Below are 72,089 nucleotides of genomic sequence, written 5' to 3' on the forward strand. Positions count from 1 at the left end.
GACTTTAAATCCAACGAAATCTAACATGACGCAATTCATCTTCATAATTTTAGACCAGCTTAATATGTGCTATGGGGTTAGAAAAGTGCGTTTTCAATGCATTGACTCTCATCGGCACATTCAGTCAAACTGAATCTGTTTTGCTTGGTTACTTTCTATGCTTCCAAAGCGCCTGATAACAGGTTTAGCTAATAATGAAATTGGCTAGTTTTTAGCGAAAAGATAGGCTGGCTAATTTTGATGGGGTAGACAGGTCTTAGATTACTGACAGTGGTAGGTCTTGGATATTAAGCACTATATAAACTGTCATAAAAACAAATATTTCTATTGAAGTTTCGATGAATTTTATTCAAAATTCAGAACCTCATCATAGCACAACATTGGAAACAAAAATATGCACAATTAACGAAAGACAAAAGTAAAACGTAGAAAAAATAGGCTTGCATGTCTGTCTTGTCATCTGAAAATAAATAGATAAGCAGATTGGTCAACATATTTGGATAAATACTGTTTACTATTTCGTCATTTTAGCGCAGTAGAGCTACAGTAGGTCAACTTGTGCTACGGCTGTTTTATAACTGCATTATCCGAGTCATACATGCTAATGTATGGCTGATTGTACCTGGGTTTTAGTGAAATGAAATTTATGACATCTTATGGTAAATTCTTAGGGTAAACTATTCAGAAGCAAACGGGATAGTCAATCTACGTTCGTTACATCCGAAAATAATATATTGCAATTGCCACTTACTTGGTTTAAACCTTGCCAGATGGTACACCGGAGGCATCATCCTTATCGTCTGCAACGGTTCCATAATTATCTGTAACAGAAACGTAAAAACAAACATAAGAGAGACACATTTTGCCAACAACAGTCAACCATAACATCATAAGTGGTTCGATCGTTTATTCTGTTCAAGCGACATTTTGTTACCAACTTGTTGTATGTCCGTATATATGTCAAGGAATCAAAACTATTTCTCAAGTATTTGTTTTGACAATCAGGCCTTGACTTTTAGAAATAGCTGAAAGGACATGTCATGAATGGTGGGACCTGGCAAGTATTGGATTGTTGGACAGGCCTGAAGGCTTTGGACTGTAGGACACTGGTCTTTGATTGCTTGACAAGATTGATTTGGATAGCTTTACCAGGCAGGTTTTGAATTGCTGGTCAGGACATGTTTTGAAGGCCTTAGACTGCTTAACGGCTAGGAATTTCTAGGTCTCGTATTACTGTATATGGCATTTATTGGACACCTGGATATATAGGTCTAGATTTATGGAAATATTTAGATTTTTGATTGACAGATAAGCTAGGTCTTGGAGTGTTTGACGTGGCAGGTTTTGGTTTGCTAAACAATGTCTAGAACTTCCAGAGAGATAAAATGTGACAGCTCAACAAGGTATGCCTTGATTTGCTGGACTGAGCATTTCTTGATTTGCTGAATGTTGAAGGTCTAGGTTTGCTTGATCAACAAACCTTGGATTGCTTGACGGGACAGACCTTGGTATGATTAACAGGGCGGGTCTTGAATAATGTTGGTGTATGTTTTGCATTGAACAGTTTGCATATCCAGAAGTTGTTAGATGTATACTGCTAGTGTAATAGTAGGGTTGGACAAGCGACACAACCGTATGTTGCATCATTTTGAAGTATGTGCATGGGATTAATTTAAAATGAAGGACAACCGAAAGGTAACACATCTTTCTGTCCAATTCTGTAAATGATTCATACATTGAAGAAATAAAATATGATTAAACTGAACTTGGATGTTAGTTAGTGAGCAAGTGACAAGAAACAATAATCACATACCCATGAGTTCTTCAATTCTCCTCAACTTGTTCAAGTTGATTGCCGACTGGTTGATGTCGCTTTCCATGGCAATATTACTCAAACTGTCAGTTACAGCAATGTCTGCTATTTCTGAAGTATAACAGAAACGTGCTATAATTTTACATAAAAATAAAGCAAGGATTTTTTAAACGAAATTCGTAAACGCTGACTCTATATCTCGTCAGTTGTTTTTTTTTTCAAGTTTAAAAAACAATATCACTCTCTTAATAAATAGATGTATTTAAGTTGTGCGAAATGAAAATAATAGAAAATATGTTATTACAAGAAAGAAATCTAGAGTCCAGCTGAAGACTCGATTCAAAAGTTTAATACCAGGTTGCCTTCTTTTAAGTTCAGTTTTAAAACTGACTAAGGCAGAGCAGAGTTCTTGGCTGGTCTCCAAACGCAGGTTTATTCCACTTAACCCTTACCCTTATAAATTTATAAAATGAAATTGTCCATCTTTCAATTTGGAGAGTACTATTAACTGTTAAAAGGAGTGCTTACCAGAAAGATACTGACTAAATGGCGAACAGTGCAGATCGTGATCAGACTGCACGGATGTGCAGGCTGACCATGATCTACACTGGTCGCAAACGCAGAACAAATCATGTTTAGCATATTAAGGGAAATCATCTATATCAAGATCACATGCACTTACGGCTGATAACGCTTGAAGTCAAGGACACGTTGTCCTCTGTGTTCACAGTGATTATTCTGGTGTTGCTAAGCAACTGAGCCTCAGACATCAATGTGTCGGCTGCTGTCTGTATGATCCTTGCTACATATTCCTCAACTATATTGAAAATAAAGCCAGTCTTATGATTTTGAACTTATGAAATTAAGAAGTTTCTAGCATGTATGTTGTTTCTATTTGAATGATTTTAGAAATTGAGTATTTTTAAAAGTAGTTTATATCAATTAAAAAATCTTCATAATGATTAGGCTTACGAATTTGTTCGCCAGACTATTATTACCACAAATCGAAAGTCACAAAGATCAACTGTGTGCTGGGACTGACTAGATAAAAGAAATATAATGAAAAAAAAACGTTTGGTCCTAGTACGCCCTCCTCAAAAAATTAGTTAAAGTAGTCTCCTTAACACGGTATATTGACATGAGATTTTACTTATTGAAATGCAAGTAGATGCTATATTAAAGTCAATGAATCAATGTGGCTTTTTAGTGTTAACTAGGGGGGAGGGGGGGGGGGGGGGGGGCATTTATAAGGTTACAAATGTAGCATAAACCGGTAAAAATTAACATGTGGTATGTTTGCCACTGACATTTACAAGACAGTTCCAGACTGTGTTCCGTTCGTTGTTCATTTTGCCCCCGTTTGTCTACAATTTTTACTTCATTTATATTTTGAAGATATGTTTATGTGTACAAATCAATGCATACACTGTTGCGAGGTTGTAGTTTGATTGGATTGCGTTCTCGGAACCTGACTTTTTTGTTAGAGATTAATCTTTGCGTTTTCCAGATTCCCAAGTGAGAATTATGTGCTGTTTGACTTAGTAGTTATGTTATCCCCAATTGAGTTTTTCACCATCTATAGTCTGTAATATCCTTACACTACCTTAATGATTCATCACAACAGTACCCTATGCTCGCGTTAGTTCGATATGGACAACCCATAATATCTAAGATTTTGCAAAAATCTTTCCCGCACAGTTTTCAACCGGTGTTTTGTGGTAGCCTGCCTTTCTGTACTTTCAGTACTTTGAATTTTATATATATGTGAGAAAGTGTTTAATCAAAATCGTCAATATAGATATTTTTATAAATAGCATAAAAAAGTCGATGTGTGTTCAGAGCTCATGTTAGTTTTAAAGTAAAAACTTTAAGCTACTAGAATATTCTACAGTATGACTGGATGCAAGGCTCGGTAAATCCATTTTCAAGTCCGATTCAGTCTAAAAGACGTACCTTGTTTGTCAAAGTCTTTCTCAGTCGCACATCCGACACTAAGTGGTTCCACTGTGGATAGAAAAGCATTGCTTACGAAATGAATTCAGGCGTAACTAGTGAGATTCACAAATTAAAAAGCTGAAATCGAGTACATTGTATACAACTTCGGTAGGTTAAGTTTAATTAAAAAGAATACAATGCACATGTATCATCCCGTGTGGCTAAGGGTAACTGGAAAAAATACAAAAATATATACATTATCACGTGTGTGTGGTGGAGAAGGGGCGTAGAGTAATATGATATCACATTTTTGTTAAAAGTGTGATACATTTCATACCCAAAGCCGGTAGGATTTTGATGGTTAGTGTTAGAATTTGGTTCGTTCTAGGCTATTGCAGGGTAATATATACGGTGGTAAGCGTCTGCCGAAAGCACCATGTTACTTACTACATACGTTCAAAACTTGAAATTCATTTTGAAGTGTAAATACTAGTAGTTAACAATATTTTCTGAGTATGTGCATAACTGAAATACTAATGAAAAACGGTGCTAAACAAAAAAAACAACATGCAAGATGGTTATTGAAATAGCGAATTCGTGCAGCTTTCCGTACAGTTATACTATTTCAACCATTCAAAGAAGTATCTAAGTATACATTTTATATCATATATCTAAAATCACAAACCTGTGACACTATTTCCAGCAAGTATGTCGGGAATCACTATGTTGGATTTGCGTGGTGTTTTAGACAGTACCATATCTTTTGTTCCAGTCTCATTTAAAACACTAGCTGGGTCGACTCTTTGGCCTCTTCTTGCGTAGAATCGGCGACGGAGTCGGTTGATAAACCGCGCCCACTGATAGATGAATTGAAAAAAATAGCTAGCTTTTGTAAAGATTTTAACATCGTACATAACAAAATAATTTGTTTCTATTGCTGATTGTATACGTTACTAGAATGATTTCAAACTTACATTCCTACTGTGTTGAAAATATACAATGTAGTTAGGTTTGTTTTAGCAACGACACTTAATTAAAATTTAATGTTCTAAATTTTATACATAACTTTCTTTTCATATGACGGAAATGAATAAAACAAAATATCATCAAAGTGTTCGTAAAATCTTTTGTCCGCGAAGTCTATAATTTATTCTAATCCTTTCTGTTTATTTTTCCAAACTATGATAGATGGACAATATATTGTATATGTATTATTGGTAATAAACAGGTTTAAACATAAAACCCATACTTCCTAGACATAAATGTAAAAATATATGTGATTTATACATTGACACATTTTAAAAACCTAGTACATGTATATAATAGAATGGCATAAAACTATTAAAATTATTATTCAGTACGTACACCTTCAAACGACTTCCATATATAGCAAGAAGAAACTGGATCCATTCTTATTTAGCTGGGCAAAAATGTCTATGTCAAGATAAGGTTAAAAGCTATTTTGAGACATATCACTTGCCCAAATTTGTAAATACGGTTGAGATTTACCCCTCATAACTGTTAAAATAATTAAATTCCCCCACTCTAAAAAAGTATACTTATCGGGCTTTTTAACACAATCCTTCGTTAATAGCAATCGGTATCATTAAACAATTCCAATGTGAAGAGAAAAAAATATTTCATACATGTATATTCTTCATTTACAAACTTGACAAAGATTTCTTACCCTTTCATTGCACGCTTCTTTTAACCTAACACACCAGGTAAAACAGCCAGATTTTTCTCCGGCCATGGTGAAAGCAGTTTACAATACCAAGATGTAGTGTGCGGTTGCTAGTGAGCAACGTCAGGTTACGTCACGTATTGTCATGACGTCAGGACGTTGGTATTATGGAAGAGTCTATTGGCTGCTTTAAAAGTTTTCATTATCTAAAATTATCAAAGAGAAATATGGCCGGCTGACTACATTCATGCTGTCATCGGTAAGTTTTCTAATGAGTTTTCACGTTTGACTGAAAACAAACAGTGTGACAGGAGGCCACATGTGTACTCTCCCAGCCACAAACGCTTGTTCTGTGCAATTCTTTGTCATTAATGTAAACACTTCTGTACAGTCTGGCGAGGGACTGCCGTTTTTGCAGAATTTCCATCAAAAATGGTAAATCTTGTACAAAACGACCCATGAGCACGTTTGCATCAAATCGTAAGTATGACACTGTCAAGCAACAACTATTTCTCCGTAATCGGTGAATATTCGTTGCAGGCATACAAAATATTCGACCAAAAATAATTCCATCGCAGTGTGCTGTGGGTACAATTGCAACGCATTACGCTGTATCTTGTTTCTTTAATATTCGTTAAGGACTTTTAAGTTAACTATACAGCACTTTTCCCGGGATTTTGATTGGGTTAGGGCCATGAAATCACTTTGACATTAGACAGCAACAGAAACTGAAAGTTTAGAATAAATATAATATTGATTTGCACATCCGTATAAACAAAATACCAACTGACAATATTGATTGTTTGATTAATTGCTGACCACACACGTGCGACTTTTGCATCGTATACTATACCAACATGACTAATGTACAATATAGTGACATTGATGAAGATGAAGCTATTTTTTCTGCTCAGTATGACACAATTATAAATGTTTTCGAAAAGAGCAAAATGCTGTTCGACACAAATATACATGTAAAATATCTGGTTTGTAATTTATGATTCGGCCCAATTATTACAAAAACACGAAACTTGAAAAAAGTATGAAATCAACAAAACTGCCAGTTTCTGACCTCATTTTACTTACCTGAGGACACCTGACGCTTCTAATGATAACCCAACAGTAATATTGTAGCGAATGTCAAATTTATTTGTTTCAAATCCAGCTAAAGGGGACATTATTGATAGATAATCATCGGATATGGGATTGCGCCCTGGGAATGAAGTTACTCGTATACATTATGATGCCAAACTTTTCTGACACATATGTGACTTCAAAACCAGTTTGCGTCTTCATAGATTCTTTTAACTGTATCATTTCAATTACCTAAATTATTTTGAGAAAATTGGGACCATCGCAAATAATGAAATGTTCGTATTGTATCATTGTTATAGTAATTAAAATGCAAATGTATGAACAGCAAACTAGTGTGACACTGTCCGCGTTGATTTTATCTTGTTGCAAACTTGGCATAGGCGACCATTGTCTTTCGTCGTTCCAATAGATGGTCTTTATGTGCACTTCAGCCAAGCATTAGCCGTAAACTGCTAAGGCCACCGGCTACCGTTTCCTTGCCAAAAAAAAATAGTAGAATTAATAAATAAAAATAACATAGGAAAATGACATTGTTAAAACTACTGGGATTGAAAAAGGACAACAGACTATGTAATATATATATGAGCAACTCCATTCCCGGGGTCGAAACCCCTATCCCTATGATTTTTGCCAATCCTTTCCTAAAAACCAACATTTTATTCAAGTATATGTAATATTCATGACTATATTACACTTATTTTATCATCAGAAGCGTCACAGTTATTGAAAGTGGGCACGCAAGTTAGGAAATTGGTATTTTAAATAAGATTCCATACTGTTTTGACAGTTCGTGCCAGCAGAGGTTTTGTGATGGCGGAGGCAATTCTTAAATTACAAAGCAGATATTTCATACATATAAACTTTATTCATTTTTGTGTCAAACAGCATTTTGCCTTTTACTAAATCATTCGTAAATGTGTCATTATCAACAACTAATTGTATATTCAAATGCGCAAAACCAGCATCGAAATCGCGCAACCCATTGTAAGCGTATTCTCAGCGGGAATTGGATTGCGCGCTTACCATCCGTGTTTATACTGATGTGTTTTATGAAATATTTAAAATGTTTAAACAGAAGGTTACATTGATACTTCGATTTGTAATATGCTGATAAAAATATTACCGTCTTTTAACAATTAATTATTATTGTTATTATTGTTTTATCATTATTAAGGGTAATAACGGGCACTCGACAATTTACGCATAATACAACAATTCATGCATAAGTTGTTTCCCTTTAAAACCACTGGAACTTGTTAAGCCGGACTTTACAACATTAAAATAGTTTTGCCGTTTTTTTTATTGTTTTTCATTTCCTAATTGACTAGTGATAACTCCTTCATATGCTTGCAGACAATGTAATTTGGAATACTAGTAACAGTCTTCAAATCAAATCTAGCATACATATACTTAACGTCGAGCTTATGACGGCTGAATCCTTAATTTACTTATTTTAGAATAAATTTACTTATTTTAGAATAAAGTTTAAGGATAGCACTTTGGAATTTCGAAACTCACATAATGTTTAAGAGTGTGAATGCATTTCCCTGCGGTGTACTGTATTGGTGGCAGTATTTTTCCTGGTTGACTTCTATCCCCAATTTATTTGTGTGTGTATGTGAAAATCAGAACCAAACACAGCACTTGTTAGTTAATGAATCTCGTCCTTCCATACTGGCAGTCTCAACCGCATCTCCCATCACATACTGCCCCAAACACCAATATAAATAATTCCCACCAGAATTTCAAAACGTTTTGTAGAGATACGGAGTAGTCTATTTTTCCATTTGGAAGTATGTTTGATTTCACCATTCTGCTATCCTGTAAATCTATGAGGGTATAGTGTTATTGTTTACAAAATTACTTTGTTTACCGTCCACAAACTGTTTGTTAAAATTTACATCTTTTTCAGTCAATTCAATTCACAAATAGGCTACGTAGCCATTATAACCCCTATTCATATTTTGGTAAGAAGGACATCTTTACTTTTTAAATCAGCAAGGATAGTTAGGAAATATATTCAGTTGGAATTTTCAAGTTTTTTATCGAATGGTGAGTTCAAATCTAAAGCCCAGAATATGGAAACAGAATAAATGGTAACTACGGTTTCCACGAACAGCATATGCCTACCATCACTTACCACTCGGAAATTTTAAAATGCCACAAATTAGGGCTCATAACTCCAGGGAATGTCACTGAACCGTAACATTCCAACTATGTATACAACTAGGCTTAGCAGTGGTGAAGCTTGGTGGAATTCCAACCACCAGTAGTATCGGAGAAGTAGCACAGATCAAAGAATTTGACATATCAAGGATCATGACTCCGCTGAAAATAATTTAAGTTTAAGGAGTGTATTTTCAAAACACAGAAATATTTGATTGCATATGCATCGAAACGAAGATATGTAACATTTCTTTGAAATGGTGAGTTTTTGAAGGCGCTAACCTGTCCGGAAGGGTGGTCCCTTTATGCAACCCTTTTCCAGAATTCAATGTATATATCAGTAAACTGACAGTTGCTATGTAGAGTAATTTACATGTTTTATATGCTGTTCAGTTATCACATGATTTGGTGTTGTTTGATTTTTTTTTCTCAAAGTATAACAGAATATGACGACAATACGCACAACTACGCCTCACAGTAATCACTCGTACGGTTTGGTGATATTCAGCCTAACTGTATAGAGAAAATAGTTTAAATACTGTAAATATGACGTGTCAAGGGCCATAACCCGAAAATCATTTAACCGGAACATGCCGACAATACGCACAATGAGGTTCAGCACTGATCACTCACGTAAGGTTTGGTGGAAATCTACCCAATGGTGTAAGAAAAGTTACAAATAATCATAAAATTTGACAAATAAAGGACAATAATTCTCATGAAGGGGCTATGCTATCTTTAAATTCATTTTACAACCTGATTCGCAATTTCAAAAAGTCACAAAAATACAGATAAATGTCTACAACTAATGAACGAATGAATTTCTTTATAAGGAAGGGACATCATAAAAGAAGCAAAAAGACTTCTTTATTCTGCCATTTCTTAGAAAAAAAATAGATGTGGCTTGATATTTGATTACATGTATATGCCTGAAATATTGCAATTGCACGTTAATTTGAAGCGAAACATAAATCTGGAATATATACCTGTATGTTTCGCTTCAAATTAACATGCAACTGCAATATTTGCAATATTTCAGCCATATACTTGTAATCATTTTTTAAAATGTAAAATGTATACCTGTACCGGGATAGAGGTTGAAAAATGAATGAAATGATATCATTTCTTACTTCGGTTTGATTGCAAACTTCAGCATATTATTTGATACATATTTTCCAAACATGTGAGAAAGATCCTGTAAGACTTGTAGTATGGAATGCATGGCCGAAATATTTGGACTTGGAAAGCCATAGAGTGCTAGCCTTGGCAGATCTTCGATGGATTTGCAAGTTAGATCTTGGACAAAACTATACATACTCTCATACAAAAACACTACAAGTAAAGTTCGATGAATTTTATTAAAATTCAGAACCTCAGAAAACATGCTTTTAAATATAGTAATACACAACAGTTATAAGAAAACGTATAAATAAAGTAGGCTTGCACGGCTGTCGGTGGCATCTGAAAATATATAAAAAAAGATAAACTGGTCAACAAATAAATGAAAATGAAAGCAAAGAAAAATTGTCGAATATTATCTCCTGGTATTCCTATCGAAACGAAAATGAACATGCACAGAATCATCTACATTAATGAGCCGCAACATGAGAAAATCAACATAGTGCATTTGCGACCGGCATGGATCCAGACTAGCCTGCGCATCCATACTGTTCGCTTTCAAAGCCCATTGCAATTAGAGAAACTCTTAGCGAACAGCACGAACCCTGACCACACTGCATGGATGCGCAGGCTGGTCTGAATCCATGCTGGTCGCAAATGCACTATGTTGGTTTTCTCATGGTGCGGCTCATTTAATACATTGTAGGAATAGTGAATCGAGATGGTTTTTGTAAATGTCTATTTTATTAATTAAATGAAAGCAAAAATAAATTATACTGTATTTTTAGAGCTAATTTTTCGAAAGCAATACATCGTTTTATTATATTGATTATTAAGTTATTACTTACCTGTTTTAAGCCTTGAAATATGCCAGGTCATCATCGGCGTTGTCGGCGGAAACCAGTCGATGTGTGTCTGTAACAAAAGCATGATATAATAAATTTATAAGTAAGACAGGTTTTGTTAAAAAGAAAAAATAGCCATACTATCTTAAACCGTTAGATTAAAGTGATATTTTGTTACTAACTACTCAGTAATTTATAGCAAGTCAAAGAATCAAAAGAATTTCTTCCACGCCTGTTATTATTATTAAGGTACCCTTAACATAGGAAGTCTTAGACTGTTGGAAAGTCAATGAAGGTCTTTGACTGCGTTAGCAGCAGGTCATGGAATTCTGGATGAGGAAGGTTTCGAATTGAAGGACGAGGCAGGACTTAGAATTCTGGATAAGAAAGGTTTCGAATTGAAGGACGAGGCAGGTCTTGGAATTCTGGATGAGGAAGGTTTCGAATTGAAGGACGAGGCAGGTCTTGGATTACTGGACGAGGAAGGTTTCGAATTGAAGGACGAGGCAGGTCTTGGATTACTGGACGAGGAAGGTTTCGAATTGAAGGACGAGGCAGGTCTTGGAATTCTGGATGAGGAAGGTTTCGAATTGAAGGACGAGGCAGGTCTTGGAATTCTGGATGAGGAAGGTTTCGAATTGAAGGACGAGGCAGGTCTTGGAATTCTGGATGAGGAAGGTTTCGAATTGAAGGACGAGGCAGGTCTTGGAATTCTGGATGAGAAAGGTTTCGAATTGAAGGACGAGGCAGGTCTTGGAATTCTGGATGAGGAAGGTTTCGAATTGAAGGACGAGGCAGGTCTTGGATTACTTGACGAGGAAGGTTTCGGATTGAAGGACGAGGCAGGTCTTAGAATACTAGACGGACATGATTTTGATAATTTCAGATTGCTTGACGAGACAAGTCCTAGATTGCTGAACGAGGAACGTCTTGAATTACTGGAATAAATCATTACGCATAGAAATTTTTTGAATTGTTTGACGAGGCAGGTCCTGATTTGCTGGACTGTATGGTTTCGATTTGACAGGTCTTGTTGGATTATCGGACGGGGATGATTTTTGGACTGCTGGACAGAATGGTTTCAAACTGATACGTCTTGGATTTGCATGGTAAGGTAATGTAAATAACTGCTGGACAGAATAATTTCATATGGTTGGGGGCAGTTCTTGAACTGGATTGATGAACGAGCCACGTCTTTGATTATTAGGGGAGAGGAGATAATTCGGAATAGCTGGGTAATGGACTATTAAATTAGGCAGGTCTTGGATTGTTGAACAGACTGGTTTTAAGATTATAGGTTTTGGCTTGCTGAGCATTGCTGGTCTTGGACTGTTAAACGATATAGATTTAAGAATGCTGGATGAGGCAGATCTTGGATTACTAAACGAGACAGGTCTGAGACTGCTAGATAATACGATAATACGGACGAGCTGAGCATTGCTGGTCTTGGACTCTTAGACGATATAGATTTAAGAATGCTGGATGAGGCAGATCTTGGATTACTGAACGAGACAGGTCTGAGACTGCTAGATAATAAGATAATACGGACGAGCTGATCATTGCTGGTCTTGGACTCTTAGACGATATAGATTTAAGAATGCTGGATGAGGCAGATCTTGGATTACTGAACGAGACAGGTCTGAGACTGCTAGATAATAAGATAATACGGACGAGCTGAGCATTGCTGGTCTTGGACTCTTAGACGATATAGATTTAAGAATGCTGGATGAGGCAGATCTTGGATTACTGAACGAGACAGGTCTGAGACTGCTAGATAATAAGAGAATACGGACGAGCTGAGCATTGCTGGTCTTGGACTCTTAGACGATATAGATTTAAGAATGCTGGATGAGGCAGATCTTGGATTACTAAACGAGACAGGTCTGAGACTGCTAGATAATAAGATAATACGGACGAGCTGAGCATTGCTGGTCTTGGACTCTTAGACGATATAGATTTAAGAATGCTGGATGAGGCAGATCTTGGATTACAAAACGAGACAGGTCTGAGACTGCTGGATAATAAGATAATACGGACGAGCTGAGCACTGCTTGTCTTGGACTCTTAGACGATATAGATTTAAGAATGCTGGATGAGGCAGATCTTGGATTACTGAACGAGACAGGTCTGAGACTGCTAGATAATAAGATAATACGGACGAGCTGAGCATTGCTGGTCTTGGACTCTTAGACGATATAGATTTAAGAATGCTGGATGAGGCAGATCTTGGATTACTGATCGAGACAGGTCTGAGACTGCTAGATAATAAGATAATACGGACGAGCTGAGCATTGCTGGTCTTGGACTCTTAGACGATATAGATTTAAGAATGCTGGATGAGGCAGATCTTGGATTACTAAACGAGACAGGTCTGAGACTGCTAGATAATAAGATAATACGGACGAGCTGAGCATTGTGGTCTTGGACTCTTAGACGATATAGATTTAAGATGCTGGATGAGGCAGATCTTGGATTACTAAACGAGACAGGTCTGAGACTGCTAGATAATGAGATAATACGGACGAGCTGAGCATTGCTGGTCTTGGACTCTTAGACGATATAGATTTAAGAATGCTGGATGAGGCAGATCTTGGATTACTAAACGAGACAGGTCTGAGACTGCTGGATAATAAGATAATACGGACGAGCTGAGCACTGCTTGTCTTGGACTCTTAGACGATATAGATTTAAGAATGCTGGATGAGGCAGATCTTGGATTACAAAACAAGACAGGTCTGAGACTACTGGATAATAAGATTATACGGACGAGGTAAATTGTTGATGAATAGGTCTTTAGATGATTGACAGGGCACGTTATATGCTAAATGGTGCATGTCTTGGTTCGCTCGATGGGCTAGGTCTCGCACTGAACGTTGCAAAAGAATATTTTAAAGAACCAGGTAGATCCTTGTCGTTACATGTGGCAGGTCTTGAATTACTTGACGAATGAACTCCTGAACTGATTGTTTTTGGAGCGCCCTTGGTCCTTGTGGCAGGTCTTGGAAGGACTTGAGTATTTTGACAAAGATTGTCTTTGATTTCGAAACGCCATTGGTTTTGGATGGATGGACAAGGTAGCTCTTGGACTGGTAGGTCCTGAATAGCCGTATGGGTAAGCTCTTTGTATGCAATATTGACCAGGTTATGATAAGTGTCTTTGATTGCTGTTAAAGGTCAGCGTTATGTTTTTATGCTGCTGAATTACTGGTTTGCTGTACGGGACAGGTATTTGTTTGGCGGATGGGACATATTTTTATTTGGTGTTCAGGGCAGTCTTATATTGTTGTTGTCGTTGTTGGGTTTAACGTCATATGGACACAGTTATAGGTCATATATGACATTCCATTTTTTTTGCTGAGGAAGATTCCAGGTACCCCTCCGGGCATTATTTCATCACAGATGGGAACCTGGGTAGAACCACCGACCTTCCGTTAGCCTGCTGGATGACATCCTAACATAAAGAATTCTACACCCCGAGTGAGGTTCAAATCCAGAAGATGAAGGAAAAGTGATTTTAAGTCAGCGAGCTGAACCACACGACCATTGAGGTTCCATTTCCATTTGTACATCAAAGTAAGCTAATTCATTTTTATTTCCTAATGTACAATCTGTTGAAATTCCGTTTCAATAAGATTTGTATACCACCCGGGATGGCCTCTCCCATTTTCAGTCCAGAGATCATTTTCCTTTATCTTTGAACACCATATTCTGCCGGCCATAGGCAGTCATCCTATGAAATATATCGGCTTTAGGCCGAAGCGTTCTAAAACTATTAAGCGGAAACCGTTTGTAGTTTCGTGGTAAATATGAGCCTGACCTTTGACTATAACCCTCCAAAAATTGTAAAGGTAATATATATGGTCTACTGTACAAGCCATGAGAAATGGAATAAAAATGTTATTTACCCATGAATTCTGCACTTGTCCTTGATTTCATTCCTTTGATTGCCGACTGGTTGGTATCATTTTCCATAACAATATTTGTTAAGCTATCGGTCACAGCAATGTCTGCTATTTCTAAAACACAAGAGCAAAAATTTATGTGCAAATAAATGCGTGTATTCTGTTCAGAAAAAAGAACATTTTGTACATAGTTTAGGACAATATTACGCCTATAATAATTGGGTAATATATTGCTGTAGTTACATTTAATCTGTTTGACGGGTATGAATGGAATGATAGGGTTTTAACACACTGGAACAAGATTTGTACACATTCATTACTATTGTATTGTGGACATGTAGACTGGGTCGTATCCATGGTAGTTTCTTTTTTTTTCACAAGTATTCGCGAACGGCGATACGGAAATTCAAAATAGTCATGTGAATATAGGGAGGATTCGGCTTCTCAAGAAGTTTGAAATATCGTTACAAAGTGCGAATTTTAATTCTTTAAATGTTGTAATATAAATGTAGCAAAAGTAACTAAATATTCTGTATTGTGTGTCAAGATTATGTATACTTACGGCTGATTACGCTTGAAGTCAGGGAAACGTTGTCGTCTGCGTTCACTGTGATTATTCTTGTGTTGCTAAGCAACTGAGCGCAAGACTTCAATGAGTCGACTGCTGTCTGTATGATCCTTGCTACGTATTCCCCAACTATATTGTAAATAAAACTGGTCATTACTACATAAATTACAAGTCCAGTTACTAGATAATCTTTTATAATTTATTTTAATCATTTCTCTTATATATTCTGATCAATCTTTCTTTATGTTTTGAGAAGAAAAGGGACATAATTATATAAATTTTGAATAACCTCAGGAGTTATCTCTTGTGAACAAAACAAAGGGTCTTAACACAGACTAGCATACTACCACCAAGCACTGATAAAATGTATAAAAGTTTCAGCATTTCGACCCCTCAGTGCGAAACTATTGTAACTGCATACTAGTATGTAAAAGAAACAGATTCAACAATTTCGAGCGAAACAGATGTATAATCATATTTGATGTAAAAAGATACAACAGTTTCATACCGAGTCCCTCTCTTCGTAAATTAAGTTCATATCAGTTGAAATAGTTATAGAGTATTCATATCATTTATGTTTGAGCTGGTGTAAAATTTTAAACTACGTGTTTAAGTGTACATTTGAGCCGCACCATGGGAAAAGCAACATAGTGCATTTGCGACCAGCATGGATTCAGACCAGCCTGTGCTTCCGCGCACTCTAGTTAGGATCCATGTTGTTCGCTTTCAAAGCATGTTGCAATTAGAGAAACCGTTAGCGAACAGCATGGATCCTGACCAGGCTGCGCGGATGCGCAGGCTGGTCTGGATCCATGCTGGTCGCAAATACACTATGTTAGTTTTCTCATGGTGCGGCTCATTTGTTTTTTTAGAAACAGCATGAAATATTTCATGAGTATAAGAGCAAGCACGAAAATATAATTTAGAAATAAGATAAAACATTCTGTATGATTGAATCCTAAAAGATATAATTATATGCCTTATGTGAATTCGTCTAAAAGAAGTACCTTGCATGTCGATGTCTTTATCATTCACAATTGCAACATTCAATGGTTCATCTGTAGGTACAAAGATATTGTTTACAAAATAGATATATGTAAGTTTGTTTTTATAGGTAGTTTTATTCAATTCATTTATGATTTAAACTTTACAAAGGCCTTAACCATTACCATGCAGGACACGATTGGTTCTGCCTTTGCGACCAATGTAGATCATGATCAGCCTGCACATCCGTGCAGTCCGATCATGATCTGCACTGTTCACTATTCAGTCGATGTCTGTTTGGTAAGTACCCCTTTTAACAGTTAATGGTACTGCCCAAATTGGAAGATGGACAAGTTCATTATAGAAATTTAGCAGGGTAAGGGTTAACTTTGACATTTCGAATGCTTATTGAAATATAGATGAAAATTGATGTATCAAACTCGCTTATCTCAAAATTCCGACTGTAAATGAGCCGCGCCATGAGAAAACCAATAAAGTGGTTTTGCGACCAGCATGGATCCAGACCAGCCTGCGCATCCGCGCAGTCTGGTTAGGATCCATGCTGTTCACTTTTAAAGCCTATTGCAATAAGAGAAACTGTTAGCGAACAGCAGGGATCCTGACCAGACTGCGCGGATGCGCAGGTTGGTCTGGATCCATGCTGGTCGCAAAGCCACTATGTTGGTTTTCTCGTGGCGCGGCTCAAATGAATTACTAGAACTACAAGTAGCAAGAAATCTCGAACTATCTAAGCAATATTTCAGGTTACAACAAACATTTTATGGCTATAAAACCACAAACCTGTGACACTGTTTCCAGCAAGTATGTCAGGAATCACTATGTTGGATCTGCGTGGTGTTTTAGACAACACCATATCTTTTGTTCCAGTCTCATTTAAGACACTGGCTGAGTCGACTCTTTGGTCTCTTCTTGCGTAGAATCGGCGACGGAGTCTGTTGATAAACCGAGCCCACTGTTCACTGATGAAATTCAATGAAAAATCTTTAGGTTACTTGATAAAGATTATCATTTTCCACATCGTACATGACTGAATAGCGTTTTCGTGTTGTTCATCTCAAAATATAAAACTTACATTTCCACCATATTTTTCAATTCATGAAGTCCCAATGTTGTTTATAAGGAACCGATGGGATACAATTTGAATACTAATACACTTCATTCGGGAACGATCCCATTATATTTTCGGATGTTGTCGATTATCTAGAACCCGCACTCGTGACATGTAATACAACTTTTACACACTCTCTAAAATTCAAAACAGTAGAGTTTAAACGCAATGACTCAGTCATCATTCTTCAGCCACATTCAAAATCTAGAAAATTGGTAATCTGAAGGAGCGAAAGGTGTTCTTACGTGTGTATTCTTCATTTACATTACATAGAAAACTTACCCTTTCATTGCACGCTTCTTTCAACCTTACACACCAAGTAAAACAGCCCGATTTTTCTCCAGACATTGTATTAGATTGAATACAAGATGCCGGGACCAAGATGCAGTTTATCGTTGCTAGTGAGCGACGTTAGCTCTTTTCATGACGTCAAGACGATAGGACGTCACGTTGCAAATAGAGGAAATGGCAAATTTATTTCTGTTACGCCCATTTTTTGATGAGTGCAGCGTTTTTTAGCTGTACATTGTATGTATGCAAACTGTCAAAGTATCACCAAAATACTGGCGACAACCAGTAAAATAGTTTTAATTTTCTTTTGTAAAACATATACAATGTAAGAGATAATTCCATCTCCAAAACAACGCCACGAAGCGAGTATTTTGCTTCACGCAGACCTAATATAAACAAGATTGCGTCATGATTTAACAATAACTACTATTATTAAATTTATTATTTCTGTTTTCTATTCAATTTTCAAATTGACCAGTAGATTAATAAGTAGCCACTCACAACTTAAGGTGAACTTTTTCAACATACTCATTTCAATCGAAATTGGCATAGAATTTATGTTATATGATATTGAAGACATGGTAAAGAGAGTGAAAATATGTGTAAGATATTGCTTCAAAGGCAGTAAGAGTGTTGATTTTCTCCATTATTTCAAGTGTTGATTTTCTCCATTATTCAGCCGGTTCAAAAGCTCACATGAGCTTATGTTGTACTTGTTTGCTATCTTATCTTATCTTATCTTATCTTATCTTTAGCGTTGCAACGATCACAATCATATTTCGATAAGTTTGTACCACTGGACATTTCCGAAATACCCATATTTTATGGATTTTTGAGAAGGAAAAGTTTCGCCTGAAATATGTGAACAAGTCGCTTTAAGATAGGTTTTTGTAAAAACCTTCGTTTGTTGGCTGATCATGTGACTTAGAACAACAATCTTCATTTCTAGCTAATCAAACACGACACAAACGTGCAAATCAAAATTGCTTGATTCCATATTCCTTTTTTCGAATAAAGAAAATGAAACAGATTACTTATTTAATATTTACCACAAACCCTGAAACATTTACATAGTCTATGCGAACGTGTGTACTGTTTCATGTGAAGTGCTGTATGGACAGTGACTTCGTTCTTTGAATATGGCTTTCCCTATTGGCCTAACTAAACTAAAGGAACCAGCGTGGGAGCCATCTGGTCTAGTCGCGTAATGGCTGCCAGGTATTTGAACACTAATTTTTCACTTGGCATGGCAACAGAGATCTAAATTGAGGCTAGTTTTTGTTTAAATTTCATAGTGGATGTATTGTTGACATTTTGGTAGGAAAAATGGGAGAGCAGGTTGTATTTGGTGAAGTCAAGCTCCATTTTAGTATGAGTAGTACTTCCAGGTCACAGCAGTGTGATTTTGATGTCAGTTTACAGTAAGTAAATGTGACCAGAGAAATCTTTCTTAGAAGATACATGACCCCTACTTTTCTCTTCATTTTATATCAGTTTTATCATAACTCTTTAAAATGAGGTAAGGATTTGTTCTCTGAAATGGGTCTAGCTATGTTTGGTAGCTCTTTGAAAAAGGTCAGTTTTATATAGAATATATAGGGGAAACTATTTAGGCTATTGTGACCTATTTGACTTTTATTGTTGTTGTTTTTTTAAGGAACAAAGAGGTGTTATCGTTATTTTCACCATTACTGAAACAAAGAAATATTCTATGCATACTATTGACTTGCTGAAATAACTTTCATTTAAATGGTCGGCATTTTGGTATAGTATTCTGATCATGAAGTGATTGCGTTGTATAATTCATCTGAGCCGTGCCACGAGAAAACCAACATAGTGCATTTGCGACCAGCATGGTCCACTGGATCCAGACCAGCCTGTGCATCCGCGCAGTCTGGTCAGGATCCATACTGTTCGCTAACGGTTTCTCTAATTGCAATAGGTTTTGAAAGCGAACAGCATGGATCCTGACCCGGCAGACTCCGCGGATGCGCAGGCTGGTCTGGATCCATGCTGGTCGCAAAGCCACTATGTTGGTTTTCTCGTGGCACGGCTCATCTTTGAATCTTAGCTAGACCATACACCATCTCTGCAAATTTTGATTCTCAATTTTAGCTCGTTTGACAGAAAATATGAAACTTGCATCGAAATAACCTCACTTTTCTTATAAGTTTGATTAATCACTGACAATGTAGTTCTTGAAAATGTAAAGAACGAATACATAAGCAGGGTTCTGGTAAGAAATGCAGCCCTTGGATTTTTATTACTTTTATTAAAGAATAAGAAAATAACAGTCACCATCTTGACTAGTATGCTATAGTGTGTTATACAGTGTATTCAGAAATACCCGATGTTTCAAGATTGAAAGAAATCCGACTCTGGCAAAAAATGTCCCAGGTTGGTACTTGTAAGGATACGTATAACCTTTTGCCAGCCTATCATAATCATTGCTTAAAATATTTTTGTTTTGGATAAGGTTTAGAGATAAGGAATGGTCTTAATGTTTATTATTTTGGAAGAATAATTGATTCATTCACAGATGTTATCTAATAAATCTCTGAGGTTATAATATTGTTATTGCTTTAAACGATTAAGTTCTATGTGGGAATAATGACAATTTTCTTTTATTTTCTGTATTTTCCCATGAAAAATAACGGTTTTTAAATAAATCTGATGGTATCTAATGAAAATATCCATTTATTTATTCACTTAATGCAAAAATGTTGATTATTAAACATTCTTTGCGGTGAATTTAACATTAGTAAATAGTAGATAGTGTATTGTATGCGAATTTTGGATACCAATAAAATCAAATTTAAAAGTATTTGTGGTGTAACCAATATTGATAAGTTTTATAAATTTTTTGAAAATGTATATATTATAACTTTATTGATATAACGCATTAAGATAACCGTTAGTCCATTAGTATTTAATGGAATTCCTCGCCAAAAGCAAATTTTTCAAGTGGGTATCGAGTTTTATTGGTAATTAAACAGATTCCAGTACTTGAACTTTCGGCGCTTTGAGTTGCTATTTCAAGTAGTGGTACTATAAGACCTCTTGGGCATATTGTATCATAAATTGTTTATTTTTCCTGATAATTGTAAACATTGCATCAATCCGTATGGTAGTTAAAGGTGACAAAAATGAAACCTTTCGTCAATTAGCAATTCCGCTTAAGGGCTGTGGTATAATACTCGTTCATAAGATAATTTAGTTTTAGGTGAGGTCTGCAAACAATCGTAGCAGTAGTAATTTGGTATGAATTCTACTTTTATTCAGAAAATTCGCTTTTAAAAGCGCAAGAATATCGACCTCTACATTAATAACCCAATGTTATCTGCTCTAAAACAGTGTATTATTTTAATTAAGCAACGAGGTATCTTGACAAAATGGTCAAGAAATGGTTTATATAATAAAAGATCCCCAAGTCCGCATGGAAGCTATAAATGATGTTAAGAATTTTACTCAGATGTAACATTATTGAGGTTGAATCTACATTAAATTCTTTGATTTTAAACGTATAAAATATAACGTATTTGTATAGGGGGCTGGAGCTCTATAACTTTCTGTACTAATATGCACTTTGGCCTCTTTCGCTTTCACCCATCGAAACTGAGGTTATAAATTTATCATATCATATAGGTTTGTATTCGAAGTACATGTAAGCAAGTTTTACTACAATCATGTGTCACGCTTATGAAAAGAAATGTTGCTGTTTGGTGGTGATGCTGATCTTATTGCTATTTAAAAATGAACGCCAGCAAGGTCTTCTGGCTGTTTACCACTGAAATAATAAACGGGGCAAACAAAATATTGGTGTTGTATTGGAAAATGCGTTTGGCTAAATTGTTGTTATTCTGTACGATTTATTTCCCTTGTATTAAAATGGACCACGATCAAACGTTTAGGTAAGATTTCTTTCCTCACCATCAAAACCCTCGATCAAATTCATGCAGTATCAGACACGAGCTTCTCTCTAAATATATGAAGGCAATTTTTAATTGCTAATAATCTTTGTTATTTGCTAATAAACTTTGTTATCAGTAAATGCGCTTTTTTTTTAAATCGCCAAAAAAATTTGAAAATGCTAAAAATGGAAGTACATTGTGTATTTGGTTAATATAGTGAATGTACTTCATTGTTTATCACTGCAGCATTACAAACCGCCAAAATGATTAACAGAATAGGACAGATCCGTGACAACAGACACCTGATGAAGACTTGTACATATAGTACATAATTATGAGCCGCACAATAAGAAAACCAACATAGTGCATTTGCGACCAGCATGGATCCAGACCAGCCTGCGCATCCGCGCAGTCTGGTCAGGATCCATGCTGTTCGCTAACGGTTTCTCTGTTTGCAATAGGCTTTGAAAGCGAACAGTCTGGATCCATGCTGATCGCAAATGCACTGTGTTGTTTTCTCATGGTGCGGCTCAATTATGATTTTAATGAACGCGTTGCTTGAATAACAAGCAAGTACATTAAACAAATTGTTTATAAATGGATATGCTAGATTCATAATGCGTTTATTAAATGCGGCCCATAACGGCAAACCGCGGTCCTATTTATGTTAAATATTGCTTTAATATCTATCTTCAATTCTTTGTAAAAATATTACCCCCGGCGTTTATCAATCACGAAGCATTGATACTTTAGTAATTATCTTCCAAGTATCTTATTTTCTATAACTTAAATATTTAGATCAACAAATATTAAAAGTGTACATTATACCAACAGACCTTATAATCATCTAAATATTTCTTCAGAAGCAAATAAAAAAGAATAAACTTTTTCTGCGCTGAATGGTGTAAACGTAAATTGGTAGCTGGCCACATTCAAAAACATTTACTCTTTGGATTATTCTCTATAGTTTCTTTTTCATTATTTGATATTTACCCATATACTTTTTAGAATGTGATTTTATTTGAATACCCTATCATTATGTCCGGCAATAAAATAATATTATTTTCAAAATTAGGGCAAGACTAAGCAATTGTCGGTGAATAAAACCCCCCTTTTTGTTACTTAATATCCTAATTAAACAAATCCTTGTGGATAAGTGGTACTTCCATTAAAGTACTTGGGTTTTTATCTAAATTGAATATTATTATCCAAAAAATGTTCTAAAAATAGGATTAGGAAAAGCCTGATACATGATCTGATTAGATACCGCTTTTTAAAAGCTTTCTTAATACTAAACAGTTGCTATGTTTGCAAATTATATTAAAAGGCGGTACTTTAAACCCAATCAAATACAAATATTGCCTTATACGCCACTTTATAAAAATAATGACGGAAGAAAATACTGTTGAATATCCTTCCACTTTATGTGTTGTATAAATTTGCTTTTCTTATTTAATATAACACATGCACGTGCTTGTAGAAAAATATAATACATAATGAGAAATTAGGAAAGAGTAATATAGACCCGAATCGTAGCTCCAGTAATGTATTTTGTAAAAAAAAAAAAGGAATTCAGATCTTGCGGAACCATGTGCGTTCCGCCTAGACATGAAATCTTATTTCCCTAAGAGTAGTTTGTACCGAAGAGTTTTCATAATCCTTAAGAAACAGAAAATCGCAACAAAAAGAAAACTGCATTACCTGTTTAAGATTAAAAAAAAACGCATCGCTTTATTCATTGCTAATTAAAATGATTATATTCACTGCTTAAGTTAGTAATAGATTTTGAATTTATAATTTCTGCGTGAGAATTTCTTAAATTTGACAGCGTCGATTGATGTAGACTTGCGAAGAAATTGAAAAGTAATATTTTAATATTTTATTTGAGTCTCATCCATTTTATACATATATACAAACAATAAAATCATATATATCATCAGTAAATGGCCATTCTATATAGAATTACAAGAGACTATCTAAAAAAACAAAAGCTGTCCATAAGACAGCGCGCTCGACTTTTCTCAGTGCTTGACTCTGAATGAGAGCTTTGCCAGTAAAAAAAAAATATATATATATATAATGCAAATATAGGACAAGATTTTTTCATCTTTCCTGCGAATTGAACAACAGAATATGATCGGCAAATTATAATTAACCTAGCGGGATTCATGATCGGCAAATTATACTTAATCTAGCGGGATTCATGGATTTGCCGGTCATATTCTGTCTTTTATTTCGCACAAACTCCGAAAAATCATTTCATAAAAATGAAAAAGAATAAGAATTTAATAAACGCATAAGAACTTACCTACAAACTTTACAGCTTGACGGTTATCAACTGTTTTAAAAGACGTAAAGGGATGGAGAAACTCTTTTTCTTTTATTTCATAAATACAAAGACGAATTGTGATAGTATATAAGAGCAGGTATGGTATGATATACTTAACCAAGTAATATTTAGAAATATGTCATGCAGTTTTTACAGCGCTTTTTTAATGCAGTTTTTACAGCGCTTATGAAATGGGGCCTTCTATTTTCCTTTCTGTTTTTTCTTTCCTTTTTTTTTTTAATTTTCCATGAGATATTAGAAGTTTTTAAAGGACTAAAATTACCGGATCGATGTTGCTTAAATCAGAAAGAAAAGCTACTGTCCTGGCAACCTCATTGTGAAAACTGATACCTCAAAGGAGTCCAATTATGTCCCTATCCTTGCGCGCGTGCACGCTCACAAGTGACCCTTGAATATAGGGCGATCCGGGGATTTTAAGGTCAAATTGTTTAATTTTCGGCTTGTCAATAAGACACAGATAAATATGTTTCATAAAAACTGATGAATTTAAGAGCCCTTGCCCACACGTGTTTATTTTAAACGCTGCACTATAATGAGTATAATTATTTTACACGCACGTGAGAAGTGTATCAATTCAAAGTGTCGCCACTTTAATAGTTGACGTTACTTTATTTACATTTGCATCTTTCTTAGATGGGATGACACTTAAATTAGCCCACCGGAAAACCTTGCAATTGTCAGTCATAATATTATTTCTGCAAAGGGACGTGCTAATGAATACAGATTTTAATAATTAAAGGTGTTATTTCTAATAAGGGTCTTTTGCAAATTTCGAGTGTACTTGAAGTTCGATGGACCCCAAAAATGACCAAGTGTTTCAAAATATTGACAATAGCTGTCTTCTTCTATATTCTTTTGATATTTGGTGCGAAATAATAAAAAATCTAGACACAGCCGGTATTTTTGTTCTCTCATAATACTGCCTGCTCAGCGCATATGATCTGTTCAAGACGTATAGGGAGGCGGTATTCGCGAAATTTACGGCAATTGTTAAACATTTAAAGACACTGGGAGGATATGTGCATGCAAACGGTTTTAATATCTTACTGAGCGAAACACGCGAAATTCGCTGATAGACGAGAAAGAAACCTCTTATTTGTCTAGTGTCAATGGATCGCGTATGAAAGTTTGTGTTTCATAAAACTGCACATTCATTAGGCCACATGCCATAAGGATGTGGGTTTTTTTTTTCAAAATCACATGACATTATCTCTCTTGTTTTCGATTAAAGCTACATGTATAAACGGATATCAAACAAGATGTACCTCTGAAAACCGTGCCGACCGTTGATTTATGCGAATCATACGTGCCCATGGTAATATACATCAGATACAAATAAAATAACTGATCGTTCCAGATGGCAATCAAATAAAATGTTGTTATAATAAAAGTTCCAATGGTTTCTTTGATGCTTTTTACTCATTCCGCATTATCCTATTTTTCTCATTCATAATCTTTTTAACCGTTGGTCAGTTTGGCCAAAATGAGGTCTTTACAATAAAAGCCGCTGGACGCTGGTTTGAAAATGTCCACAGACGGACGTCGCCACTAACTGGTCAGTTTTCCGGACAAATCACAAACAAAACAGGTCCTTTTTGTTCCTGTTGACCCTGATTGACCGAAAATGGATATTGGTCAACGGGGCGGAGTGATGAAAACGCATTAATTTCTGATTAGCTGTGGAATTTTGTAATTTATATCAATTTCTTACAGTTTTTCGTTGATTTATCTAGAATGATATTAAATTAGCTTGACTTTATTAGTCAGTAAGTGACGGTACTTAAATTGTAATGGGGTTTTATTATTTGGACATATACAGGCAGCTGGAAACAGCGCATAGATGTGCAAAAATATATCAAAGAAAACTGTATGATATCTTCTATGTTTTGATGTTGTAATAAAATCTTAAACGTTATTCTATCACACATATCTCAGCATTACGTGTCCAAGTATTTGAACTTCAGTCAGCTATTTTATTCATGATTATTATATGTCAAAGATGGTGACAATGTATTAACACTAACCCAAAAGGTTGCTTTAATACAGTGCGCTTTTCATAATACCTGTCATGAAGCCGAGTTTGTGTATATATTGTTTTATTATTTGTTTTCCCCAGTGACTTGTTTATCTATAAGACTGGAATATATTCGCCTTTCGTCAGTATCAATGTGACGGTAAAATGGGTAAAATTTAGTCAAGATATAAAATAATACGGAAATATGTGTTATCAAAATGTCTTTCACCCAAGTTAAATGAGTCGTGCCATGAGAAAACCAACATAGTGGGTTTGCGACCAGCATGGATCCAGACCAGCCTGCGCATCCGCGCAGTCTGGTCAGGATCCATGCTGTTCGCTTTCAAAGCCTATTGCAATTAGAGAAACCGTTAGCGAACAGCATGGATCCTGACCAGACTGCGCGGATGCGCAGGCTGGTCTGGATCCATGCTGGTCGCAAAGCCACTATGTTGATTTTCACATGGCGCGGCTCAAATGTTACGTCATTTCGTTGCTTCTACTGTTAACTATTTGAACGTCCCTGCATATATAAGCAATGAAATACGATTATAGTCTGAAGTCTCTCTTGCTGACGTACAATTTCAAACTAGGCAATTATATACTGATCATATTAAAACTCGTTTTCGGCTGACATTCTCTTAAATTTGTGTTCAATTTGTATTCAATGAGTAATTCAAAGAAGTATTATTGTCGGTTCTCCAGTCTTTCGTCATCACAGAAATTTTATTCTCAGGTAAAGTGGTCGAGAAAGAGATGATTTGGAATATATTAAATATAGTTGATATTGCCTGGCTGCAATGCCTCGATGTTCATCACTAAATGCAATTGATTGGTTTTAAACATGCAAATTGTCAACAATGAATCATCTGCTCTCGCAAATTCATGTTAACATCAATGCTTAACCGTACAATGAAAGAGAAGAGTAACTGTATGTAGAAGTATATCTGCGAATGTCTATATGAATTTTATTGTGTATAAAGTGAAAATTATCTGGTGTCCCGCAAGGTCCCATCCTCTTTACCCTACTTTTTCTTAATTTTTCAATTACTTACACTTCTATCATCTTGTGAATGGTACAAGTCTAAAATCGAGTGTGACCAAATTCAGAAGGATTTCATTTACGTTGATAATCCAAAGATTGAAACACCAACAAAAAATGAATGGAAGCACATTCATTTATTTTTCATTTTTCTCCACATAGAAATAAAACAAACAATAAATCGTAAATTGTATAATAATGATAAATTTGCTGGAAGTGGTAAATATTGTATATCAATGGAATGATAAATGAAAACAAAGAAAAATCAAAATACAAGTAAAGTTTCTTTACAAATAGCCGAATACAAATGGACAGGAATACTTCTGATTTTGCAAAAGAAAACAGAAACGCACACATATTGAGGTATAAATCGTTTGAAATGGATTCTCTAACAAAAACTCTCATTGTTGGAAATATCTGTATTATGAAGTTGAAAAAGAAAATGGAAGCACCGTAACATTATCTAAAATTGCTCTTCTTTTTCCTGTAAAATGCCTTTAAGTTTGTTAACACATGTATGTTTATAAATATTGCACATTATTCTTACACTTACATGAACATAAACAAAAAATCCCTGCGACAAAAATAGATTTCTATTAAAGGGAATAATTTCTGGTTTAGATACAACAGATTGCGAAACACATGATAATCTTCAATGCAAGCTGCATGCAAAAACATACCTTTTAACATTGACAATAGCAGTTAATATGCGTGTATGAATAAATAAGCAGCAGTTATCTTCCTGGACGAAATCTCTCACACACTTTTTTATTACTGCACAACTGTTTAGGGGAAACTGACTTGTTCTTCCTTTACTACATTACTAAGAATCAATGTGCACCTAGGTACCACGCAAGTAAATGTCTGCTGCTGCAGTATTAAGCAAGTCTGAGATTCTACAGCCGTTTTATTGTACACATTTTCAGTATTAAGCTTTTCGAAAACTTTACACCCTGGTACACGTTAACAATATCATCAAATACATAAAGAGTACCGATGAAAGAGAGGTATGGACAAATTGTAATCACTGAAGTCATTTGGTATCCTGAATTACAAAGTTGTAGTGATGCCATAGATCACTATGCCATAGATCATTGATTAATTAAGGTAGTGGACCCGTAATGAAACTCGACAATTTCCGTGTGATTACGTATTTATTAGGCATTTCGGCACTCTTCGGACGTAAATGTATTCCAACGCGTACGTAGCTTTCCGTAAAAAAAACGAAGAATACCGAAATCGCATACGAAGAATACATTACTTGCCGATTTTCAATACGGGTCCACTTCCTTCAGTCTATCATTTCACTCCACATACGTACACTTGAAATGGAATACTTAACAATATTGCCAAATGCAGAATGAAGAAGATATAAAAATGAATGGTGAACATATTGCTTAGAATATAATCAAGTCTGTCAAATATATTTATGAAACATCAATCTCTTCATCGCAGCTATCCGAAACAGACTCTACGTCATCGTCAACGTCACCAATTTGTCGAAAAATTTCTTGGGAATTCATTGTCACTTGAGAATATGGGCTTGTTTCGGGAGAGTCAATTTTATGCTCAAGCGCATGCGCTGAATGATAGTCATGCTCAGTCTGTTCTTCTACGTCACTACTTTTATTCAAGTCACTCAAATCTGGATGTGGATTATTTTTATTCGGTAATGTATTGTCACGTGATCCTCCAGACGACAAAAGTTCTCTCTCCTTGGAATTGCGCCATTTCATTCTTCGATTCTGAAACCAAATTTTAACCTGAAAAAAAAAAACAGTAACTTTAATTAACATGGAAATAGTTCATGGCTAAAAAAAATACCGCAGTTTAATTATTTTTTATTCACATATCGCAGACATCTTTTATTAAAACAATTTCTTTTTCTCGGTGACAGACGAAGCGAGAAACAAATTGAGACGTAATTAGTTGATAATTTTAAATAAAAGTGTATAAACGACTACGTTATTATCGTGATTTCCATACTGAATCAATAAGAGATAAACGGGCGATTACAGAACGATTATGGAATAAAGTAAACCGTGGAATTTCCCATTAGAATGGACCACTGGGGAGAATTTCAAGAACTTGTCACTTCCAGATGTTGCCATTTAATCAAGTACTCCCAATTCCAACCGAGAGCGTGAATCGAGTTGAGCCGATATTAATAAATACGCGGACAATTAGATGCGCTGGAAATGACGTATAATTAGACGACAAGAAGCCAATGGCGAAATTTATTGAGCTAAATAGCATTTCCTTAGTCTTATAAAGCCAGTATTTGTTTCTTTGAAAGGAAACAAATTGAAACATTTGCATCAAATAAGAATGTGATTAGGTTTTAACCGAAGGCGCCATATTGCTTATTTACAAGAGTGTCATTGCCCGAAAGACAGTTAAAACAAATGAGGAACATGATGTAATTCATTTAATCAGACAATTGTCTTCAGAAACAGCCATATTTAACAAAACGCAAGAAACAAGGCTAGAGGAATAAATACAGTATTAAATATGTGTATTTTTTGCTAAAATGGATAACGAATTTACGTACTGAATGACGTCATTTTTTGCTTCAGAAGAACGTATATTATATCATAAACAGGGGGCGCCAAAATTCGGTCTAAAGTTTGATATTTATCTTTATCTAAGTTTTTTTTTTTTTTAAAGATATACAATTTTTATTATACCTGGGAATCTTTCAAGCCCAGTTTTGCAGCCAATTTCTTTCTGTCGGGTTTGCTGATGTATTTTTGTTTCTGGAACATCTTTTCCAATCCCTTCCTCTGCATGTCTGAGAAGACAGCCCGTCTAAGCATACCTCGGCGAGGTTTTCCTCGCATCTGACTGAGGAAGGAGAATGCATTCGGCATCGGTAGTAATGGAGAACCTGAAAAATAAGCAACAAATCAGTATTATATTCCGCACATTCTTTTAAAATGTTTAATCATATAATATGACAAAGTAGTTAAAGGTTAATTTACCAGCAATAATAATCGGCATTTTTTCCATTCAATTAAGTATTTTCGAATTAATAAATTATCAAGGCCCTTCAATGGTTTGTCGTCTATTTCATCACGATTCAGAGATCAGATGCGCAGGGATTAAATACCATAAGTGCTTTTGTCCGAGTGGTTTTATACCTAAGCATCTGAACGCATCTAGTGGTAAACTAGATGACAAACCACAATAAGGCCTTGATTGTTTTCGTTGTTACATGTTCATAGAAATACTTAAATAAAAATACGACTGGCTTCATTTACTCCGGTAGTAATGAACGGGGCGTCACGCGGCCATTTGACGTCATAATTGACCTCATAATGCTCTCTTACTGGTCCGCGCGTCAACCGTTGGTTATCGCATTATATACACCGCTTGAACTTCTTTGTTTAACTGGCAATCAAATTGAGCAATGTTAGAATGCCATTTCGACATTTTTGAACTTCGGTGTAAATCTCAACATCATACGCCTTTCAGTTTCACGGGGCAATACCGAAATCACACATGTAGAAATAGGAAATCGTACGGAAATTGACGACTGTTAGATCGTTACGGATTTACTCAATTAAGGTATCCGATCGACAAATAGGTAAAATTTCGATGTATGTTGACCCCATGTTTTTTGGGGGGGGGGGGGGTTGAAAGAGTTGTGTCTACTGAACAAGAATAAGTAATGATGTAAAATGAGCATAAGTAATCTGCAAGAATCATAATTTTGACTGCAAAGTGATAAATCTTACACTGTAATAACTGGATTTCTGTTGAAGTATCACTGAAGACTATGAAGTAAAAAAAATAAAGATCCTGTAATATATTTTGCCATAATTATGATTTATATTTTCTCTTTCAGTAGACAATACACTTTCAAATGATACAAAAATATATGACCTTACTAGGCATCAATTTTTGTTATATTTTAATAGCACTGTTATAGAACTTGCTTATTTGTGGATCGGATACCTTAAATCCAATCTGACTAAAGTACTTGATCTTCTAAACGAAGATCTGAGAACGACCCATTCACATTCGTCTTCTGTATATTTTGGATCTCCATTATTGCTATTTTTATGTTATCCAATCAGGTGAATTGTTCGATTGTCAAAGAGTAAGAAAAATATGCAGTTATTCCAGGACTCGAACCCGGGACCCCTCGCTTTCAAAGCAAGTGGCATACCGACTGAGCTAACCGGCTATCTGATACATTACGACATAAGAATTGTAAATATCAAAAGTCAATGCTAGAGGTAGATTTGCAAGATGTTGTAAGCTAGGCTCTGATTGGCTAGTGAAAGGGCCGTCAGAACGAGGCAATGAATAGGTCGTTTTCAGATCCTATGCGTAGCGTAATAGGAGATGTACTTTAGTCAGATTGCCTTAAATCACTGGTATTTGTTTTATCAGAGATGTTTTTTTATGTCTTAAACTCGCGGTCTGTAACCAGAAAGTCGGTATCCTGAACTCCAATCAAAATGTGTGTACCATCAGTTCATGAACTGCCACCCCACTCCCTGATTTCTTGAAAATGACCCCCTGAGTGTAGGATGGAGTTTTACAGCACAATCATGGAAATCCCCGTCTGGTATGCAAGAAATAGTCTTAATGTTTCTGTCTCTCTGTATAAGGATTAACACAGATATCAAGATGAACACGTTAGACCTTATGGAGATCACGTGTCTCATTTAAACTGACTTAAAATTTGCAGTTGCTTTAATTAAAAGCCGATTCAAAACCCCAGACATCCACATGTTGCAACCACATTCTGTTCGTATCTAAACTTTGTGGTTTCAGATCAAAGTTTATTGTTTTAGAAACCAATGTTCGTATTAAAAAGCTGTGGTCTTATATCAACGCTTATTATTTCAGATAGCAATTAAAACAATGAGCTCATCGGCTTCGCGGCTAAAAACATCGGTTTTCGCGATATAAAAGATCAAAGAAATGTTATGTTTGATTAATACGGTAAATGAACGTAATCCATAATATGCAACCTGTGACAAGAAAAATAATGATAACTGCTGTAATAAAGATAGAATCAAGCAATTATAGAAATCGACTGGCAACCGAACCTATTATTGCCTTAATACTTAAATATTGAGGCTTTAATTGACATTGCGCTGGTAACATCTTGCGCAAATGCAGTACTTCATAATTCTTTTCGATCATTTTCTCATTTTTACAGTATTCAGTTTCATTTTTTTATTTTATAAAGGAAATTTCATATTTTCATTGTTTACACGATCCCGAATGGCCATTGATTTCCGCCGGAAATGAGCAATACACTGCCAGAGGGGTCGAGTTAAAGAAGAATACGAGATGAATACACAAGATGTTACATTACATATTGGGAAATGATTTGATTATAGGTCTTTTTTATTATACGCTTTTTTATGACGGTGTATGATGACTGATGTCTAAAACGATAATGGCGATACAATGAAGATAGAATGGCGAGTAGCACATGTTCCATTGCCATCTATTACTAACTAGGCATATTAAGCACAAATGTCATAATTATGCATGTACACGCAAATGAATTAAGCATAAAACTTGTAGCATCTCCTGATTTATGAAATTGAACGTTTGAACAGATTTAGAATATAATGCTAATGTCCTTTTATTAACTGCTTTATTCATTTCAAGGTTGCGTTATAGTCATCAGAATAAACTACCTATATATCATTGAAGAGTAATTTCACAACTTCTTTGTCTTATCAATGAACTTATCAAATAAAAACTCAACAAGTCTTGCAAAAGTACTTTACGGAATTGTATAAAAAGCATGAAAAAAAAGTGTTCATACCATTTTTCAAAAAAAATAAATTACAACTTATATTTTTCTGAAAAAAGATGCACATGTCAAAAGAAAGGTTGTGAAAACGCATAGATATACATTTAGCAGAACGGTTATTTTTAATACACCCTTTTCAGTACTAGAATGCAATCTGCACGAAATGAGATGCTTTTCATGTTTATATTCCGGCGGTGGCATGATCTGCGGGGCGAAGTCGAAAATGGGGTTTAGTGCGCGGAGAAGTTTTTAAGGTAGAAAACCACCATTTCCTGCAATTTCAAACTTCAACACCATTTGTTCTTAGCGACCTTTAATATACTGGACTTGAGAAGCTTACGGAATCTCAAAACATGGAAAATACCGCATGAAACGGGAAGTTATCTTTAGCGCAAATATTTAGAAAAGACCTATACTTTTTGATTTCGATAATTTTCTCACCGAAGTCATGATGTATGCAAACAGTAAATAAATCTAAGCATATAAAATACGAGAGAAAAATAAACAAGAGCCATTCAATTTCGAACTTACACCGGTGAATCTTTAATGTCGGCTAAATCTATGAATAATCATTAGGACATTATAAACTGCAAAGTTTGTATTTGACATAATAATCATTAATTTCAAAGTAAAATACTTGAAAACATGGTTGTCGGCACACATCAAAGCGGGCGGTGTCAAACTTGAAAGGAAAATTGCAGGTATCGTCTCACTTTAGATTAAAGTTTTAAATAATTGAGAAAGTTAATGACCATTGAAGTAACTGAATTAGAAAATAAAGTCACAGATTTCTTGTATCCGTGTGAAACATTTCGCATTTAAAGCTAATGGAAATACCTAGTTTCGAAATAGTCTTAAGACCTTTTTTGATATTTCTTTTACTCCTAGAAAGGGAAAGTAAACGTAAATAGAATCCGAAAAGTGTTATTTCGATATAACCATTGTTGTTATTTCGTATGTATCCTTTAGAAAATTTACTTTCAGATAATAAATATCAAAACTCCATTTACTAGTATATAAAATAAATAGTGGTGGAAAGGTCTTCACAGTAAATTGTCTTGAGAAAAAAAAGTAAAATGAATGAAGATTGTAAATTATAACAAGTTTTTAATAATGAACACATAATCTTTTCTTCTCGAACTCCTCAGCATTTTTATATAAGCATGAATTTTAGTTGTATTACTCACTTATTATTTAAGTCTATTACTCATTTTTTAATAGATGTTTTTCTTGAACCTAAATTTGTACATTTATTTTTTTACATCTGAGAGAAATATACGACAAATCGAACTTATTTTTTAAAATATTTTTTGCTAAATAATGTTGATGACAGCAGACACAGGGCAAGGTTCGATTATTTTCTTTAATTTCAATTAAGACTTTAAAATATATTAAGCATAAATTGGACGTCTTTGTATAACTAGAATCACGCCTTTCTACTCGGAGATATTTCATCGATAAATTTTATCACCGTGAAATCTTTAAAGAAGGCAATTTTCATAGCTACACCTGTAATTTAAGAGATATTGTTCGCCAAATTTTGCACCCCGGGCTGGACATTAATGTAAGTGGCCACATCCCCCGATGTTTCATGGTCAGTATATTAATTGGTCAGTTAGTCATGAATAAAAACAGACATAAATATGAAAGAGATAACATTTTATGAATATGGAATATTTGTTAGCTTAATGTACAGACCTATCTGCACTTACCCATTTATTAGATTTTTATATGAAAATGACAAATTAATTGCAGCTACAGTAAAAATTTAGCATCTATTATATAATTACAACAAAATGTGGAATTTTAAGCTTTCAGCAATTTTTGTGTGTATTCATAAATTAATAGTTTTATAATAAGACTGGCATGTAAAAATGATGTCCACCTTTTCTTAATTTAAAGTGTTAATGACCGGCTCAGAGAAAGTGAATTTTAGTACATTGCTGATAATAATAAAAGTAGTATTTTTGTTATTGTTTTTAGCCAATGTTATCAATAACATGAATTTAGAGGTATAAAAATGTTGAAAGTAGGGTTGTCATATTTTCAGCAGTGAGAACGTACACCTCGTTATTTCGACCAACAAAGATGAGCTTGTTAATGTGTGTAAATATATCAAGGAAGCAATCAAAAAAAGAAATTTGGTTATTAATAATACATTATAAAGAACCCATGTCATTGTATTCTCACTTCCTTTGTTAATTACATTTTATTTGATTATATATTATATGTCTAGGCATAGTTTTCTTTTTTCTAGTTGTTAATAACATGTTTGTTACTTTCTTTAAAATTGTATGAACGTGACTGTGTATATTGTAATATTGGGTGTTTAGACGATGTACGGTGTACAAGTCTCAATAAAATTCTGTTTTGTTCTGTTCTGTTCTGTTCTGTTATTACGGCGATGTAAATTACAAAACGCCGACTGCTCCGTGTTCACATACTAGTACGCTTATTAAATGGCTTGACGGTCAATAGTCAAAACTATTGTTCCTCGGTCCGCAAGCCAATTCAGAAAATGTTTTATTACATGACATTAGAAATAATTTTCAACTTTTTGACTTTTGAACAGGAAAATTTAGCGTTGAACTATAGACCGGTCAATACCATAAACTATTGACCGCCGGTTTATATAAGGTGTCATGTAACAATTTTCACTGTAATGCTTTATTGTCTATTTTTAAATTGCAAAGTAAACTGTATATATATCTAACATTACATACAAAGACGGTGAAAATATTAAATTTGTGCATGCCAGGATTTTTCAAGAATGGACAGAGCGATAGAAAAAAATAACAGGCTGATTCACTAAAAAAAATGCTGCAGACCATTATTTTTATACAAACATAACAAAAGATTAATTGTGAAAATAATATCGCCGGTAGGGTGGATCTCTCCTGCTATTTGATATTCATGTAGATAAACGAGGTAGATATGCAAATTTATAATCAGGTCGGACCGTCTTGACCACGGGCATACACGATACATTTTTCGTTGCTGCTTATGAACATCAAACAAAAAAACAACAACAAAAAAACAAACAAAAAAAAAAAAAAGAAAGAAGAAAAAGAAAAGAAAGAAAATTAACTAAATCGCTTTTGAAGACTTAAAAGTATTGGTAACAGAAGATTAACTGCCGATGAGAAAATCATAGTTTGTACTAATTTATTCTAGCTGTACTAGTTTCTTTCTTTGTTCTTTTCTATTTTGAGTCATTTTGGAGACTTTTCTTCTACATTATATGACATTTAATCGAAGGCCATACTGGAAATAAGTTGTATGATATTTGGATGTGTACGCTCAGTATGTAACCTTCAGAAAATAAAGTTGTCATCTTATCTATAAGAAACTGGTACTGGCGTTTTACAGTAGGGGTCAAACTAGTCACCTAAGGGTAGGGTGGCTAACAACTTTTTTTTAATCTACTGCTCTTTTTTTTTTTTAGGAAATTTTGATCTATAGGTAAATAGTTGATCATAATTTCTTGCATAGTTATTCAAAATAAGTAAAACAAGCTCGAACAATCTGAAAGGGAAAAAAAGATGAAAATAAAAAAGTACATACCTGAAAAGTATGGGTGTCTTAGCATGCCGTGGAACGGATGTTCGTATATTGACGGTTGCCTGGGGATACATGACTGGCATCCAAGACTTGGACTGCAGGGTTTAGGACACGAGACCGGGCTTCCACTCTGTTGTTGTTGTTGCAATTGTGGTGTACTTGTCAAAAACGGTCTTGGAGGACCTGATTAATAAAGAAACGTGTTTTTATAAGAGAACAGGGAAGGTTTTTTGCTCTATGAAAAAGACTTTGATACATCAAATGTTTTACCCAAAGTGAAGAAAATCAAATACTAGTATTAACTTTCGCCGAAAGAAAGTTTTAGCAAAATAAAAAAAGACTTTACTGAAATAAAAATGAACTTAGAGAAGAATATAAATTAGTTTCGTCCGACTTCTAATAAGGTTGAATCAGACTTTACTTACTAGATTTGGAATCAGTGCTATCAGATCCCAGTATTGCGTTAACTCCAAACTTTAGGTACGGCGTTACATTGTTCACATTGCTCACAACGTTCGAATGTGACGCTAATGAGGTCATAGTGTTTAATTGGTCTATATTACGTGCAATTGACGGTACACTTGATACTCCCATTCCCGGCAGTCCGACGACGCCTGTCGGTATAGATGTCATAGGCCTAGCTATAAGTGCCGACTGTCCTTCGCGTAGTAAGTTCTCTACTAAAAACGACGCCGACGAAGACGGTACCGGTTGCGGTACGAGCGGTAAAGTCCTGAATAAACTTTGGTAGACCTGGGAAGGTGACATTGCGTTTTGAAACATTCTGAAAATATATCTAGATACTTTTACGAAATATAATACTGTTTTTCTCTTAGACAGTTGAAGCAAATATATTCGCTCGCATAATAAATGTGCTCTGCATTAGATATTATCTTCGGATCGCTTCAGGTTTATTCCTTTGTCATTTACTATTGTTAATCTTCTTCACTAATTGGTTTCCTATTTAATAATCCATTCATCATGTAAATAATGTATTATCCACGAGTCTTTCAATTTTTTTGCAATGCCTTGCTGTCCTTTTCAAAGTCTTTTCTTTCCACAGCTATCAAAGTATATAATTGTCATTTAAAACTCAAATTTAAGCGTAATATGAAAACTTGATCTTTCGATGAAAATCACAATAATATGATGATGATCATTTTTCCATGGATATTTTATTCATTTCCACAAATTATTCAGCAGGACTGGGCTCAGCGGGAAGTCACATGACACGCGACAGCCAATGACACGCTAGCAGACCGTGACGTGTTTTCATAAACGAAGAGCCGCACGCGAGCTTCATCAAATACGATCTGTGTATTCATTCGCGTGCGCTATGGTGGGCGGGGCCAACCGCAAAAAATGGATTGAAAACGATGATAGCATAATTAAGTTTGTGTAAAAGATTTGTTAGGAAGACCGTATTTTTCCCAATACGGCGATAAAAGCCGGGATTATGGCATGAAATACCACTGACAAGCAGAAATGACACGGTGTGAAATAGGACTGCAGTATCAACCTTCAAGTGTTGACGACTTAATAAAAAAAATATCGGCTGTAAATAGATGGCTCTCGATTAAAGTGTGAAATTTCAAGCATTAAAATGCAACACAATATAGAGCTTTAAAACAGTATAAAAAGTTGATATACATGGATATTGAATGGTTATTGCTGTTCATGTTTTTTTATATGTACAAGTCTTAAATTGAATGGAACGATTATGAATAGAAAAATAAATTTCTGCATTTGCAGAGGAAGAAAATTTAAACTAGAGAGGATTACTAAGGATGATTTTCATTTTATACGTACATTAAATGTGTTTTCTCTTTCAATTTTAAAACAATTAATTTGGAACTTCTTCACTCATTTTTAGACTTAATTTACAATTATTTAAAATCAAAATTAAGTAAATATTAGAATACTGGTATGTTGTTAAAAGAAAAATGTGCATTTACATTTAATTTTCTTATTGAAGGAAGTAAAAAATATCTATCTATCTATCTATCTATCTTGTTTTAGCTATCTAAATTAGACTTTGACTCGAACTGTTCTAGGCTAGATAAATATAGGAACGTTCAAATATATCTAATACAGACCAGTGCATTTAATTGTAAAGTTTGACAGTTAACACTAATATATAAGTGTGATTATTAATATTTTTGACAATAGCACATCATTTTGGTGACATAAATCTATAAAGAAAACAAAAAACATAATGTATTTAACTTCTGTCAGCATTCTTAAGTGCAGATTAAGCTTATGCCACAAGATCAAAGATTATAACGCGCTACAGTATTCAATTACTATTCTATAATTATTTGAAGGGTGTAATATAACCTCAGGTGGTATTAAGTCATAAACTGTTACGCAACTATAATATTTCATGATATACTGTATTATCGCCGATAAAAATGCGTAATATACATTTTTTTCCAAAGTATCTACTGTAAGGAGAGCTAGTCCAAATAAATTTCGGCCATATATTGGAGCATTTATGAATACGGTATATTGAACAATATTCGTTTGACATTTTGTATGGTTCTTAAACATGTTCGGCTCTATCATTCTGTATCTCTCAATTTCGATTTCTCCGCCTCCCCTCCCCCTCACTGCACACACCAAATGTGAAGATAACGTGTAAGACTCCTTAAACTCATAATCAGCATCACAACACTCCTTAATTCGCCCATTCTCCCTGGAACGTGTTATTCTATAAACGGAGTCAAACCCTTAACCCATTCTGGGCTTGAATCCGTGACTTTTTATCGGCCGTCATCCTTATCCATTTTACTTGACGTTGCTACTTATCACACAGCTTGCCGTCACGGCAGTATATGCTTTAATTAACACGAAAACGCCCAGGCACCCATTCTAGGGTCAATGAAAACATGATAAAATATGGTAAAATATTCAATGGAATTTATGAGTTTTAAAGTAATACAAAACACTGCGTTTTTCATTTAGACTTGTTCTTTATACGAAACTACAAAGCCAGAACAAGACAAAAATTCGAATGAATATCACCTCATACATTAAAGAGTACAACTTTTTACATGATTAATAATTTTCCGCCATAACATAATCATTTTCGCAGTTATTTTCATAGTTTCAATTATTTTTCCATACGTTTGAAGACCCTCTTATGTTCCAACACAATTGTCATCCCGCTTTTTCCTCTGTCACCTAGCTACAATAGTAGAGTAACGGATGACAAATTCAGGTGTCCCCAGACTCCCTAGGGGCCAGGCGTTAATATGAGGATGGTTTTCAGCGCAATTGTATTATTTTGTATGGTACCCAGCGTGATCTTGAAGCGCGAGGCGTAGCATCGGAGATAGCTTTTCTAAGATAGACCGTTATTCGCAGCAAGATTTTGAAAGGAGAGTCACAGCTCCGGAGATATTCGTTGAAAACTAGACAGCGCCCATAAACATGATTATTAACTGAAGCTATTAAAATGGCACCTGATAGCTGGTGATGACATTATTATTTCACTCTACGTCACACAAAATTTGAATTGAATGATCATTACTGGATAATTGTAATATATAAAAAATAAATTACCAGTTTTGTTTTCAAAATAATGACGAATTTTTTGTCAGTAAATGAAAAAAAAAAGCAGCAAAACATGATCTTACTAATGGCCCATTCAATGTATTCAACGTGTCTTGGAAGAATTGAAACATTTCGAAAAATCCCCCGACCCCCATTAGTAATCGAGAAAGATTGTCAAAAATACAAAGTTTCAACATCTTAATCTATAAAAGAACATAATTCTCTAGTAAACAAAACATAAGTTTAGATGACCATATACAAAATTCTTAACTTAGTTTTTTTTCTCAGATTCAAAATAGTAAATCTTTAATTTGAATAATTTGCAAATTATTTCGTCTGAACTGTCTGATATTAAGAATGACAGCGGGATAAATAAGCTGATAAGCTAAGTACAATAGTTCCATTGTATTTAAGAGATAATTGAAATTATCATAACTTGTGATAGTTAAAATAGCTTTATATAAAATTATTGATATCTTTCTTTCTCAAAATCATAACAGTAAATTAAATCTTTAATAGGCTAAATACGTATCTAAACAGTCAGTAAAACTCTTTACTGACCACGCCAGGATGAACGAAATACATATAACGAAATTCTCAGTCCATCTGAACTGGTCAAGAATTAAGTTAACACCGTCGCCACACACGGTGCATAATTGTAAATGACTGCTCATCGCAGTTTCTCTACTTTCTAATTTGGTTGTAATTGTCATCAGCAGCTAATTATAATGCTACACCCAGAACGACAGAGTGACCGCCCCTTACGATTATCTTAATGGAGGTTGCAAGTCGCGCGATACGAAATTGAAATTTTAGTCGTCTGAGCTAATTAGTATTGGAATATTTGCGCCCATAAATTGCATATCAATTTATTTTCAAAACTAACCAGCTGATGTTGAATGACCCTAAATGACCTATCAACATTTGATGGTCAAGACCTAAGCTAATTGGTGTCAGCAATGAAATGTCAGACTGCACCTTACAATGGTAAATTTACGTTTAGCTTCTAATTATTTCGAATCAGCAAACTTATTGGTCAAACTGGTGGTCAACATGGGCGAATGAAAGAAAACGAAAGAAAACAAATGACACAAATGAAGAATTAGGTGTCGTAATTTGTATAAAAATGTGCAAAAAGTGATCTTTTGTAGTAAAATAACACTTAATTCTCAAAATTATGTCGACTTTGACAGCAATTGTTTTCAATTAAGATTTAAATTGATCTCTTAAATATTGTTTAACTAGATTTGAACGGCATCAGCTAAAAGCAATGGCTGTAATCGATTCGTCCGATGACTTTATAAAACTGTAAGTACATAAAAGCAGAAATAACCTTTGTGGCTAAAATTTAGAACGACACATGTCCTGCCACCTTACTGATTTTTTTCTTGAATACAAAATCTGGATTATGACAAGAAGAGTGACAATAGTTTTTTTTTAAAGTTTCACTTACCCTGATACTGTCAATTTACAAATAAGGTGATTTTTACATGGCAAGCTTTTATTTTTTACAGAGATATGTTACAGACTGTTCGGCGATATAATTATGACCTTTTTGTTCCGATCCAACTCTCCCATCTTAAAGACTGCATATCATACTTTATTTCCCTAAAAACCGAGGTTCACATTTTACAGTAAAACCTTAATATGTCAAGTATATAACAGCTTTAACTTTGTTAAATATTTACAATATTAAACGGTAAATGTTTTGTGACATTACGAATGAGAAAATTTTATAACATAGTTTGGCAGAAACTTACCATCGAGACATTACTTGAGCCGTGCCATGGGAAAACCAACATAGTGGCTTTGCGACCAGCATCGATCCTGGTCTGGGTCCATGCTGTTCGCTAACAGTTTCTCCAATTCTAATAGGCTTTAAAAGCGAATAGCATGGATCCTGACCAGACTGCGCAGATGCGCAGACTGGTCTGGATCCATGCTGGTCGCAAAGCCACTATGTTGGTTTTCTCATGGCACGGCTCACTTGACCAAAGGATAACAGACATGTTTTCAGTGTTACTAAGAATACTGAAATCTTCACTGTACTTTAAATCAATTTCGAATTCAAAGTTTTTCTTTGATGGCATGGCAGCAAGTACTTACTCTCCGTTTCCAACAATTCTGTCACAGGCAGAACAAGTCTCTAAGTTCTCACACGTAAGTTTTGCCAATGCATTATTGTGTCTTCCTGACATTTAAGAACTTATGTTTCAGTGTTGCAACAGTGCTTAGAATTTCTGTATGCCCTTTGTTTATGAATCCTATTTCCTCGTCCTGAACGATCAGCATAACATTTCACTGTACTTTCTATAAAAGAAAGAGTTTCATTTAGTTTACTTCGCATACCGTTCTTTATAAACGCTTAATCAATATGGCCAGTGTCTAAAACATCTATTTTTGCCCACTAAAGACCTGTTCTAAGATGATACTCCGTTTTCTTTCTTTACAAGAGATCTATCTCACTATCTTTCAGACATCAACTACTCAAAAACTTTGCAGTTGATATCTGAAAGGCTTTAACCTGTACCAATGATTAATGACGTAGATTATAAAATAGCACACAACCAGATCGTATCTCCATTTACAGCAGAAATAGGATTGTTACAACATAGTGCTATAAAATATGCCACAGTCCTGTACCACTATGTACTTAAAAACCAACGGTCACCCAGCCAGAATCTCCATAGCTAATAGTGCTCCAAACAATTTACTCATATGAGTTAAAGACTTAAATGGAAAACCACGAAATGCTGTATGCTTAGCTATCAAACGTCCTAAAGCTCGACTGATCTCTTCTGTAACGAGCTTTGAAAATGTATTGATTAACCATACATACATTTTCTTGCCCAGTTTTCTCAAATGTCTTTTTGACTGTTCAAGTGATGACGTTTCTAACAGTGCAGTTTTGGATGTTCTAAATTCATTTTCACAGTTTACATGAAATATCCTAAACCTACATGGCAAGTCAGACTCACTTTGACATATACATTTTGACCCTGTGCGAAGAGCCTTAATGATAGATATATGGGCCTCCGTGACTGAGTGGTTACTGGTCACAGACTTCAAATTACTTGCCCCTCACCAATGTGGGTTCAAGTATCGCTTGGGGCGTAAAATTCTTCATGCGAAAATAATGCCCTCAGGGGCACCTGGTGTCTTCCTCCACTACGAAAAGATGACATATCGTGTCGGTGTGACGTTAAACCCAACAAACAAATAATAGTAGATGCCATTTCATTGATAGCAGAAGTGACAAACTAATTCCTTGCCTCACACCCTTGGTGACAGAAGTGACAAACTAATTCCTTGCCTCACACCCTTGGTGACCATAAACCAAAATCTGTATTTTTATCCCGTTTAATCGCACTCCCTTTTCAGTGATTGGAGAACATTAAATAACGATAAAAAGTATGGTTCTGGTGCGGAATGTCCGCTCTTCATTAGCTTTAAGGTTATTGTACAGATTAAAATATTAACAAGAGGACCATGATGGTCCTGAATCGCTCACCTCTTCCCACATGACCCAGTTTTGAGTATGGCGTCGTTTTTTCTATTATTTGACATAGTGATCTAGTTTTTGAGATCATGTGACCCAGTTTTGAACTTGACCTAGATATTATCAAGATAAAAATTCTGACCAATTTTCATGAAGATCCATTGAAAAATATGGTCTCTAGAGAGGTCACAAGGTTTTTCTATTATTTGACCTGTTGACCTAGTTTTCGAAGGTACGTGACCCTGTTTTGAACTTTTATATCAGCAAGGTGAACATTTTCACTAATTTTCATGAAGATCTCATGAAAACTATGGCCTCTAGAGAGGTCACAAGGTTTTTCTATTTTTATATCTACTGGCCTAGTTTTTGACCGCACGTGACCCAGTTTCGAAACTATTTTAGACCTACTGATCTAGTTTTTGACCACAGTTGACCCAGTTTCAAATTTGGTCTAGATATCATCAAGATAAACATTCAGACCAACTTTCATACAGATCCCTTGAAAAGTATGGCCTCTAGAGAGGTCACAATGTTTTTTTATTATTTGATCTACTGACCTAGTTTTTTATGGCACGTGACCCAGTTTCAAACTTGACCTAAATATCATCAAGATTCTGACCAAATTCTATGGAGATCCATTCACAAGTATGGCCTCTAGAGAGGTCACAAGGTTTTTCTATTTTTAAACTTACTGACCTAGTTTTTGACCGCACATGACCCTGTTTCGAACTTGAACTAGATATCATCAAGATGAACATTCAGACCAATTTTCATACAGATCCCATGAAAAATATGGCCTTTAGAGAGGTCACAAGGTTTTTCTATTATTTGACCTACTGACCTAGTTTTTGAAGGCACGTGACCCACTTTCAAAATTGACCTAGATATCATCAAGATGAACATTCAGACCAATTTTCATACAGATCCCATGAAAAATATGGCCTCTAGAGAGGTCACAAGGTTTTTCTATTATTTGACCTACTGACCTAGTTTTTGACGGCATGTAACCCACTTTCGAACCTGACCTAGATATCATAATGATGAACATTCTGACCAATTTTCATGAAGATCTCATGAAATATATGGCCTCTAGAGAGGTCACAAGGTTTTTCTATTTTTAGACCTACTGACCTAGTTTTTGACTGCACTTGACCCAGTTTAGAACTTGGCCTAGATATCAACAAGATGAACATTCAGACCAACTTTCATACAGATCCCATGAAAAATTTGGCCTTTAGAGAGGTCACAAGGTTTTTCTATTATTTGACTTACTGACCTAGATTTTGAAGGCACGTGATCCAGTTTCGAACATGACCTAGATATCATCAAGGTGAACGTTCTGACCAATTTTCATGAAGATCTTATGAAATATATGGCCTCTAGAGAGGTCACAAGGTTTTTCTATTTTTAGACCTACTGACCTAGTTTTTGATGGCACGTGACCAAGTTTCGAACTTGACTTAGATATCATCAAGGTAAACATTCTGACCAATTTTCATGAAGATCTTGTGAAATATATGGCCTCTAGAGAGGTCACAAGGTTTTTCTATTTTTAGACCTACTGACCTAGTTTTTGACGGCACGTGACCCAGTTTCGAACTTGACTTAGATATCATCAAGATAAACATTCTGACCAACTTTCATAAAGATCCCATGAAAAATGTGACCTCTAGAGTGGTCACAAGCAAAAGTTTACGGACGCACGCACGCACGGACGGACGGACGACGGACACCGCACGATCACAAAAGCTCACCTTGTCACTTTGTGACAGGTGAGCTAAAATCGAGTACAAGAAGATAATAGTACTCTCTCTCCCTCTCCTTCTTTCTCCCCTCCTCCACCTCAGTACATGTGACGAGATGTAAGCTTTAATATACGAGATCGTATAAGTTGGTCCTATAAGCCATCGATGCTTGTGAATTTTTTGTCATTAGGTTCCTCAGTCTTGCAGGGTCTTCTTTTTAGCCAATTACTGACATTCTGATATATTCGTTTTGAAAGAGTCTAGTAACACAAAACATTTTAATAATACTAACAATCCATGTTCAAAAGAAATATTAATGTTTAAATTAATGTCTGATTTTCTTCAATACCAAGTCCCTTTCCCCTCTGTTCAGTTTCCATGTATAATCTGTTTCATTTCTCTTCTTCCTGCATGTCTATGCCTCTGATGTTTATTCGTTTTCCAAAACCAATCCGATAGATGTTTGTTCGTCTTCCATGTCCAATTCCGTTGATGTCTTTTCGCCTTCCGTAACCAGTCCGTTAATGTCTATTCTTCGATGCCTAATGCCTTTGTCTATGTCTACAAAGTCAATTCCCTTGGATATCTGTTCGTTTTACATGTCCCTTCCATTTATGTTTGTTCGTCTTCCATGTCCAATTCTTTTGAAGTCTGTACGCCTTCTATATTCTATCACCTTTATGTCAGCTATTTTCTCATGTCAAATGCTTTTGATTTCTGTTCCCCTTCTTTGTTTTAGTATCAAACACAGCAAAACGACCTGTAAAATACATAGTGCTTGACTGAAATCAGGTACTTCTTCGTTATTTATCGGATCTGAAATATTGCATTATTAAAAAGTATATTGAAATAGTATTTAGATGGGGATTCAATTATTCCAGTCGTTAATTTGATTCATGTATTTGTTAAATGTGTTTTCTTGTTGTTTTGCTGTGTATTTTAGTTACATAAATACAAAATGTATCTGCACAACATTGAGACTACCACCATCTAAAGTTTACCCTATGGTTATTTCATTGTATCTAATGTTTCTAGTCAGGTTGAAAGATTTATACAAAATTTCTCAAAATTTAGTCACTGGGCTGGTATCAATAATACCTGCATGTTCAGTGGCAATGATTTTGTATCTTTTAGCTGATGTGTCTTTGACATAAGAATTGATTTAAGTTGTTTGTATTTCCACTATAAATCATGATACGATTTTTGTAGCATGTTAACTTGTGGTACCTAGCTCTATTCTTTACTTTCAACCAAGAGGCTAAAAGCTTAGCGCCTGGACTTCGTAGAGGAAAAGACCAATTATATACTTAACGAAATATATGTGTACAAACTTAAATGCATATTTATATTAAAAAATAAGGCCTTTTACATATCCATGTTCTGAAAGTTCTCTTGCAACAAAGTGTTGTTTTTTACAGTTTATAAAGGTTGAAGACTCATATACTAATTTCAGGGACTTCAAGGATACTTTGACAAGGATAAATTATTTTCAGGTGTTTTAATTGTATCAATATCGTTTTCCTCGGCTATCAAGAATGATTTCCCTACCAACAAATGTATTAGTATATTTCATTCACAAATAAAGTGTAGATTATGGGTACACAGAATGATGCTGGTAAATGAAAAAAAATGTTCTTTGCTGGCAAAGCCGTAGCAAACTTCATATTTAAATTGTCATAGTTCCTTTATTGATCTAACTATGACTTAAATAAATTTTGCTACAAATATTGCCTTCCCAACATATGTCTTGTTAGTTTGTATGGACATTGTCTTCGATTTCCTTAGCAGGTCATCACGTGAGATATTTTTAAAAATCTTATTTCTGTTAGTTCGCGTATAAAAAGATAAAACGTACCAACATACACTTTATCTCCTCAGCAGCATTGTATTTGTGTGTGTGTGTTTGGGTTTAACGACTTTTTCAACAATTTTTCAGTCATATAAACGACGGTGTCTACTTGTAGCAGTGAGCACAATGCTCAACTTTATAGTGCTGCCTCACTGGAAAAGGCATGATACCCCACCCAGTCACATTATACTGACACCGGGCTGACCAGTCCTAGCACTATCCTCTTAATATTTGATCCTTTATAAAATGGATATGAATTATTATTGTTTGGCGATGCATGTTCTCTTGTTGTGTTTGGGGGTGCTCTGTGCTTCCTGGAAATCTACCCTTACCTTTTATTTTTATCTACAATAAAGCATACATTTGCATTTCCATGACAACCATATATACATAAGCTGCTGGAAACATGTAAAATGATTTGAGATCACTTGCTATTTGCATGACCCTTTTCTGAAATATTTATTTTGTCGTCTTTTTTTTTAATCAAACACTTCCTAAACACAAAAAAGTGTATCTTATTTCCGTGCAAACTTTGTTTTAGCTCCGAAGGTAATGCATCTAAAAATATTATTCTAATATAATGCATTTACGACACAAAAGATACAAAAACTTATCAATTGTAGATAACTGATGAAACAAACATTATGAAAAAATCTTGTACAGCAATGTATCAATTTTAAAGTCAGACTTGGTGACACTCAGTTTTAAAAACGTCTGATAAAAAAACTTACACAAAACACCATTGGTAAATTGCTAATTCAACGATATGTACTACAAAATTACTTTTACCTCTTTTGATTTCGTGTATAGCTGCAATGAAAGACCAAGTGCAGAAGTTTTGCTCTACACGAATACTTGCGAGTTCTCTACCCTTTTTCCGTATGACTTTATATGCTGTTATATCGCTTGGTTGCACTCTGCTTCCAAAGGGTCTTTTAACAGATTTTAAAAGAGAAAAACTGATTTAATTTAGAGAAAATGCTAATTATTTGGCAAGTGATGACACAAGTGCATTTCTTTCTAACAGTAAATTTAACAAATCCAGAGCTTGTAGTCATGTTGAAGACTTCAATCTACGTAATATTTCTGTTACCAGAAAGCAATCGTTATCATAAACTTCGTAAATCGTTCGTTCGCTAAATTTTATCACCGTAATTCGGAATTAGTGATTAAATTCATAAGCGCGGCAAGGTATTTCACAACCTGATTTTTATGGAGATTGAAAAATTCTAAGGCATAGCCATTTCCGACCATTATTTAATATAGCTCTAATTTATCAACACTTATTGCTAGAGACTATGACCGTATTGCTCTGAGACACACTATGTTTAGTTTTCAGCCCTATTACAGCTGGTCACTACGCTTTCCTCTTTGAATGTGCGATGACGGGACAGGATGGGGACTCTATGGTAGCTAGCTCTTAAATACCACCCTTGGGGCGGACTGGTTTGATATTTGTCCCCTGCCCTGCTTCGTCGTGCCCTTAATGGTGTTTCCCTTGGTGCTATGGCTTCTGCAAAGTCATTGAGTACACATGTTTACGGTTCTGTGGGTTCTGATTTATATATCTTTACTTGAGCATATTTTGTGTTTTACGATGTGTTCCTGTGGTTACTGTTCCATGTGTTAGGGATTCACCTGGCGGGGGCAATTTCATTTACACTGTCTTGTCATAAAGGCACATGGTTGGGCTTAAAGAGTGAGGAGGTTTGGCGCCAGTAAATTAGTTTAAACTCCCCAGTAATGTTTTTGCCACTTAATACTTCGTTTGTGTTGCTGTGTACACGCGCTCAGTTACTGTGCGCGTGTATACGGTTGCATATGTACATATTTCCATATGGAGTGCTGTAAGGGTGGCTGCTTTCTTTGAATGTGGCTGTTACTGTTGGACTTCTGTCCTTGTTTTTTGTGGACCTGTGATCAGATACGTTAAACATTGCGGTTTCTGCTAGATACCACATTAATTAAATATGGCAAGAAAACATACAGATTCAGTGAGTCCTAATATAAAGAATTACAACTTTAAAAAGTTAATACCTCATTTTTAGAAATGTCATTTTTTGGACGTACCTTTAACAATTAATTATAGTAATTCCCGGTAAAGTGACATTTTCACGTTTTATGTTAACCAGTTTCTGTTTTGTTTCAATTTAGACTTATACCTGAAATTTAGTAGCATTCTTCTTTTTGCATTTATCTAAATGTAAACAAATCTTACTGCACATGCATACCCATATAGTCTGGAAGATGAACCATAGGGTTGACCTGTCAGACAAAAATATCTTTGAAGATACATGAGCCGTACTTTCTTTGTGCTTTTGTGGTTTATAGGTCACCTGTGAATGATAACCTATTGACAACACTCAGACGATTGTTTATTATATACAGAATATATAGTAAGTATATTTATTACTGTCCTACCTTTACATGCACAGACGCTTCTTAGCTATTGTATAGAATTTTGTCCGTATTGTCGAAATGGCATCTGAGGAAATATATTAAATAAAGTTCAACAGTGATCTACGCACTGACCCATGATTTTCTTTTTTTCAAATGTTTCCTGTGATAATGTGTAACATATCATTTAGACGGTTTAAGTTGTAGAAAAAGGCAGGAATACTATCTATTTAGGCAAAACAATATATATCTCATTGCAGGTATGAAATCAAATGACTTATCGTAACATGCGATGAACGCTTTACCAGTAATAAAATATCTACGATATGCCATTCTTTCCGTTAACTGCACGCATTATACAGATGGTCTATACATTTGTGTAAAGTAATTACTGTGAATTACTTCTAATTGCTGAGGATATTTAATTGAAACAAATATTTGTGTAGAATATATATAATGAATTCGATCGTCTATCAACACTGATGTTCATGTCTTTAATCATAATAGAGATTGACTTTATGATCATTTCACACAATTATTTTAAAGTCGACCATTGGTTTAAGATAAGACATTTTACATACAATATCAGCTTAAGGAGGTAGGTTACCTTGATATTTGTAAGTGCGCATGTCCAACCGGAAGCTAACGTGACGATTTACGACGACGTTTACGACAAACTAAATGTGTTTGTATATCCATTCTTCTGGAAATAAATCTTGAACCTGCCTCCGATCTTATGTTTAATGGTTTAATAATGCAGAAATAATGAATGAATTGCCGCTGAAACGCTTCAAAACATTGTTGCCTTAAAATGACGTCATTGACGTCATGACGTTACGTGTCAGTTACCGCGCAAAATTAATAGCTTTTATTTTGAAAGTACGTTATTCTGTGCTTTTTCTTTATTTGAAACATTTTTAAACAGCCATTATTTGCTGAAATACTTTTTATTAGGCTTTTGTTCTGAAAAATGATCAATATTTTGCTTCTTTTATGTAATTATATTGAAATGTTATGCGGAATGTAAGAACATGGATGATGGTAACTGATGTGATTGGGAATATAGTTGGCTGAAAGGTAACTTATTACGGTCATTTACAAATAAAAATTGGGCAGTTTGATTTGTTATACCTATTTCCCAGTTTCCGTTGATAATTTGTTACTTAAATACTAAAACTAAGCTCTAAAATTGTTCAAATTTCAGTATAAAATTGTGATGTCTTGAATTAAATTGATGTTACCATGGAAACGAAGCCCGTGACCTATATGTCTAATTGTAAAATTCAAAAGCGTTGACACTGGTCTATTTAAGGAACACAGCTTCGGCTTTTTATTTTCATTTCAACAATATCCATGAGAATAATAGCAGCATGCAGAACGATTTTTCAATAAAAATGTCAGACGACGGGCACTGCTGTAAGTATTTTAAGCTGTGAAATTTGTTAAATTTACTGCAATTCATATGAAAATATTACTAACGTTAGAAATAAGATGTTTTAAAGCTACATTAACTAGAAAGATAATTTTATATAATATTTTTTTATAAGAAATTACGATAAAAAGCAACATATAAGCTATTTTAAACATCTCTGTTGCCATGGTTACTCTAAACTTTAAGAAAAACATAGTACCATGTAAAGTTCTTGGTATTATGCTAATCATATTACCCAAATATTCCATGTTGGTCAATAACAGAATGGCACTGAAGCCGTCGAAAAACCGTTTTCATACATAATTGTTGAAAAATGGAGAGAAAATGCGTTACCATGGAAACACGAGCCCCGCGACATATACATTTTAAGCTTTTATTAGAAAGCTAATGCGCATACTAGTAAAACTATTAATTATGCAGACTTCTACGGATAACAATGAAACCAAAATACACTGAAAAGTGTTAAATATCCGTATTTTCCTTCTTCTTTCTATATAAAATACCTTAAGAGGGTCATGTACTTCAAACCTGGATAAAAATTGTACTTGAAGGGACAGAGATAAACGGAACTGAGATTGTAGCAGTTAAAACATTAAATTACACGAAATACAAAAAATCACTGCGGTTCAACTAATTTGAATTTACCCTGGTAACAAGGTAACCTACCTCTTTAAGTCAAATAAGTATCTATTTTAATAGCATTTAAGCCGTGCCATGAGAAAACCAACATAGTGGGTTTGCGACCAGCATGGATCCAGACCAGCCTGCGCATCCGCGCAGTCTGGTCAGGCTCCATGCTGTTCGCTTTTAAAGCCTATTGGAATTGGAGAAACTGTTAGCGAACAGCATGGATCCTGACCAGACTGCGCGGATGCGCAGGCTGGTCTGGATCCATGCTGGTCGCAAACCCACTATGTTGGTTTTCCGATGGCACGGCTCATTTAAATGACGTTTGTGAGTGAGGTTATCAGATAACTTTTAGCGAAAATTTCGTTTGAAAAATTGTTTTACATTTAAAAATAAATGAAAAAAAAATCACATATTTTCACGAAGATGAAGACATGTATTCTTAATGATGACCCAGAGCGAGAGACCGCAAAAATGGCACTGTAGTGGAAAGATATAGTAGACGATGTGCTTCTTAAACCAAACAAGAATGTACAATTTTTATAACGAAAACATAGATCTAGTTCAGAAATGCTGTGGGTTAATGACATCAAGAATCAATTTATACTTTTGTTAGCTTGATGGGGTGTGTGTGGGGGGGAAGGGGTGGGGGGGGGGGGGGGGGGGGGGGAGAAACGGGTTATGTACACATATATAGATATTATGCGAAAAGAACAGCTATTTAGCTGATAACTGTTCATGTAGAATATATTTGACACATAATTTCACAAAAGATATTTTTAAATCAAGTCATTACATTATTTACCAATTTGTCATATTGAGTATTACTAATCAAGAACAAGAGAGTAAATCTATAAGACTTGCATTGCGCTCCTACCCTATTCGTAAACTATATTTGCAAATTTGAAAATTGTTGAGAATCAATAAATATGTTTAAATCATGAAGAAATATGTTTAAAACTAAAACAGAAGACAAGTCCTGATTTTAATATAAACGAACTTTCATCACTAACAAATAAGAATTCACAGTTTAAAATAGATATCCGATACAGAATAGAAACGTTTAACATTCAAATCAAAATACGGCTGCCACACGAAGCTAAAAGACTCTTGATTACTTATAAAACATAAAAGAAAATTTTTCTTTATTTTAAGTCTATAAGCAGACATAGTTTGACTTTTATCTATTAGTGAGAGGTCGCAAAACGTGCATCATCCCTCGCGCCCCGCTTAAGCTGACCCCTGTTCTTCAGATATATATGGAATAGCCTCTAAGATCCAAAAGGATCAGAACAAGTCCTTAAACCTATTGTAAAAGTATTCCATTGCAATGCGTCAATTTTTTTTTATAAATTCCATAATTGTCATCTGTCCTATTACTGATTCAGTGGCCATTTCATCATCTACAGAGTAATGGATAATGTATCCTTTCAACCTATGACCTCTGCAATAATCCATGTCTGTACGGAATTCTTTTAAAGTGCAGTTTTCTTTATTTGTGTGTCTGTCTGATTGTTCTCTTCTTGAACCTGAACAAAATAAACAGCAATACATGTACAACCACCGTAGACCAATGCAGGTGTTGCACAAAACGATTCCCGGTTACGCTGTTGTCAGTTGTCTGTTGCTTTTGAAGAGCTAGCTGGTAACGAACGACAGTCTAGATTAGGTTAATTGACGGCCGTTACATATTGACTGTAATACCTTTGAACACTAGTGTTAAAAACCAAATTAAACAAACACACAGAGACAGTAATCCATGTAAAACGATATTTTAAATTTGATTTTATGATATTAATTGTCATGTATTTAAAACAGTCATGAAATCCTCATTTAGTTTTAAAATACACTTGAATGTACTGCAACAGGGAAAGATCTTCATATAGATTTGCATAACAAATCTGACACGGCGTTCAGTAGTACGCGTGTGCTCGTAACGGCAGATATAAAAACTAATTAAATCGACATGTGTCAAAATAAACGTCTGGTTGAAAATTGATAAACGATAATATCCTTTATTTTGTGTGGATCCCTGTCACTATCATACTTGGCTACCATCTTCAATGAAACGTCCCGTTTTAATATGTAATTTGTACAAGTACACAAAATGTATGTACAGTATAATCTTAAACCGCAGAGCGTTTAAAATGTTCTGAGTTACTAAGTATGGTCATAGTCGTGGAAATGTAAAAACGGGTTCTTTTCTTAATTAAGTTAACATTACATTAGAAATACAAATAAATGTACATGTACTCGTATATAACGTTGCTGACAAGACCGATAACACTGACAATTGTGTACCCTTAATACTAAGACTTAGAACATGGAATTCATTCAATGTTTTTCTTCTATAATTAGCACGTTTCGTTACCTCAAAGACTAATTGTTGTTATTTTGCTTGGTTGCATTCTATGCAATCTGACTGTCATTTAGAATAACTTGTACACTTGGCTATATTACGAAACACTAGTTAGACAACATGTAAAAGCTAATGGAGGAAAATTTAAATCAATATGGTATAACAAATAGATGAAAATTAAAGGAAAATGTCTATTTTTTTAAAAATCAAAATGATGTTTGCAAGACTGAGCGTTTAAGTCCACATTGTTTTTCCTAAACACTGAGCGTTTAATAGCCTTGACATTAGTATGGGTGTTAGGGGATCTCATTGACAAATTGGATCCTTGGCGGCTCAAAAGTCTTGCTTAAGATTTTGGAACTGACTGATATCCTTGTAGCTAAATGTCTGGAACCGGAGGAAACCTGATGAATCAAAATGTAATAACGTTTAACCAAGTGCAAAATTCATAGAAGTAGGATAGCTTATATAGTTTGATAGTAAACACGCGGACGTGCTACCTTGAATGAACTTTCTATGCACCATTCTTCCATATGGCACCTGTGACATTTGTCAACATAACTGACATAACAGATTATAAAATATTTGCCGCAGGTGCGCTTCAAAGTCAGATATTCCATCCTTCTGGTAAGCATGCATTATTATATAAATTCAAATATTGCTAAAGGAACAGAAAACATTTAAGCAAACGCTTGTGTAGATATTTATGATATATCGTTCCCCATGGTAACTTTTAATTGCAGCAACTATTGTTTTTCCGGGTCTAATTCAAGCACTATCTTTGATGTGTATTAGATGAGTTAATGAGATATATTAAGGTTAATGGACGTGTAATGACAATCGGCAGTTTTCGTTCGTTTACGTATTCTCCGTATGCTATTTCGGAATGCTTCGGTTGTTATGAAATATGGCCGAAGGTTACCGAACTTGCCTACGGAGAATACGTAAACGCACGGAACTTGCCGATTGTCATCACTGGTCCACTACCTTAATACATAAACTGTGTATAATGAGCTTTTTGTGTCGTATTAAAGAAAGTATTTACCAGTTTTGTCAGTGCTCACAAAAATATGTAGATCTAGTTAATACTGTAGGAAGATCATTTGTAAGACCTATAACCATTTTTATTAAACCGACTATGAATGTTTTGCTAATGATGGATCACTATAAAAACATACCTTATTTCGTAGTTTTATTACGTGTTTGACGTCATGGGAGTGTAATAACACTTTTTTATCGTACGTTTGACATCGTGGGGGTAAAATATCACCATTTATCACACGTTTGACGCCGTGAGAGTGAAATAACACCATTTATTACATACTTTAAAATAAATACTAACAAATATACCTTAAAACTACATAAATACCATTTAACTTGCCCAAATGATATTCGCATATTTGCTAATAGCATGTTATTGATGTACTTTCGGCCCCTGGTGGAATGTTAAAAAGTAGGACTCTTATTAGTCTAGACCTGCATACACTTACATTTTATTAAAATGTATTATTAGGTAGCAGTCAGTCTATCAGTCTTATTGGGACGATGTGCAACCCAACATACAGCAAGGACAAAAGTTCAACATGAAAGATTCGCAAATTCAAAGAATGCTGCTACATATACACTTTCCCACGTGGACATAAGGATATGTGTAAATATATAAATTAGTGTACACAGACTAAGCACATGCATATGTGCAATAATGAGATCATATACACACATATAATCAGCTAGGCACCGCCAGGAAACGGTAAGCAGATAGACTTATACCATTCTATTGTGATTCCTTGAAGGTAATTATAAATGTATTCCTTAAAAAAATGAAAGAAGTACTGAGTTATTGCAACTTCAGTTTGACAGACCGGGCAGATATGTTCTCAATAACTTTGATTTAATTAATGTAGCATTATATACCATACATGCCATTATAAAAAGTGAACCAACGTAATAATTATTTCAACAATGTGAAAGTCTTATTCTGATTTTTAAACGTTAATCACTGGATGAAAAGATGAAGAAATTTAGCTCATAAACTCATACATTCGGAAATATACATTTTACCTTATACAAAGCCGACGATTGTTAATGACGCACAATATATTTTGTTTGAATTCAAAAATTGTGTATCTATAGTTATCAATATAGTAACAGTTGCTAAACTATTTCAAAACATATTTATCTCAAATAGAATCTACATGTAATTGGAATGTCGTTCAATTGAATGCAGAATATGCACAGTTCAGTGAAACCCACCCGCTTAGCTCAATAGGGAGAGCGCAGATCTACGGATCGCGGGATCGAGAGTTCGATCCCTGGGCGGGCCCGTATGTTCTCCGTGACGATTTAATAAAGGACATTGTGTCTGAAATCATTCATCCTCCATCTCTGACTCATGTGGGTTAGTGTGCAGTTACTTGCAGAGAATAAAGAATCAAGGAACATTGCTTAGGTTAACTGTCCGCCGTAATATATCTGAAATACTGATAAAAGACGTTGTATCTGAAACCATTCGTCCTCCACCTCTGAATCATGTGGGAAAGTTGGCAGTTACTTGCGGTGAACAGATTTGTACTGAGTCCAAGTCAGTTGCCCGCCGTTACCTTTTCAACTGAAATACTGTTGAAAAACGACGTTAAACCCAAAACAAACAAAATTCAATATGTGAAATAAGATATGAGAGTTGCCAGTTCAACCTAGATAATTATGATAGACATACAGTTATAACAAACTGCATGAATTTTCTTTTGAAAACATTTATATATTTTCCACTTTGATCCTGTCTTTTAAACGGAACAACTGGAAGAGTCCATGATAGGCAGTTCTAAAAGTCCACATAGACTGAGCTGTTTTGATAATTGTCTTGTGGGATAATTTCTTATTATTCTATCCTGTAAATGTTGAAAATAGTGGGGTTACCATTAATCGGCGTAAAGTTCGCAGTGGAGGTTTTGCTTTCAACCATTCTAATGCGGTGCCCCACTGTGTTTCAATATTTGTTTTGTCTCAATTGTTTTGAGTAAATGTCAATTATTTACATATGCATTAATAAACTGCAGAAGGGTTTTTCATCCACACTTGATCGTTTTCCTTAACATTATACAAAACAAATCTTGGGTAGTCAAAGTATCTGTTATAGAAGGGAGAAACAGAGCTTGCTTAGAGCTGTCGCTACATGTTCGAAACGATTTGGAACGCAACGGTATAGGAAGTTTTGTCTGTTTTGGGTTTAACGCCGTTTTTCAACAGTATGGCGGGCAGTTAACCTAACCAGTGTTCCGTGATTCTGTACCAGTACAAACAGAGGTTGCTTAGAGCTATTGCTTCATGTTCGAAACGATTTGGAACGCAACGGTATAGGAAGTTTTGTCTGTTTTGGGTTTAACGCCGTATTTTCAACAGTATGGCGGGCAGTTAACCTAACCAGTGTTCCTTGATTCTGTGCCTGTACAAACATGTACTCCGCAAGAAACTGTCAATTTCCCCACATGAATCAGAGGTGGAGGACAATGGAGGACACAATGTCTTTTATCAAATAAAACAATAGTTTGATTATGTGTTGAAAACATAGAATAAAAAAAGGTTACGCAAAAGATGCGTTTCAAATCATTTCAACTTAGCTCATTTTCTTCATCTCTCCATTTGTAATAATAATCAAAAGTTTCAACATTTATCGATTCAGTTGCAGTTAGGTTTGACCTGTCAGTATTTACAAAAAGTGCGAATTAAATCAAACAGTGATCTGATGAAATATTTGGATCGTGAATATAAAATGACGAGAAAATTTTAAATAAATCTGGGTTTACAATACAAAAATCTACTACACGTTTTCCAGATGATGCAGCTTAAATAAAGGATCCACGCCCATTTGCAATCCGAAATCCAGATTGTTTAAGAAATTCTATCAGTAACAGACCATTGGCATTAGTAGCTTTATCTTGCGAAATTCTTGGAATAAAATCATCTGAATCATCAGGTAAAATATCACTTCGAGTCATGTGAAACAAAATCATTCAAATTTTTTAATCTCTTACTCTGGAATTCATTTCGCCAAGTAATACCCCAGTCACACATACGGCGCGGATAGCTACGTCTAGCCACGGATAGAAACGTAGTAATCCGTACCTGAGCCGTACGAATTGGTACGGACTGATACGGATTGATACGGATTACTACTTTAAGGTACGGCTCAGGTACGGATCGGTACGGAGTTCTACTTTTCTAACCGTAGCTAGACATAGCTATCCGCGCCGTATGTGTGACAGGGGTATAACATAAAATGACAATTTTCCTCTTCATATAACTCTTAAATGGATGACATTTTCTAATAAAGTATCAAATGGGGCCTCCGTGGTCGAGAGGTTAAGGTCGCTGACTTCAAATCACTTGCCCCTCACCGATCACCGATGTGGGTTCGAGCCTCACTCGGGGCGTTGAAATCTTCATGTGAGGAAGCAATCCAGCTGGCTTACAGAAGGTCGGTGGTTCTACCCAGGTGCCCGATCGTGATGAAATAATGCACGGAGGGGAACCTGGCGTCTTTCTCCATCACCAAAGCTGGAAAGTCGCCGTATGACCTTTATTTTGTTCAACGAAAATATTTATTGCTAGAATTAGAAGGCACAATGTAGACGAGACATAGAAGAAGACCTTTGTCTAACCCTCTAAGGTTTTTACAGATTTTCAACACTATGCAAAAGATGCGTTTCAAATTGCTTAGAACTCTGAAAATATATATTAGTATTTTACAATATGTGAATTTGATACCAGGAAGGCTTTGCCTGTACGCGACCTCACAGTTACACGTGTTTATTAGAAATGTAAAACTGGTAGTTTTATTGTTAAGACTTTTTTTTAAAGCGAGTACAAGTACATATAGACAGGGCAAGATATATCTTACTAGAGAGCATTTGCTACCACATTGACATGCAGATTATGGGTCGAACTTTTCCCGGCTGACAGTAAGCACTAACTTCAGGAAATACGAATACAGTTAGTTCTGTGGTCGATTAATCAATCCCTCATCGGAGTAATAGTAATAGAACGCAATTTTAAGATGACCTGATAAACAGCAGTTCTCCTGTAACTGAACAAGACCGCGTACTGATGCCCTCACGTGATAACATAACCAAGTTGGTTTTAATTATTAATAAATGTTTAAAAAGTGTGAAATACAAATGAATCATTTCCTTGCAAAAACATATAAAACACACAAAAATATGATCTAGAAATCATTAGTTTTTAATGAAATCAATTTAAGTCGCGTGGTTAAGCACTAATAAACTATTCCTTTAAAACTGACATTATCTGAATTAATATCCAAACCAACCGTTTTTAAATGACTTTCAACCACGATTTTCTAAATTGTCACATTATGGAGTAATTTCATGCTTTGAAATAGTTGTCAGTAATTCACGGCACAGACGATACCTCAGTTTAATGTTCTGTAAATTATTCAATAGCCTTAAGGTTCATGCTGTAACTAATTCAAAATAGTCGCGTTTATTAGCAAATTTTAAAATTACCATAATAGTCAAAAGGAATGACCAAATGTGAACTTTGTCTATAACTGGTTCAAATAATTTTATCATTTTGCTATTTCTTTATGGGGGAAGATTATCAGTTCATTAAATTACATTTCTAAGACATAAAATGAGAACTTCATTAAAATTATAATTTATGGAATGAGTATTTGTATTTTTAAAGAACATTCATAAAATCACTTAATTTATCCTATGCTTCTAGCTGTTCTACAAAATGAGTTTGTTTCCTTCTGAAAGACCAGTACGATTTTTAATTAGAAATACTTGAAAGGTTAGGGTGATAAAACTTTGAATCTTGACTTGAAAATTGGACTTTATTACATGTCTTTATGACAGGCTAGAATAATTTCAAATTCCATGGTCCACGAAGCCGACGTTTTTCTTTATTTTTATAATTAGACTCTACTAAAGTGCAATTCAATTTTTTTAAGGTGACAGATTTCAGTCAGAATGAAATAACTGCGCAATAATACCTTGATTTCATTTAAGAAATAATATGTTTTAAACGATGGCTTTATAGATGAATATAATTACCGTTCGGAGTTCAGAAGCGCATTATCTAATAATACGCATCTGAATGAAAATGAATTTACTAGTATTTAAGAATATTTACATTCGCCCTATTCTTTTCCATTGAAACTTTTGATGTTCATTTCGTATGAACAGCGAAAGGAAAGGCGCGAAAGTTACGTCATCTCTGCTAAGTGATAACCGACCGCTGTTTTGACGACGTCCGCATATCGTCAGGGAGAACTTTCCTTAGATGACGTCGCAGTTGTTCCGTCTGGTGAACAGAATGGCCGAAGAGCTGATTTTAATGATAAATGCTACAAATTATATGCAATTCATAATATTATATAGCTTACAAATGGAAAGAAAATATAATGTTAATATAAGAAATGAAACCTTTTTTTTTCGGTGTTCATGTAAAATGAACGACAGAATAGGATCGGCAAATTAACCATAAAGCTCTAGCGCGATTCATGGATTTGCCGATCCTACTCTGTTGTTCATTTCGCATGAACACTGAAAAAATCATTTCATGTCTTAATTAAATTACTTTTTCATTCTAGCACGATATCAATGATTGCTATCTACATCCTTGACGATGTCCACTACATGTTTGCCTGGTCTTGTATCTTAAAATAATGTTCAGTGCATCGGTTGTGACATTGCTGCATAGGCCCTACTAACATCACACTTTCAGTTGGAAAACAAATCGGGTCGTGTAAGTATTAAAAATATAATAGTTTTATTATATTAGTGTCTGTAGAGGTATCAAGATTTTGTATTTAGTGTAACATTGGTTTTGGGCCTAGTGGTGTTTAGGAGAGCCGTGCGTTCTCTTTGATATATTGAACAAATATGTACTTTCTACCTTACCACATACACACAATGGACTGTTAACAATATATTTGAAAATAGATGTCCATTGAGGGAGCTGCAGTGTGTCCTAAGTCTGGCACGAAGAATCTGGTATTTACGTTCACCTGCGTAATAATGACATGGGACTTTCCGTACATCAGAGTAAATGCGTCTTTTGAATATGCTTAAAGTGGGAGAATTCCTGTAATCTAGTGGTATTTGGTTCCAGTCAATGACGATTTATGGCCGAAAGAAGTTCACAGAGTTGAGTGTGACAATGCTGTTTTCTAGAATCACCGGCATTTCTGAGATTATATACGGATGTTTGTGCAAGTTTGAGGTACCAAGAAAGAAAGATGCCGTGGAGTTAAATGATTTTCGTTTTGTAGGTGTTTTACTAAATGGAAGTTAAATATATTCTTATGAATGATTTTTTCTAGTACTTTGCTGATTATTCTTAGAAATTATACAGACCCATAGTTAGAAAGTAGCTGCGGATCATATTTCTTAAAAACAGCACATACATGAAGTAATTTCCACTGGGATTGCATTTTTTCCAGTGGTAATGGATATGCTAAAAAGCTGACAGGGTGGTCTTCCTTGCTCCTGTGACAGTTCCTTCAGGGTGGTCTTCCTTGCTCCTGTGAGAGTGCCTTCAGGGTGGTCTTCCTAGCTCCTTTGAGAGTTCCTTCAGGGTGGTCTACCTAGCTCCTGTGAGAGTTCCTTCAGGGTGGTCTTCCTTGCTCCTGTGAGAGTTCCTTCAGGATCAGGGTGGTCTTCCTAGCTCCTGTGAGAGTTCCTTCAGGGTGGTCTTCCTTGCTCCTGTGAGAGTTCCTTCAGGGTGGTCTACCTAGCTCCTGTGAGAGTTCCTTCAGGATCAGGGTGGTCTTCCTAGCTCCTGTGAGAGTTCCTTCAGGGTGGTCTTCCTAGCTGCTGTGAGAGTTCCTTCAGGGTGGTCTTCCTAGCTCCTGTGAGAGTTCCTTCAGGGTGGTCTACCTAGCTGCTGTGAGAGTTCCTTCAGGATCAGGGTGGTCTTCCTAGCTCCTGTGAGAGTTCCTTCAGGGTGGTCTACCTAGCTGCTGTGAGAGTTCCTTCAGGATCAGGGTGGTCTTCCTAGCTCCTGTGAGAGTTCCTTCAGGGTGGTCTTCCTAGCTGCTGTGAGAGTTCCTTCAGGGTGGTCTTCCTAGCTGCTGTGAGAGTTCCTTCAGGGTGGTCTTCCTAGCTCCTGTGAGAGTTCCTTCAGGGTGGTCTTCCTAGCTGCTGTGAGAGTTCCTTCAGGGTGGTCTTCCTAGCTGCTGTGAGAGTTCCTTCAGGGTGGTCTTCCTAGCTGCTGTGAGAGTTCCTTCAGGGTGGTCTTCCTAGCTCCTGTGAGAGTTCCTTCAGGGTGGTCTTCCTAGCTCCTGTGAGAGTTCCTTCAGGGTGGTCTTCCTAGCTCCTGTGAGAGTTCCTTCAGGGTGGTCTTCCTAGCTCCTGTGAGAGTTCCTTCAGGGTGGTCTTCCTAGCTCCTGTGAGAGTTCCTTCAGGGTGGTCTTCCTAGCTGCTGTGAGAGTTCCTTCAGGATCAGGGTGGTCTTCCTAGCTCCTGTGAGAGTTCCTTCAGGGTGGTCTACCTAGCTGCTGTGAGAGTTCCTTCAGGATCAGGGTGGTCTTCCTAGCTGCTGTGAGAGTTCCTTCAGGGTGGTCTTCCTAGCTGCTGTGAGAGTTCCTTCAGGGTGGTCTTCCTAGCTCCTGTGAGAGTTCCTTCAGGGTGGTCTTCCTAGCTGCTGTGAGAGTTCCTTCAGGGTGGTCTTCCTAGCTCCTGTGAGAGTTCCTTCAGGGTGGTCTACCTAGCTGCTGTGAGAGTTCCTTCAGGATCAGGGTGGTCTTCCTAGCTCCTGTGAGAGTTCCTTCAGGGTGGTCTACCTAGCTGCTGTGAGAGTTCCTTCAGGATCAGGGTGGTCTTCCTAGCTGCTGTGAGAGTTCCTTCAGGGTGGTCTTCCTAGCTCCTGTGAGAGTTCCTTCAGGGTGGTCTTCCTAGCTGCTGTGAGAGTTCCTTCAGGGTGGTCTTCCTAGCTCCTGTGAGAGTTCCTTCAGGGTGGTCTACCTAGCTCCTGTGAGAGTTCCTTCAGGGTGGTCTTCCTAGCTGCTGTGAGAGTTCCTTCAGGGTGGTCTTCCTAGCTCCTGTGAGAGTTCCTTCAGGGTGGTCTACCTAGCTCCTGTGAGAGTTCCTTCAGGGTGGTCTTCCTAGCTCCTGTGAGAGTTCCTTCAGGATCAGGGTGGTCTTCCTAGCTCCTGTGAGAGTTCCTTCAGGATCAGGGTGGTCTGCCTAGCTCCTGTGAGAGTTCCTTCAGGGTGGTCTTCCTAGCTGCTGTGAGAGTTCCTTCAGGATCCTGTTATTCACATTATCAGGCCTTATTGCTTATCTTACTGAAAGTGATTTGAGTTTTTCTGTTAATTCTTCGTTTGTGATGTTAACAGAGTAAAGTTTTAGATGGGGTGCATTGATTTGCATCTGCGGCAGTGTTTTGTTATTACCGTTTAGTATGGTTTGAGACTGAAATAAATTATTAAGTAAGTTTGCTTTATTTGTATCTTTGGTGACTTAAATACCATTATCATTTAATGTTGGAACACATGAGTTTTTGACGATGATATGAAATGTTTTAGAATCTTTCTGCAGTCGGTTGTTTTAAGGGTTTCATTCTGTAGTTTGTTTAATAGTTTATGTGAAAGTTGTTCTTTTGCATTTCTTAATTGTTTAGTAGTTACGATTCTTATTTGTTTATAAGTGTTCTAGTGATCTTCATTTTGAGTTCGTTGGCCTTGTCATATGTCACATCTCTTTCCTATATGTTTTCTTATGTTGTTATGCATACATGGAGGGCCCAATTGTCTGATTGCTACGATTTGGTTTGGAATGTGCTATTTGGATATGGATGGAACTGTATCAGCAATATTTCCCACATATGTATCAATATCACCGTCAGCTGAGGAGTCCCAATTAATAGAGGCTGCTTCTCGACACAGGCTGTCATAATCCCCCTCTTTTAATTTTCATATATCCAGCTAAGATATTAAAGAAAATTCCAATAGTTTTTTTTTATTTCACAGACTTACATATCTGATAGGAAATTTTGTGCTGAAAACAATGAACAAATTCAAAAAAGTGGGTCACCCAGCTTGTGTTTGTGAAAAGTTGTTTTGAACACACCCACTGTTGCTGGAACTGTTTTTCAACATTTTCATAATTTTCTGCTTTTTTCATAAATACCAACAAAAAATGAATCAAGAGAGCACAATAAGGTTTATTCTTTTTACAGATTTCATTATATATTTATTTCATATCGTAGTCATATTTGTAATACTATATCATTACAATGATGGGTACAAATGAAAAAAAATCTTGTTTCATATTTACTTTTGTGAACTGTTTTCAATGAAAAATACTCATAGTAAAGAATATTTTTTTTAAATTTTGAAAAAAATATTTCATAGATTTTTTCCCTGTTTTCCTTGTATATAGAAAATTGTATTGTGAACATAAAAAATGGCCAAAAAGTATGGGTCACCAGGTTGAATTGTATGTTAAGACCGCCTGAATATACACCTGTTCAGACGAAAAAATGGCCTGAACTTGACCAAATTGATTATATATGCTAGAAATTAAAAAAAAATCTTAATCCTTTCTATAATTGAATACTAAATGATTTGAAAGGAGATATTGTGTTAATTGTCTAACATTATATGAACAATACTGTCTTTGTACTAGCTGTCAAAACACAGGCACAAATGGCAAGTTGCATGATACATGTCAGGCATGATGCATGTCAGTACAACATAAACCAGTATCAACATTTGATTACTGATAAAACTTATTGAAAAATGTTATTTTATACAAGATTCCTCATATTAAAGATTGTCTGTCCATGTTTCAACAAATGTTGACCACTTCACTTTTTCCATAGATAGTATCGGCTGCGCAGAAAGATGCGCATTAAAATTATAGGAATTTTCTGTAATACCTGGACTAAAATACTGTAGGGTGAGGTAGCCCAGAGTCTAAAGCGACATAGAGAACAGGAACGAAAAGAAGTTAGAAGTAAGTGTTTGAAAAGAAAGGTGGTGATTAGAAAAATAACTGGACAGAAAATGCGCATTTTACTGTGATGAAAACTTCGAGACAGGATTGAATGCATATTTAATTTGTGTCATATTTGAAATGGTGATGTAAACAACTTTGTGCTATATTGTCAATGTGTACATTTTGTTTTATACCCTCATGTAGATATACCTAACTTTAGACTATAACAGCCCGCCCGCTTATCTCAGTAGATAGAGCGTTTGGTTTACGGATCGCGGGGTCGCGAGTTCGATCCTCGGGCTAGGCGTATGTTCTCCATGACTATAACGACAATAAAAGACATTGTGTCTGAAATCATTAGTCCTCCACCTCTGATTCATGTGGGGAAGTTGGCAGTTACTTGCGGAGAACAGGTTTGTACTGGTACAGAATCCAGGAACACTGGTTAGGTTAACTGCCCGCCGTTACATGACTGAAATATCGTTGAAAAACGGCGTTAAACCCAAAACAAAAAAATTAGACTTTAACTGATATGTATGAGTCATAGCGAATTGTGGATTGCTCAGTTAATAGGGCAGACCGAATACCTGAGAATTTCATTGGCTTCCAGAATTGCTTGATATAGACTACACATGTTAATAAATGTAATAGTTTAGATGTTGTGCAATATTTTACAACATCAACTCCTTAGCCTCATATCGTGTGTACCTTATCTTCCTTAGCGATATGATAGTAAGAAAGGCGTAGTATAACTGTTTAAATCGAAATTAGCAAAAGAAGTTAATTTTAAATGTTTCCGTTCATATTGTGGAATTTAATTATCATAACAAAGCATTACACGATCTCTGTTTTGCTATGTCATTTCTTTTTATTTCAATTTTTAGACTATCTCTATTCAAGTCCCACTCAATTATTTCGCTCCCCAATCATCCATCAGCCGTTTATTTAATTTCAATCCCTCCAAAATACTAAAATTGCTCATTGGTACAGTACATGTTCCATTATTTTATGCCAGACGATAATATTTTCAAAAGTATTAGGTATGTGTATTCATCTAGGTCTCTCGCCATGAGAAAACCAACATAGTGGCTTTGCGACCAGCATGGATCCAGACCAGCCTGCGCATCCGCGTAGTCTGATCAGGATCCATGCTGTTCGCTTTCAAACCCTATTGCCATTAGAGAAACTGTTAGCATCCGCGACTGAATTGGTATTTTCTTTTATATTAGTCAAATGTTTCCACTATCTAGCGTCTTCGAAAATTTTGAATTTCACGAAATCTTGACCATTATTATTGCCATTTTTTAAAATCTTCGTTCACTACTCCAATCTGTGCGTGTGTGTGTCTGTGTATCTGTCACAAAGCTTGTCCGCACTCTAAGTCGAACATTTCTCATCCGATCTTCACCAAACTTGAACAAAATGTGTTTGACCATAAGACCTCGGTCAAGTTTGATAACTAGCCAAATCGGCCAAGACACTTCGGAATTATGGCCCTTGACAATAATTAATGAATCACCTAGACTCATGAAAATGCTGAAGTATTAATTCTCAAACATGCACCAAAAACCATTAATCTTGTCCGCACTCTAAGTCGAACATTTCTTATCCGATCTTCACCAAACCTGACCAAAATGTGTTTGCCAATAAGTCCTTGGCCAAGTTCGATAACTAGTCAAATCGACCGAGGGTCTTCGGAATTATGGCCCTTGAAAATAAATAATGAATCACATAGACTCGTAAAAATGCTGAAGTATTCATTCTCAAACATCCACCCAAAACCATTAATCTTGTCCGCACTCTTAAGTCAAACATTTCTCATGCGATCTTCACCAAAGTTGAACAAAATGTGTTTGACCATAAGTCCTCTTCCAGGTTCGATAACTAGCCAAACTGGCACAGGCACTTTAGAATTATGGCTCCTTAATTACTGAAAATCAGCCATTTTACTCTTCAAAGGTATATTTGTTGTGACTAAACAGTATAAAAAGACTGACTCACTACAGTTAGATGATTAGGCAGTTGTGGGATACATGCGCTATTCTCAAAAGCAGCTCTAGTTTTCTTCTGCAATAACTAGTGATAGGCTAAACTAGAATATATAATGCGTAGGTTTAGAAGTATATTCATCATCTTTTTTTTTCTCTTTTTTTTCACGAATATATTCATCATCTATAGGCAAATTAATTGAATGTAAAACAAAGATTTACTCGCGCTCTTTGTTTCAGTATTATGTAAGTTAGTAGGGTTCGTGAAACATGTGCACAGTCATAGCTTTTAGAATGTCGGTATCAATCCATCGTTCAAGTTAAAACAGATACTTATTTAAAAAGCATACCAAATGTCTATATAATGAATTATTCACAAAAATCGTATAACACACGTCTAAATATACAAAAGGAATGGAGGATAAAAAGATACATTTTCATATTTTACAGACTTTAGTTACGGTTTTGGGATATAGTATACTGACACTATCATATAAGTTACAACCTGTTGATGAAATTCATATTCATCATTGAAACGTCGATCTCATCCATTTTGACAATGAAAAAAATATTAAACTAATGAAGACGTATGGGGACTTATTTCATAGTCCCACAGATTTGCGCATTTATGAAGGGTTTCATTTTGAGGGGCTGTGTTCTTGGACGGCAGTTTTTCCTATTTGGTCTTTATTCTTATTGCTACGCCCGGTTTGGTTTCAGGACATCACTTTATTCTGTGTAAGCTAGAAAATTGGGAAGCTGAGTGTAAGCTATATTTGCTCTATTAGTCATAAAATAATACAGACTGGTGACATGAAAATGCTCAAACATTCTAGTCTACTGTTTAATATTTCCTTTGCTTCTCTTTAGATAACAATGCGAAGCATTCATATTTTACATCATGATAGAGAACTCCGAGTGTGGTAATAAGATTTTTAAATGTTTCAAAATATCTTAATAGTTTTTTTTTTAATAATGTTTTTAGTGGGTATTTTCCCATGCAAAGTTGAGCCATTATTGACACTTTTTTTTAAGAATTCAAATTGGCTTTATTTGTGAATGTGTTTCAGGATATTTCAGTTAACGTTGCAAAAAAAGTAAACTTTCTTGAAAATGCCCGATTTTTACAAAAGGAAAGTACATTTTCGGCAATAAAGTTAATGATATTAAATATATCTTAAAAAATCCCCCAAAATCGGAGACCTTAATAAATTTCAGGTAATAAGCTTAAGAGTAGATATTTATCATAGAAACAAAATCGAATGGAACAAAAATAGTCCGCACGAGTTAGTTTCACCGTCCAGTGGCCACAAGTATACAGGCTTTTTTAATCTCGTCGCGAGTTACTGTATGTTGGCCGGAGATAACTAACTCGTGGGAACGGGATTCTAATTCTAAAGGCTCTCTCTTTGCCACGCGATTCTAACTAATTGGAAAGAGACACTATCTCGTGGCAAAAAGTTAGACGAAATCTCGTGACCGTGAATAAAGTATTTCGTGAAACTAGATAGCATCTGGTGGCCAGGAGTTTCAGTTGTCAGCTCGGAGCTTCCGTAGTAATCTCTATTAGAGTAGGAAGTACATCAGATTGTTTACTGTACGCACGCAGACCTTCCGCCTCAACACACTTTAACCACTCCAATAGAAAATACTAATTCGCGTTTCATTTCTTAAATATGATACACTTTGAGGTAGAGTGGAAATTTGACAGTTAAAAACCAGAAGTATGCACATGTCTGACAATGCATCAATTTTCTAGTTCCAACATATTTAAAATTGTACACGGGTAAACTTAAAAAAAAACTCTCAAAAACGAATACCTGACAGATGACCTGCTTAGCAACCATTGTTCCGATTACCGGTAAGTGATCAAATAACTTAGGATATGTATCATATCCAGGAATAGAAACAAAGTAGTGAAGTACCTGGTTCTGGTAAGTTATATCATAAAAAACTGTTTTAATCGTAACAAAGCGTTGGATCTTGCTAAATATACAAGGCAGTCTGAAAGACAACTATACACCTGCCGCCTTTATGAATAGTGAAAGGGATGGTTTGGTGGGAAGCATTGACGTTGTTAATTATATCTTATAGTCTATATATGACGACATCAATCGATACGCTGAGAGGAGTTTAGGAGATACAGGGCGGACACAAAATGGAAGACTCAAACCTTTGACCTTGAATTGTGGCCTTGACCTTGAGCCGACATAGCTGACTCATGAGTTCTGCACATCGTCTTGTTAAGTTACATAGAGCGGACACAATTGTTACGGACGGACGGAGACTATTCCTATAACCCCTCACACTGGTGCCAGGGGATTAACAAAGAACCATTATTTATTGAAGTAAACAGTTGATACATTAACCGCATTTAGTTATCTTTATGTCTTTAAATACAACATATATACATGCTTATAACATTCGCCCTATTCGGTTCCATTGAAAAATTTGGTGTTTATTTTGTATGAACAGGCTCAGTGATAACGGGCCGCTGTTTAACGAAATCCGCGTTTAGTCAGGGAGAACGTTCCTTAGATGACGTCGCAGTTGTTCCGTCTGGTGAAAAAGATGGCCGGGAAGCTGATTTTAATATTAAATGCAACAAAATGTGTGCAATTTATAATATAATATTGTTTTCAAATGGAAATGAAATATAATGCAAATATGAGAAATGAAATTTATTTTTTCGATGTTCATGCGAAGTGAGCGACAGAATAGAATCGGCAAATTAAACACGAATCGCGCGATTCATGGATCCTATTCTGTCGTTCATTTCGCATGAATATCGAAAAATACACTTTATTTCTTAACAACACTTATCAGATGTGTTTACGAGCGATAGTCACCGACACATATGACCAATCAAATTTATAAGATCATTTGGAGGTATAGCGTGCAATCAAGCAAACTAATAGCAGCCTCGGGTTGACCAAGTCTTTTCTTGAGAGGTACTGAAAAGTGCAACACCCCTCACGTCTTTTGCAACACTTTAAGAGGAGTTTTGTAATACAGATACTTCCACTTCGAATTGTAAATAATATCATGTAATACTAGTATGATGTCTAAAGTGATAACACTGAAAGGATGACTTTTTACATGTTTTATGCTAGAATCGTGTAAAAGACTTTTTTGCCCGTTATAGCATCTGCAGAGTCCTACGCGCTCGGGAACTAACCGATCTCTCAGGATTCTGCAGATGTTATAACGCGACAAAACATGTATTATCCTTGGGGAATGGACAGACTTTACACACACATATATATATATATATATATATATATATATATATATATATATATATATATATATGAACTAAAATATGTGCCTACCATTGTTTTGACCACAATGGTCGGCGCTATACCAGTCAGAATGCATTTTATAAATTTGACACTCTAACTTTAGTTGGATAAAGTTTTTTGAAATAAACATGCGTGGAGAACATTGTTTTAATCATAAGTTTCTAAACGGTGTAATTATTACTTTTAAGTACTGTTGGTATTGTTTTGGTATGTATGTATTGGTACATCTTACGATATTGTTTACATTTTACAAGCCCAGACCTTCATCAACCGACTGGTGTTCAATAAATCAATTTTGACTTTTTAAAACAGTTTATGACACGCGTCGGAACTGAGTGTAACAAAATTTAGTATTTATAATTTGCTTGCAGTATCTACCAGTATTTAATTCCCCTCTTTGAGGATATTGGTTGTCGTGTAATGTTTTAGCCATATAAAATCTGTAACAAATATGTATGTTTTGTTATATATTATGAGTAAAATGCTATATCAATAGTGTACAGTCTCTAAATATCAGAGCAGCCCGTTCAAAAAGAGGAGATGTAATGTTTGTTCATGTATAAACAAAAGTCACGTTGAAATGGTGACACCGGTTTCCAATGTGTTTTTAAAGAACGCCCAACCCTTTTGCAGTCACTTCCAACGAATGTCGGTAATCATTTTTTCGATTGGGTTGTGGATCAAAGGTCAATGTCACATTGATACCGAGACAGACAATAAATGTTCATTGTATTATAAAAATTATCTTCTATTCACATGTATTTGTTCCGTTCAAGTATTTCGAACATTTTATAAATAGTAAAATGAAGCAATTAGAAAATGGGGGTAAACATGCCATGAATATTTTATACATTATCTAGTATTGTGGTCCCTTTAGAGAAAAGAAAAGAACAACCCGCCCGCTTAACTCAGTAGGTAAGAGCGTTGGTCCACGAATCGCGGGGTCGTGAGTTCGATCCTCGGACGGGGCGTATGTTCTCCGTGAAGATTTGATAAACGACATTGTGTCTGAAATCATTAGTCCTCCACCTCTGATTCATGTGGGGAAGTTGGCAGTCACTTCGGAGAACAGGTTTGAACTGGTACAGAATCCAGGAACACTGGTTAGGTTAACTGCTCGCCGTTACATGACTGAAATACTGTTGAAAAACGCGTTAAACCCAAAACAAACAAAAGAACAGCCTTGTGTTTTACTAACGACGTTTTACGTAAGAATAATTGAATATTGAGTAGTTCTAGGTTTAACGCCGTTTTTTAACAGTACTTCAGATATGTTATGGCGGACAGTTAACCTAAGCAATGTTCCTGGATTCTTTGTTCTCTGCAAGTAACTGCACAATAACCCACATGAGTCAGAGGTGGAGGATGAATGATTTCAGACACAATTTCCTTTATTTAATCGTTACGGAGAACATATGCTTCGCCCGGGGATCGAACTCATGACCCAGCGATCCGTAGATTCGCGCTCTCCCTATTGAGAACTAAACGGTGGGCGAGTAACGATTTTCAACGTATGGATAAGTTTCTTATACCATTTATCTTACGAGTAAATTTTTTTTTACATATTTATTATTACCTATACAGTATTATAATAAAGTTTATTTTCTTTGTTTGGTTTAACGTCACGCCGCCACAATGTATAGGTCTTCTAGCGGTTTCCAGCTTTTGAAGGTGGAAGAAATATATAGGTGCCCCTCCCTCCAGGCATTATTTCAGACACGAATGGACAACAGGGTAAGACCACCGACCTTCCGTAAGTAAGCTGGATGCTTCCTCCTATGAAAGAATTCTATAACCTAAGCGAGGGTTTCGAACCCACAGCGGTTAGGGAAGTGCGATTCGAATGCAGCGACCAAAACCATTCGACTATTAAGATACCTGAGTTCGAGGTAAAAGTAGTTCAAGTTTACATGGTTGTTTAAGGTGAACAAACATTAATACAATACCCCTTATCTTATACGTCGTACCGACACAAATATCCCTGAAGAGCATGCCATTAATTTTTATTCATATTCAGTTCACACACTAATGTTTCAGTAAAGGCCTCGGTTATTTACCTGGATTGGAAATCTGCCTAGCTGTATGCTTTAAATTGATAAATGGTCAGAAAAATCTAGGTTGTATGCTATGCCGGAAGACCACTTTAACATCATTCCCTCAATGCAAGCTTCGGTGACA

General features: G+C 35.5%; 3 protein-coding genes across 3 annotated transcripts; all 3 read right to left on the bottom strand.

The window, feature by feature from the left end:
• Window positions 1-327: 327 nt before the first annotated feature.
• Window positions 328-5,537, bottom strand: LOC123536999 (uncharacterized). Its single transcript, XM_053528958.1, has 7 exons — window positions 5,436-5,537; window positions 4,434-4,605; window positions 3,767-3,817; window positions 2,496-2,630; window positions 1,814-1,924; window positions 752-821; window positions 328-460 (listed from the first exon to the last, which is right to left on the bottom strand). Exons 1-6 carry the CDS (start codon window positions 5,499-5,501, stop codon window positions 757-759), a joined length of 600 nt encoding a protein of 199 aa, XP_053384933.1. The 5' UTR covers window positions 5,502-5,537; the 3' UTR covers window positions 328-460; window positions 752-756.
• A 4,495-nt stretch (window positions 5,538-10,032) lies between these two features.
• LOC123536998 (uncharacterized) lies at window positions 10,033-17,632 on the bottom strand. The gene is made up of 7 exons (XM_045320529.2): window positions 17,523-17,632; window positions 16,913-17,084; window positions 16,135-16,185; window positions 15,122-15,256; window positions 14,563-14,673; window positions 10,661-10,727; window positions 10,033-10,154 (listed from the first exon to the last, which is right to left on the bottom strand). The coding sequence occupies exons 1-6, from the start codon at window positions 17,586-17,588 to the stop codon at window positions 10,666-10,668; spliced, it is 597 nt and encodes a 198-aa protein (XP_045176464.2). The 5' UTR covers window positions 17,589-17,632; the 3' UTR covers window positions 10,033-10,154; window positions 10,661-10,665.
• Window positions 17,633-26,966: 9,334 nt separating this feature from the next.
• Window positions 26,967-37,369, bottom strand: LOC123537391 (homeobox protein DBX1-B-like). The gene is made up of 4 exons (XM_045321089.2): window positions 36,620-37,369; window positions 36,198-36,377; window positions 29,536-29,735; window positions 26,967-28,611 (listed from the first exon to the last, which is right to left on the bottom strand). Exons 1-4 carry the CDS (start codon window positions 36,975-36,977, stop codon window positions 28,276-28,278), a joined length of 1,074 nt encoding a protein of 357 aa, XP_045177024.2. The 5' UTR covers window positions 36,978-37,369; the 3' UTR covers window positions 26,967-28,275.
• Between the last annotated feature and the right edge of the window lie 34,720 nt (window positions 37,370-72,089).

The sequence above is a fragment of the Mercenaria mercenaria genome, chromosome 17, assembly GCF_021730395.1.
Source record: "Mercenaria mercenaria strain notata chromosome 17, MADL_Memer_1, whole genome shotgun sequence".
Taxonomy (NCBI): domain Eukaryota; kingdom Metazoa; phylum Mollusca; class Bivalvia; order Venerida; family Veneridae; genus Mercenaria; species Mercenaria mercenaria.

Coding starts and splice junctions, on each gene's coding strand:
- LOC123536999 (XM_053528958.1), bottom strand. CDS start 5,501: ATGGCCGGAGAAAAATCTGGCTGTTTTACCTGGTGTGTTAGGTTAAAA. Junction 2,631..3,766: donor GAAAGACTTTGACAAACAAG/GTACGTCTTTTA, acceptor TTTTCAATATAG/TTGAGGAATATGTAGCAAGG. Junction 1,925..2,495: donor GACTTCAAGCGTTATCAGCC/GTAAGTGCATGT, acceptor GTTATACTTCAG/AAATAGCAGACATTGCTGTA.
- LOC123536998 (XM_045320529.2), bottom strand. CDS start 17,588: ATGTCTGGAGAAAAATCGGGCTGTTTTACTTGGTGTGTAAGGTTGAAA. Junction 15,257..16,134: donor TAAAGACATCGACATGCAAG/GTACTTCTTTTA, acceptor TTTACAATATAG/TTGGGGAATACGTAGCAAGG. Junction 10,728..14,562: donor GACAAGTGCAGAATTCATGG/GTAAATAACATT, acceptor CTTTTGTTACAG/ACACACATCGACTGGTTTCC.
- LOC123537391 (XM_045321089.2), bottom strand. CDS start 36,977: ATGTTTCAAAACGCAATGTCACCTTCCCAGGTCTACCAAAGTTTATTC. Junction 36,378..36,619: donor TAGCACTGATTCCAAATCTA/GTAAGTAAAGTC, acceptor TTTATTAATCAG/GTCCTCCAAGACCGTTTTTG. Junction 29,736..36,197: donor AAGACACCCATACTTTTCAG/GTATGTACTTTT, acceptor CTTATTTTTCAG/GTTCTCCATTACTACCGATG.